At 42.8% G+C, this 72,089-nt stretch overlaps 1 protein-coding gene across 1 annotated transcript; it reads left to right on the forward strand.

Annotated features, from left to right (window-relative positions):
- The first annotated feature begins 1,530 nt into the window (after positions 1–1,530).
- LOC126354553 (trypsin alpha-3-like) lies at positions 1,531–52,884 on the forward strand. The gene is made up of 2 exons (XM_050004295.1): positions 1,531–1,954; positions 50,304–52,884. Exons 1-2 carry the CDS (start codon positions 1,544–1,546, stop codon positions 50,661–50,663), a joined length of 771 nt encoding a protein of 256 aa, XP_049860252.1. The 5' UTR covers positions 1,531–1,543; the 3' UTR covers positions 50,664–52,884.
- The last annotated feature ends 19,205 nt before the right edge of the window (positions 52,885–72,089 follow it).

Consider the following 72,089-nt stretch of genomic DNA (forward strand, 5'->3'; position numbering starts at 1 on the left):
AACGTAAGAAACACGACATATGGTCATACGGCAGGCACGAAATCACTATAAGAACAGTTAAAATTCTCACAGAAATCTCTCTGACGTAGCTCTTATTATCATAATTAAGTTTGCAGGGTCCCTAACATCAAAATGAGATCGCAATAGACACTATATAATCCAAGAGATGCCAGCCATGTGGTTGAATACAACCCACAAAGAAACTGCACAAATAAACTTACAGTCCCCACAAAATTACTCCTCCACGAACTATTTTGAATTTACTTTACTTTTAATCCCAGGATATCAGTTGCCCACATTTTCTGGGAACAGTCCTCACATTTTTCTTTAAAACTGATTGGAGCCAAGAAAATGTCCCAATTTCTTATTTTTTGTCCTTTATTTTTGAAATTTCCCAAATTAGTTGAACTAGGAAGCATGTGTTGAGCGTTTTAAACTGGAAATCAACTTAGTATACCACTACAATCAAATTTTACACTACTTACTTATTTTATTTAACTGCAAGAAAATTGACTAATGAAGGTGTGGAATTATTTTCTGGTGCCAATGAATTTTTTCGTGAATTTATAAATTATGCTATAGTGATGGGAGACATACCGAAACATCAGACTATGTCATCTAGATAATCGTGATGTTATTTCGTTTCTGTTTTAACTGAAATATTTTAGAATAAAGAATAAATCTCATCTTTTACGGCTTCCACTTACGTCAAAGTAAGTAAAGAATTATTAAGTAAATGTTCCATGTGCTGTTGAAAAATAATTCTGTGTTTCAATTTTTCTCCTCATTTGCTCAATTTTTTTCTCTGCCTGTGCTGAAATCAATTTTTTTGTCCTTTTCTGCCCCTAAAATTTTGCCGCTCTAGGCGTCAGTCTAGTCTTACCTAATGGTAGCAACGCTCCTGAACATGATGTTAACAAAATTTATCCGTCTGATGTGGAAGTTAAAAATGGGTTTCTTTCAATGATTTATTCGTTACTTCTCTTCGGTTTGGGTTTCCAAAGTTTCCACAAAGTTTCATTGATCTACAATCACTCGTTTTTCACGGGGGGGCCTCTAAAGTAGCGAAAGTTTACTTAAATTTTTGGGTCCGATACTTATCATTTTTGATTGTATGAACGGAGTGTGTGTTCTAACTTCTTGTACTTGAGATCCTTGAGTAATGTTGGTCATGGAATGCAGTTTAATTGCAATATTCAAGGAAGAAAATTTTGTTGAACCAAAAGAAGAAAATTGCATGCTTAAAGAAATGTTTCAGAAATACATGATCCACGTGTCTCGCGAAGATCTGTCAACATTTTTTCCACCTACGTAGGAGACACTCACTAGAAAATCAATTTGCAGAAGCAACTATTAATGTCACGTCACTGCTGACGTGTTAGGCGTTAACGTCTGGGTTATCGGCCATACCTTCAGAAACGACACAGACGTCTTTCAGAGCGGAGAGTAATTTATATCCCTTGCGTAAAAGTGACTGCAGATAAGTGCCTAGACGAGTAGTGATAAAAGTGGCGAGCAGCAGGGAACACGGGTTGTGAGTGAGATGTGGACGCCGGCGGTGGTCTCTGTGTGCCTGCTGGCCGCGTGGGCCGGCGCTCTGCCCTCCTCTGGCCCTCGCAGGGCGTTGCAGCTGCCCGGTGGGCGCATCGTGGGCGGCGAACCGGCCGAGATCTCGCAGTTCCCGTGGCAGGTCTCGGTGCTGTGGTACGGCCAGCTCGTCTGCGGCGGCTCCATCATCAGCAGCAGATGGGTGCTAACAGCAGCGCACTGCGTCGACTACGGTAGCGCGCGACAGTATGCAGTTCGAGCCGGTAGCTCCATATACTACCAAGGTGGAACTGTGTACAGGGCCGCTCAGTTAATTCTTCACAACAGTTATAGTAGTGTGACGACCGATTACGACGTCGCTCTCATCAAAATAAGGGGCACCATTTGGATGGGTGACAAAGTGAAGGTAAGAAGTGCAGAATTATCACAGAATCACTTAAGTAAAATGTAGAGATCAAAAAATTGAAATTCATGCACTCTCTATGTTTTACGACAGAATATGGCAGATCCATGGAATGCATGTGTGGAACGGTTATCATGAAGAGGCCGGCAGGTGTGGCCGAGAGGTTCTAGGCGCTTCAGTCTGGAACCACGCGACCGCCTAGGGCATGGGTGTGTTTGATGTCCTTAGATTAGTTAGATTTAAGTAGTTTCAAATTCTAGGGGACTGGTGACCTCAGATGTTAAGTCCCATAGTGCTCAGAGGCATTTGAACCATTTAGCATAAAGAGTGGGCCGCTAAACTGGTAATATTTTCACGAGTCAGCTCATGACCACAATTTAATGAATTGGGTTCCATGGAGCGTCGGAGAAAGGGTAAGAGGTGGTGATGTGTGTGCGTTCCACATTCTCTCATGAAACCAAACAAGATCATCACACTGAGCAATAGACAGCAGAAGGAGTTCAAAATTTGCATAATTATTTACTCAATTTGGGATCATCATACAGTGATAAAGGATTTGTCATCTTAATCCAACGAAAGTAAATAGTTCCAAATATACATACGCAAAGAATATATGAATATGTTTTTATCAGAGTAGGATAAATGGTCAGTCGTGGCCTTGATGAAACAGATATTCCAGGATGTGCCTGAAATTAATTAGGAAATCAGGACATCCGGACAGAACAAACTTCATCTTCCTGAATATGAGGTCAGTGTATTAATAACTGCGCCACTCCATTCGCTACTGTACAATGTCCTTCCGTTTACACACAATTTGCTCCGGATAACCTATGAAGTAAAACACCGTTTTACTCTTCATCGTCGCACAAACTAAGAACATGCGCTGGTGACCCTTCGACCTCGGACAAACTGTTACGCCAATTGCACTAACTCTGTTCGGAAAACTAGCTCTACAATAAAGTTGCAGGTATGTCACACAAACATCTTCGTGTTTTTCCTCAATCCGCTCGAAAAATTGATTCGGCATTCCTTCATTACAACTGAGATATTGATCTCAGAATAGTGACAAGACATTACTATCACGAAACTTCCTGGCAGATTAAAACTGCGTGCTGGACCGAGACTCGAACTCGGGACCTTTCTTCCAGAAGTGCTAGTTCTGCAAGGTTTCTCAGAAGAGCCTCTGTGAGGTATGGCAGCTAGGAGACGAGGTACTGGCAGAATTGAAGCTGTGATGACGGGTCGTGAGCTGTGTTTCGGTAGCTCAGATGGTAGGGCACTTGCCCGAGAAAGGCAAAGGTCACGAGTTCGAGTCTCGGTCTGGCACACAGTTTTAATCTGCCAGGAAGTTTCACATCAGCGCACACTCCGCTGCAGAGTGAAAATTTTATTCATTACTATCATGCAGTATAGATGCCGAATGCGGAAGGGTATGATCTTACAGCCACGCGTATTGTGAACAGTAGAGGAGCAATTCAGAGATAATAATTTGTATCAATACGACAATGCACCCTGTGATAAGGGAGCATCTGCGAATCCATAGTTTCTGGACAACATCATACAGATGACTGACGTGCCAAAGGTCGATCTGAAACCAATGGAAAGCTTTTGTGTTGAGGTAGAACATCAACTAGGCTTCAGACACCCGCGTACAAAATCACTACATTTCTGGTTACGGCTTCTGACGAGTAATGGGTTGCCATTCCTGCACATTACATTTTGCAAGCAGAATGCCATTTCTCATTGCATTCATAAATTCTTAATTATCTATAATTTTTAAAATATTGTTTAGAAATTTTAATGTCTTTTTAATTTAAATAAACTTACTAACCATATTTTTATCGTCTTAATTTTAGAAGCGAAAGGTCCATGGAAAACATTTAAAGTCGATTTTCTCGAGAACTTTTTGAGAGTTGCATCAAACTGCTTGGGGTATTAATATCTGAGCTATGAACTTCATGTACTACAAATACAAAAAAAGTAGAATAATTCGCCTGATGAATAGTCTCCTTGTTAGACTTTTTTGTAGTAACCAATCTTAATGCATTATGTGCCACTAATCTCATTCCTGTTGTTTCTTAATACTTCCGTATTTCTTTGCTTTACTCTTGACCTGTATTCCGTACTTAGCTCCGTTTTTCTTGAATATCTCGAAAACCGCGCCTTCTAGCGAAACTATTTGCTAGTACAAAATTAAACTATGTCTGATAGCCTACAGAAATATTCTATTCATTTTTCCTCTATAACTAACAGTTTCTGCGTTGCAGAGGATAGAAAAATCGTAGATTATTAAAAAATATTAGTTTAAAGATATAAATCAGTAGCAGCTAATAGAAGAAACAGACCCAGAGGAAAGTACAATGGCGGAATGGTTGTCTGCTGGCAGGTAACGAGGCCCCTGGTAGATAACGTGAGGTGAGAAAAGTCACTGGACAGCGATATGCACATTCACAGATGGTGACAGCAGAAAGTTATAAAAGGGCAGTGCAAACAGCGATCGGTTATTTGTAAGTGATTCAAGTAAAGAGCTTTATGATGTAATTATGGCTCCATTCGGAGGATTAACTGACTTTCACCGCGGAGTGGTACTTGGCCCATCTGATATTCCATTTCGGAAATCATTATTGAATTCAGTATTCCGAGATCCACAGTGTCAAGCGTAAGCTGAGAATGACAAGTTTCAGATATAGCCTCTCACCACGGACCACGGAGTGGCCGATGGCCTTCACTGGTCGACCAACAGCAAGGGCGTTTGCGTACAGTTGTCAGAGCTAAGAGACAAGAAACACTGCGTGAAATAGCTGCAGAAATCAGTGTAGGACGTACGGCGAAAGTATCTGTTTTGAGAGTCCGGCGAAACTTGACGTTAATAATCTACGGCAGCAGACAATCGACTCCAGTGCCTTTGCTAACAACACGATGCAGGCTTCTGCGCCTTGTGGCCGACTTCAGCTGGTAAGAACTGATGATAAGGTCCGTGTGTGGCGCAGACTACACGAAGCCATGGGGCCAGGTTGTCTCCAAGGCACTGTGCAAGATGTTGGTGGCTACAAAGCTGTGTGGGATGTGTTTACATGTAATGGACTGGGTTCTCCGGTCGAACTACACCATTCATTGACTGGAAAAGTTTATGTTCGGCAAATTGGAGACTATATGCAGCCATTCATGCATTTCATGTTCCCAAAGACCAGGCCACAGTTATTCGCAAGTGATTTGAGAAACATTCTGGACATTTCGAGCGAATGGTTTGGCCACGCAGATCGCCCGAGATGAATCTCATCGGACATTTATGGGACATAATCGGCAGGTCAGTTAATGTACAAAATCCTGCACTGGCAACACTTTCGCAATTATAGGTGGCTGTGGAGGCAGCATTGCTCAGTATTTTGGCAGAGAACTTCCAGCGGTTTGTTGAGTCGATGCCGCGTCGAGTTGCTACACTACGCTGGGCAAAAACAGGTCCGACACAATATTAGGAGGTATCCCGTCACTTTTTTCACTCAGGTACTTAAAAAAAAGGGAACTAATAATTATGTGTTTCTCATTTTCTACAACTTGTTTTAGAAGTAATTACAAAAATACCGATCGTATTAATTACTTACTTGTTGTAGCATCAACAACGATGGAAATGTGTAAAAAATGTAAAAATGTAGCTGTTAATCAGATGGTATGTATGAACCTTATTGATGCTGTGAACGATTGGGCTATCTACCCAAATATGGCTAACTCCTACAATGTTTCGTATTTGTCGCTCAAGTGACTACAATTTAAGCTAAAAGCTGAACATATTTTACATGTCAGTGGTTTGATTTTGTTTCTCTGATAAAATCATTCAGTCATGGTTAAAAATGGCTAGAAACATGTATTTAATTCAACCAATCTTTTCCTAAATTCACTTACCCCACAAAACTAGGAATCAAGAGGCTGCAGTTTGTGAGGGATCTATGTTGGTAAGCTATCGATGTATTATTTTCGCTATTGTATGTTCACCCTCTCCAAGCTTCTTGAAAGTGAACGGGCCCAAGTGAAAACTGGCTCTCCATCTGTGGGTGACAGTTTCGGATAGCGATTTCCAACTGAAATTTCCTTTATACTCAAAAACACTAGAATTTTCACAAAGTAAGCAAAATGTCTTAGACGCTGCCCTGAAACATCTGATGTGTTCCATTCTACTCTTTTTTGCTGAGGCCTTTCAGTGGATGCAAGAGGTGCTACTTTCCTTAGGTGCATATTCAGTTTGGACTGGCGAATGTGAGTGACAGACGGAACAACTAATTAAATGCGTTGGTGATTTTCGTGTTTGGTTTAACTGGCCTGATACAATTTACAGGGCGTTACCAACAAACTTCAAGGGGTTGTAGAGGATGCCGCGAGGAATACATTGTGGGTCGGAATCTGTGTACGGAAGCGTCATCTTACGACACTTCAGAGCGTCGAAGTTATAGCAGCCAGCGCCTGGCGCTAGACCACCCCTCTGGCAGCAATCGTGATTCTGTGGACCGATGGACTGTAGAAGGAACATCTCGCAGTGTTGTTTGTTGTTCTGTAATCAGACTGATGGCCAAAACCGCCAGTGGAGAAAATGGAGCTAGATGCTGTGTAGACGAGCATTGCCTCCTATAAATGCAATGCTCTTTTGCTTCAGTTGATGACGGTTTCAGATATGGGTTACCATATGCAGTTGATTTTTCTTCTTTATACTGAAAGACACAGGAGATTTTACAAGGTTCCAGGAAAAAAATCATCTGAAAACTGGAAACCTGTGTACGAAACCATCATCCACAAGGCAACAGAGCACCGCATTCCCACGAAACAAGGCCGGTTTAAGCAGCAGCTAGCTCTCTCTTCTCCACTGCTGGTCATAGCAAATCAGTAACAATTACTGAATAACAAACAGCACTGGGAGACGTTTCGCCAATTGTCCGTCAGCGAACAAAGTCATGTTTACTGCCGAGGGGTGACGTAGCAGACACCGGCGCCTGTACTTCGCCGCTCTGTTGAGTCGTTGGATGACATTTCTGGACACGGGTTCCTTTCTTCAATTTGTTACACGTGACACCCTCTGCAACGCTGCGTAGTTTGTCGGTATCATTTTGTAACACGGTGCATAAGGCGCGAGAACAGATTACTATGAAGGACACAGAGATGCTTACTCTTGTAAGACATCTGACACAGCTTGAAAGGGATATCATGTGTGCCTCCATTTGGAGGCACACATTTGGAGTTTCTGAAGTGGCAGTGTCCTGCTGTTGGAGTGCATGGGGAGGTTACGACTACTCGTCTTGAAGATTCCGACCGGCCACGTCTCAAAACAAGAAGGGATGGACTTTTTATTGTGCACAGAGCATAACATAAACATTTCATATCTGCTCCTACCATCTGAGAGCGAGTAATGGAGTCCTTGCGCCTTCGGTTGAAGACTAGCAACAGCCTAACTAGAGAATTGCCATCCCATGCAAGGTTTTTGTTAGCACAAATAGTGCGTTTGGAGTGATACCGCGACTGGGAAACATGGACTGTTGATGAATGGAGGCGCTTTGTGTTCAGCGGTTAATCGAGATTCTGTACTACCCTGGATGACCAACTTCGTGAGTATGGCAGTGACCTGGTGAGAGCTGCCATTCTTCCAATGTTTTGGAGAAGCACAACTGGGTTACTACCCAACCATGGTATTATTGGACTTGGCCTCTCGTGGTCCTTATAGGAAACACACATTAATGTCACAGCAAAAAAGGATAAAGGTGACTAGGGAAAACGAATCACACTGTCTCTGTTTTCAGGTCATTTGTGCATATACTGTCCAGAAGATCAGCGTGTCCTCGTAAAATGTCGTCAGTAGTCCAGTAAGGTGTTATCCGTAATGATGAGTACCTATGAGAGTGGCAAACAAAGGATGACTTCCTGGAAACGGACACATTCGGGTGAAAAATATCTTATAGTCAAAGGAAAAAAAAACTTTGCAGAAATAAAGAAAACAGTATGAGGCAATGATATATCTACAGAAAGAACTCTTGTGGGCAGAAAAGTGGGAAAGAAGCCAAAAAAATGTTGAAATGTGTGTGAAATTTTATGGGGCTTAACTGCTAAGGTCATCATTCCCTAAGCTTAACACTACTTAACCTAAATTATCCTAAGGACAAACACACACACCCATGCCCGAGGGAGAATTCTAACCTCAGCCGGGACCAGACGTACAGTCCAGGACTGCAGCGCCTTGGACCGCTCGGCTAATCCCGTAAGGCGAAAGAAGTCAGAATGAACAGCAAAATACATTATAAATGCGTAAAGAAAGCAGGAGAAACCTCGGGAAAAGTTAAAACTCCTGTTAAAAATAAAGCTGTCTAGAAAGGTAGTTTCTCTAGATGACTGGGCAACACACTTATTCGAAAAAAATGTGGTATTTTCAGCACAAGAAGGAACTCCCAACGTTGAGGAAGCAGCTTATATTTTCCAAAACTGAGGTAAATTTTCAGGAGGTAGAGAAACATTTCGGAAAATTTGGAGAGAGATGATATTTCGTTGAAAAAATGTAAAAAAAGAGAAGTATCCTAACAATACAGAGTATGGGGAATATTTGAGAGTAACCGAAAATAATGAAAAGGGCCCAAACAAAGCAGTGATATTCATGGACAGTTCGCGGTACCTTACGCATTTTACCATGAAAAAGTTCCGGGTGTAATGACTAACAGCAGTGCGGACGAAAGATCTATTGCTTTTCACGATGCAGCCACAATGGATTTCATAGATGCAGCAGAGTTAATCTGTGATTCTAAATCTACATCTCAAGATAATTACGATGATGCGAATAGGGATAATTATCACAAATAGAAGACAAACTGATTCCTAACATCCTAGGCGATATGTTGTTGTTACTGATAACGCACTGCATCATTGTGTTTAGATAATTGAAGCCTCCATTCCCGCAAATCACAAGAAAACCACATTACTAAATGCCTCATTCATAACATAATTAGTTTTGCACCGAACTTAACAAGAAATGTGCTTTTAAAACATGTGCATTGTAGTAAGGAAAAGTCAGTTTTTGAAGCAGATGCAGTTTTAAATCATAAGAAAGACACTGCTCTGAGGCTCCTACGAAGCCACTGTGGTGTCAACCTGTAGAGGTAATATGGAATACTGTGAATCAAAAAATCCCAGAAAAAATGTTTCTTTCATTAATCACACTGTGTACAACAACCTGGTTGGTTAAAAGCTTTCGAACATGTAAAAAGAATAGAAAATGAATATTGGCGCAGAGATGGGTTAATGGAAGAAGCAATAGGGACCATAATAATCAGTGTTGGGCTGGAGAGTGAAGATGGATATGCAGGACATGACGACAACAGTGATGTGGAGACTGACACGGGCATGACACTGGAAATGATTTCAGTGAAGTAGGTACAGCAAATGAACTTGGCCTATACCCCCTGTGTGACAGAGCATACACTTCATAGCTCTAATGACCAAGGTTACAGCAGTTTTTAGTCGTAGCGGGAACACTGACGGCCCAACTGTACGTCACGGACATTCTGCGTCGTCATGTTTTACTTCTCACCAGCTGGGACGTAATCTCATCCAGGCGAGAGGTGGTGGGTGAACGCCATAGTGCCAAGTTCTACGCAAATTTGGCTCAATCCTGTAATTATTCAAATAGCGCTACGTACACTCTCAAAGCGCGAAGTTTCATTTCGTTTCCTCCTATTCTTCTGGGTGTTTCACTTCTTTGGTCAGGCGGAGTATAATTTCACTTTTTTTTTCCCCTGGGGTAGTTAATGAAAGTTTGTGAGTCTCAGATTTGGCCAGCAAACAAATCAGAGAAAAGTATGTTATTTTGTTTAGTGAACAGTAAGATTAAACCTTTTAAAGACTCGGCGTGTTTCTTAAAGATTCTTGTACATTGCTTTCCACAAATCTGTGTCAGATAGGTAATAACGCTGATCATCAGTAAAAGAACGTTGTATAGTCGTTTGAAGAAAGTCAGTTGTGGCTAAATTCAACGATATATCCAAAAACAGTTTCTAAGAGATCTCCAGGAAGCATAGAAATAAGTTCTGCCAGCAGTGTATCTGAAGGTGCTGAAAAGCTTTTCCTATGATCGAAGTATATCTTAACAACAAAAAGTATATGATAGATGTCTTGACAGTAATCGGTGTGACAAACTGCCTATTTGCTTCTGTCTCGGGTTCTATGGCCGACGTTCGTCTGATAATTTTACTGAAGTTTCGCCAGCAAGAGTGGTTGGCATTGTCAAAGATTAACCCTCCATTGCCGGTGGTGAACTGGAGCCGAGCTCGCGGCCGCAGACTATATGTAGCTGGCACGCCAACATCTGAGGGCTTCTCCGCGGTCATTTCCGGTGCGGTTCTCCTCTTGCTACGGTCGTTCGCTGCTGTACGGGAAGTCAAGATCCATTTACCTTAAGCCTTTCCTCTTTCCTGTTGAAGCTATTCCCGTATTTGTGTATTTCTACAGCTTCTCCAAACAAGCGGGTATGATAGTGCTTCTCTACAGCTAGAATCTCCGTGTCGGTGAATTTTATTCCATGGTCGGTCTCACTCAGCGAGTGCTCTGCGACGGCTGATTTCTCCACCTGCCACAACCTGCAATGTCGCTTATGTTCTTTGATCCTGGTGCTGATTGATCGTCCAGTCATTCCGACATAAACTTTTCCGCATGTTCATGGTGTACGGTATATCCCCGACATTGCAAGTGGGTCCCTTTTATCCTTTGCCGATCTAGGACATTCTTTGATCTTCCTTGTCGGTTTGAAAATTGTCTTTACCCCGGGTTTGTGCAGTATACGGCCTATTCTGTCCGTCACTCTGGGAATGTATGGCAGAAAGGCCGCTCCCGACATTTCTTTTCCTGATTTCTTACTTCGCCGAGTGTTTGGCTCTGTTACACTTCTAATATAATTTGTGGAGTACCCATTGTTCCTCAGAACACTTTCCAGACGTTGCATTTCGCGTTTGAGGTGCTGCGGCTCACATATTCGTCCTGCTCGCGTTACGAACGTATGAATCATGCTTCTTTTTCTGTCTAAGGTGGTTATTTGATAGTTTGTGCAGGTATCGGTTTACGGTACACGCTATGTCCCAGGTTTCCGCCGTCCCTTGTGACCAGCACGTCTAGGAATGGTAGTTTTTTGTCCTTTCCCACTTTCATGGAAAATTTTATGTTGGTGTGGAGGCTGTTTAAGTGTCTTAGGAATTCACCGAGCTGTTCTTCACCATGGCAACATACACGAAAGTATCATCGACGCACCTGTACCACACCTTAGATTTACAAGTCGCCGAATCCAGTGCCTGTGCTTCGAAATGTTCCATGAAGAAGTTGGCCACCACTGGACTAAGGGGACTACTCATGGCAACGCCTTCCCGCTGTTCGTAGCAATCGCAATTCCACGACGTGAAATAGCTCGTGGTGAGACATGCATGGAAGAGCTTTGTGATGTCTTTCGGGAAAATGGAACCGCTGTGCTCCAGAGCGTCGCTGAGTGGCACTTGCGTAAACAGAGAAACAATATCAAAGCTGACCAAGATGTCGTTTGGTGCAAGTTTTAGTTTCTTCAGCTTTGATATTGTTTACCAGAAGCAAATAGGCAGTTTGTCAACATCTGGCCACGAAAGCCTGAACAATTTAGCAATCGGTGTCTGGATACCTCTGACCAGTTAGTGAGAGTTAGCATCGAGTGGCGGCTACTATGTACAGTAATTTATAATTAACAAATAAGCACCAGCAATACGTTCACGACAAATCTTCCATTCCGCAGAGGAGTCCAAGCTGGTATGAACGTAGTAGACGGATCAAAGCATGTGGCCAGTATGCCTACGCTGCTTTAAAATCTCCACAGATGTGCTGTTGCATTCCTTTCAAGCACTCCCTGCTGAAAAGAACGATAAGGGATGTCCACGAATGAAGTCTCCGGGTCCGAATTCAGGTGCTCACACAGTTTCCAATTTTCAGTGAATCTTGTTTCCATTAATGCTTCTGTGCATGATATTAATACACATTATTACCTGAATTATATATATATATATATATATATATATATATATATATATATATATATATATATATATATATCCTTAGACTCATAATAGTGATCACTTAGGTTAGCCAAAAGGTTGTTATTTTGTAATAACTATGGCTGCCTCAATTATACTGCAGTAGAGCGAATCCCAAAATACGTATAAGCTTTACTCCTCACCTTCCCTTTTCAGTTCTTGTATTACTTCTTCCGTATTTTACCTGATAATGAAGTTTCGAACGTGCTGCGATAGGTCTAAATTTCGAATATTCTTTTTTTGTTTTGTTCGCGCTTGCATACAATGATCTGCTGCTGAGGCACACATTTGCGAACTTCTTCTCTAATTGAAATTAGTAATAGCAGAGCCTATCAATAATATTCGAAGTTAAGCAATCCAGCTTTGTAAAATACATGAGAATCGTGACATTGGTATAATACTTCTGAAGAAGTCATTAAACGGAGACTGCCGGACGGTCGTGGGTATGAAAACTGTAATCCATATAGTCAAGGATATAGGCACAATAATATTACAGATAGCAGGCATTTCATTCAGTCCGGATGGCACACTTCATACGGACGGAATATCATGCATGGCCTATATATGGGAACTTCTGCCAGAAATATCTTTAAAAGATCCGATCAAGGTTTGTGGGAGGTTCTCTTTGGTAACAGGCCGACGCTAGAACTTAAAACCTCTTGTTGAGGTGCCACGTGTTCGGCAATGTGTGCGGGACGGTGTGCTCCGGAACACCTGCGCCCGTCCTGCTTTACAGATAGGGACATCCTCTTGCCTTCATGATGGACTGTAGTGAGACGTGGACGTCCAACACCTCGTCGCTACTCATGGTTGCAATTTCCTTCAAGCACTTTCTTTAGATTCTCACTGCAGTAGAACGCTAACAGTTGACCAACTTAGCTGTTTCCAACATGATGCTTCCCAAACTACAGGCCGTAGCAATGTACCTTGTGTCAAAGTCGCATTACCAGATTTTTCCCTTTTCGGGACAACATCTATAAAATTTTTCGACATTGCAGGTACCAGGATGATACGATGGTAACTCATCGACGAATAAGGATATTTACCAGCCTCGGGTATGGCCAGTTCCTTAGAGTCCTCCCACGTGGCATGGGAGCGTGAAGTAATTGTCATGGTACTCAGAGCATCCAATGGACACTAAGTGAGAGGAGTTAGCGTTTTCCACATTATCGGGTTTTTACCAGGCCAGTGTGACTTGGTTTTCTGGTATTCAGCGTCTGTAGTTGCCCCTGTACTTCCTCTGCTGAGCTTGTATCTAAGGCCTCCCCTCCTTCACCGTGTACCGATAGGGATATTACGAAGTGCTAGGTCATATCTATGAAGCACTGGGGTGCCGATATGGGCGAAGTTCATTGCAGACATGACAGTTAAGGGTGTCTGGCTTTGCTGCCTGCTCACATACGTCACTGTCTCTTGTGGGCGACACGGAATGTCCTTTGAGGTTTTTGTGCTGAGTCATTGTCCAAACAGAGAGTTACTATCCTGTCTGCCCCCAGCCAGTATTTGTGCCCTCAATTGAAGACTTAAAGTCGCTAAACAGCTGGTTAAGCAGACGGCTGGTGTCAGCACTCCTCGTCAGCCGACGCACGCGGTTTCCCTTCGCATTCGCACTGAAGTTTTCCTACCGTTAATGGTTTATTAAGCGTACATTTACATCCAATCAGTTGCCAAGTACGTGCTGATTAAGTTAAGGCCTCAATAAGTTGATCCTTCCCTGAAAAGACTACACTTGCATTCAAGCAATAATCAAAGGTACACTGCGGTAGTGGTGGCGACATGTATTTTCTGAACGTAAATAAAAGAATGCTGGGCTGGTTTTCACGATTTTATCTAACTGGTGAAGCATTTTTTCACACAGATGACATATTATAAATATCATATAAATTGCCATTACAATATCTCATGAAGTTAACTACATGTGTGGTTGAATGCCCGACATGGATTTTACACTGGGGGTGCTTTGCAGGTGACGTGATTGAGATCCAATTTCTGAAGTCGAGGGCAGAGAACGGACGCTTCACTGCCATTGTGCGTGCTTAGTACATATAGCGCGCCAACCGACTTTTGGCATCCCTCTCACAGTCTTAGATTCATACCATGCCATCTTTGGCCCTGCCCGCTGCTCATAGACTCTCATGTATCGAGCCATACGTTTGTAGGATAGACTATCAACCTTTTACTTGCGCGTTAAACAACAGAATGAAGACATCTTGTCTCATTAGAGCACAGGCTCGTCTCGTCCCCCTTTCCCCTCAGTTGACATCTAAATAAGGTGAACTTTCGGGTTTCCTCCTCCGATTGACGAAGATGGCGTTTTATACGTCCAGGTGTAGCTCCTTCTCTCTGGCACTATCAGTGATTACCTTTGTCTAGGGTGCAACTCAGCGGTCCCGTTAATTTTATGCTGTTTCCCTTCCACAAAGAAATATCTAGAATCTGCTTCCAGTCTCAGGTGAACGCAGCTGCAAACAATGAAGATTGCTATCTTCAAAAATATCGTATTTATGCTACACTTAACTTGTGCACTATTCGGAGCACGCCTTTCTGGTGGTCCTGCGGTCCTGGTCGAACCTACCGACGGAGGAAGTGACTGAGCGGCGGGTTTTCTTTGCCAATCAGGAACCAAAAGGATGCAACTGGTCCATGATAATAATTTTTTGTAGCTCAATGGCCTCATGCGAGACTGTCAACTGGACGCCGCTTCGACGACTTGTGTGTTCCTTACCTATCCCCGTTATCCAACTAGGGAAAGAGGACCTAAATTTTAACGTGGAACCTGAAGCACGCGTCGTTTGTGGCGGCTCCTCACTTCATAGAGAGGTGAATGCTAGATTAAAACGCAGAGCGGGAAATCCGATACGATGACCTCTGGATTTCCAGGAATGCACTTCCCTGCTGAACCACCAGACCGAACTCGCAGCTGTTCCAAACTCATGCACGCAATGCGTTATTAATGACAACCCAATACTGGTTTCTCACTAGGTTATCACTACATCCGAGATGCTAGAATGGTTTTGGCTTAATGGTGGGCGAGGGCTGCGAAGGGAGAGTGGGGACCTGGACCTGTCACAGCACTGTTGCTTCGACTGCTGCCAAAGGCGCAGCTGGTGGCGTGGCACAGATTCCTCCGCACTAGCTGTCTTTGAGTCTGGTCTGTTTCCACTGCCAGTCTCAGAATGCATCGCAGTTGACGCCTTCGTGCCGATTACGAGCAAGCTGGTGGCAAACTCTAGGCGACCAAATCAAAGGTAATGCAATGTGATTCAGTGACGGTGCATTTCATGAACTGACATCAACATGACGTGTTATGCCTTCGATGATCGATATGACCAGGACATCTGCGCTTCCCCACTCATTGGGTCGGGTGTGGGATCAAACTGACCCATGACAACAGCATCATGCCGTTCTTTGGTCCAATGCACCTGCCTCCCAGAGGTATAGGTGACATACGAATTCCAGGGAGCATGCTTCGTGTTTAAGTCACTTGCGACAAAGAGCTATCAATCTATCAACAGAATCTGCTCAAAATCTACAGTATACAACAATCAACTGTCGAGCCTGTGACCGCAACCAAGGTAATCTCTCAATGTGATAAACTAATCTTCAGTGCCATGTGTTCTGCCACCGACAGAGCTATAGTTCAATTCTTTTTTCTTGGCGGTTCGCGCATGGCCGCCCAGACGCGGGAGATTGCTGCGTTGCCAGTTGCACGCGCGAAGAGAAGCAGCGTCATAGTATAGTTCGCAAACTTACGTTTATGGGGGAGCGCGCAGTTTATGAAGTAAAGCCACCACAGCTGCATTAACCCATTCGCTGCTACAGAGACATGCTTCCCGCATTCCGCGCTTTGCGCGATTTTGTCATCACTGCACTGCTCGCCTGTGCAGACACATGGTGTTTCGACTGCCTTGACACACTTTATCATTCGATTTCATAAAAACTATTTGGCCCAAAAATTTGATTTTTACGCATCTTCTTGACTGATACCTTTCCCCCATAAATGAGTTAATTTTGTTTCGATGTTCAAAGCAGTTAGCCACGAAATTTTGCACGAAATTTTGAAGAGTTTGCAGAGGTAAAAGTCCATAGCGTATACTTTCCGTATGGCCGATTTTAGTTGCCACTAGAAATTTCAAAAATTACGTTCAAACGAATAAAATTCACGAAGTAAGACACTTCGATATTGTTTTTAAATATAGAAAATATTAAGCACCGAACAAGGTGCAGAACCTTTCGATTAGCAGCCAAATACTTTAACCATTACGCTAACGCAGCTCGTCATTCAAGAGACCTCACGGAGGACTTTAGAATATCACGCAAAATACCGACAAACACTGTTGGTATGATTATGAATTACTCACGTTTCGTCGAAGTACAATAGGAAATAAACAATTACCGCAGTTCTTTATTGCTAAAAAGCGGTTAGTGAGAATGATACAAACACCTTTCCTTGCTATCGCCTGAATTAGGAGGCTTATTGCTTGTTTGTTTTAATTAATTAATAGAATATGAAGCAATTGGCATAAAGAATGCTTTTTCCAAACTTTCTATAAAAGAAAGTCTGCTATCAGGACATTGCTTTTGCTCAATTACTTTATTTATGACTGAACGTTTCTAAAACTGAAGACACTCGTCCGTGCTCTCCACTGCAGTCGAGCTCTGGCAACGTCGTTCTCTGTTCATTGGCTGTGTTTTGTGACGTCAGATGGGCAGAACGAACTTAAGCTCGGCTGCCGTCGTCAATGGCGCGCACTTTAGTATATATGACCTCTGTTGATTCAGAGAAGTGTGGAGAAAACCGCCGCCCTGCTTCAAGTTGGCCCCACATGTGTTAACCAAAACGGCATTAACACTCGGCTTGAGAAGACAGTTCAATAACTAAGCCCATGTTTATAATAAGATGATGATGCTGTAGTGTATCGAGAGGTTGCAATAATGAAAAATTGTACTGAAATGCAGGAGGATTTGCAGCGAATTGACGCATGGTGCAGGGAATGGCAATTGAATCTCAATGTAATGTGCTGCGAATACATAGAAAGATAGATCCCTTATCATTTAGCTACCAAATAGCAGTTCAGCAACTGGAAGCAATTAATTCCATAAATTATCTGGGAGTACGCATTATGAGTGATTTAAAATGGAATGATCATATAAAGTTGATTGTCGGTAAAGTAGATGCCAGACTGAGATTCATTGGAAGAATCCTAAGGAAATGCAATCCGAAAACAAAGGAAGTAGGTTACAGTCCGCTTTTTCGCCCACTGCTTGAATACTGCTCAACAGTGTGGGATCCGTACCAGATAGGGTTGATAGAAGAGATAGAGAAGATCCAACGGAGAGCAGCGCGCTTCGTTACAGGATCATTTAGTAATCGCGAAAGCGTTACGGAGATGATAGATAAACTCCAGTGGAAGACTCTGCAGGAGAGATGCTCAGCAGCTCGGTACGGGCTTTTGTTAAAATTTCGAGAACATACCTTCACCGAAGAGTCAAGCAGTATATTGCTCCCTCCTACGTATATCTTGCGAAGAGACCATGAGGATAAAATCAGAGAGATTAGAGCCCACACAGAAGCATACCGACAATCCTTCTTTCCACGAACAATACGAGACTGGAATAGAAGGGAGAACCGATAGAGGTACTCAGGGTACCTTCCGACACACACCGTCAGGTGGTTTGCGGAGTATGGCTGTAGATGTAGATGTAGATCCTTACGAAAGAACTGCCAAAATTCTAGGGGTTGAGAGTGCCATTAGCAATTCAGACACCTGCTGTCTTCCCAACGAATTGTTCAGCCATAGTTACCTTCCGTTGTTTATCTGCTGGCTACAACAAGGCTGCCGTGACTGGAGCGGTAATCTGCTGTTATATGTTCTCTATGAGCACAGTGATAGATAAGAGATGCACGTCGAGTTTCTCGAGGATGTGGCGACTATCGACGGGAAGAAGTCGAATCTGGTGAGCGTTACGTGACATATGGTCACCAAAGGGGTGAACTACTCTTACTGGAAGAGCTTTGCTATGATTCTGCAGCAGCATAGATGGGCTGCAGTAATGTCTGAGCTTGGAGAGCCACTTGGTATCGGGGGGGCCAGACTGTTAAGCGCGTGGATTTCTGTGTTCCGTCCGCTCCCGGCGGTTGATGAGCTAGAATGCTTTGCTTGCTGGATCTTGCCAACGCCTATCACATGTATTTTAAGTTTATTTTCGACTCTGTGTTCTCCTTTCTGAACTTTTGGAACGAATTCCTTAGTTTGGTTGGCTTCACCAAGGAGGCATTCATTACATCTATCCAAACTTTCACCGTGCCATCCCCACCCCAACGCATAGTCTTCCGGCCACTAATGTCTACAGCTTGTTCATCATTAGTTTAGGATTGATATATACGTGAAATACTGCCAGTGTTATTTGACCACGTCCCACCCAACGTGCCACACTGAATGCTGTAACAGTATTGTGGTGAATCTGCGCACTTTGCTCAAGTGGTGCGAAATGATTTGGATGAGATCTTTGCTGAGGACTAAATAGGGGGCAGTGGAGCGGTGGCATGGCCTGCTTTTGGCAGGCCTTGATTGTTTCGTCTGGGGACACCTGAAATATCTTGTCTACGAAATAACTATCGAATCAGATGAAAAGTTGATAGTGCGAGTTATGGTAGCCCCCGATGCAATCCCCACTTTGCCAGGGTTGTTTGAAAGGACGCCACAGTCACGCAGGTGTTGCTTCACAGCGTGCATTCAAGCAGGAGTGCGTAATGTTGAGCAGTTTCTGTAACTGCTTTCAAATAAAGATCATGAAACAACCACTCCTCTCTATGACTTTGACGTTATGAAGAAATTGAAAAACGTTGCCCTGGAGACTTGCTACCTCGTCGACTCGGGTGGCGCGTTGTATGCCTACCTTCCCGTCGGCGCGAGACGCTGTTAAATGACGCCTAGCGTCGAACGGTAAGGGATGTGTACATTGTTTGGTAAGTTGAACTGTTTCCTATGACCAGCTTTACCAGCCCTCTCATTTATAACATCCGTTTTAGAAACACGTGTTAATGCTAGTGCAGTTACGAAGTCAGGACGTAATGTTTATTAATGAAAGTTCTTCACTTTTAATTTCTATTGCTATCTCCTTCTTAATACTTAGTCTTTTACGTTTCTGTATGTTGTCCTTGTGTTCCAATGTGCGCCATTGTCTTTATTCCTGTGATAGATACAAGAGAACGGAAGATGTCAGACTTAACATTCTCTGTTGGTTATTAAAAGTGTTAATTTAATTACATTTTTCGTTGTTTGTCTTCCAACATTTATGTCCATGCACTGAGCCATCCCTTTGAATGTATGCTGAGTCGTAGAGGAATGAGCAGTCGGTGCACCTGATGATTCGCATTTTGGAAATTACTCTTATCTCACGGAATAAACTTTTTGTTGTGAGGCAAGCAACCCAAGTAATTCCAGTTAGCAGAATTGTGAAGTGGTTTTGGAGGCAACTAAACGTGAACGTCTTCATTTGGACTGTTAAATAAAGGGGTAGTACGTCACACTCGTTTCCTCTTCTTTTCCTTGTAAGGAAACAACGATATCAGATAGTGTAACATCATTAGATGGAATTAGAAATGATCTGGACACAGTGAAACTTAAAAAAAAAATTCCCACATGAGAACACGACGCAACTCAAGTCCTTTCTCAGCTTCCGCAGTTATTGACACAAAAATGTATCAAACAGTCATTTCGAGACCTATGGTCCTCAGCATTATTGAAAGGCGATGCTACTTCTGTCAAAATAGTGGATCAGTTAAAGATGGAGTTAGCCAAGAAAGAGTTATTAGTGACTTTTCGTACGGGAAATAACCGTGGAAGTTACGGAATTAGTGTTCAACGTCCAAGACAGTGCAGAATGGAGAATAAGAAAGATATAGGTTGCAATTCGAAACTAAAGAAGGAAGTGAAGGCGATGGTCTTCGATATGTGCTCTGTCATGTGGCAGAGGTCGCCATAGTCGGGGCACGAGACTCCCCTGTATCTGATCGTTGCACCTAACAGCGACGCGAAGAGGAACCACTGAGCAACTAAGTGCCAAATGCAGTGTGACTAAGTGTTGCCAAGCACTGCTCCATACCCGAACGGAGGATGAGATGTGCTTGTAATAGCGCATCTGTCCCCAGGCTAAAGTGCGCTCTTTGTGGAGAGCAGAAACTAGGCAGTTGCGCCAGACGCGTCGTTTGTAAGCGTGATGAGGCTACATTCTGTTCCAAATTACTCAAGGACTGATTAGTAAAATCCCGATTCTTTAAGGAATCGGACTCTCATGGTAAAAACGCTTCAGTCCTCTAATTATTTTACAAATGAGTGTAAGTGTTAAATATTTGACGTAAAGCTTGTGAGCGAGACAACGTTTCTTAAAGACGATATTGGAGTGCCTGTTTTTTCTACTTACAATGCAAAGATCCTTCTGACATGCACTCAGTTCTGTGAAGACCGTGAAAATTTTGCTGACTTTATTCTCGTCAGTATCACAGATGTTTGAAGTGACTCTGTCACCAGTAATGGAACAGCGTTACTGTTACATTCACATAGTGCGTTCTCGATATCTGACGCGATACAGAATGATAATGTAATAGTGACTGTGCAGTTCGAGATTTGAAAGAACCATTGCGGAAGTATATTTTGATTAGGAACCGTTGATTTATTTTATTGTTCCACAGTTAAGAATATAAAACAAACCAATCTGTAAGTCTGGGCTCTCCCTTAGTATATTGTAATTTATTATCCCGGTAAGCATGGATTCTGCCAAAGAGATCAAGAAATTAAGAAAGTGGAGACGCACAACTTTTACGGGTCGCTTTGTGACGGTACACCAGGCCAAGAAAGGCATACCAACAAATTAATACAACAGATCGGATCATAGCGTAACAAAACCCACCTCTTCGTTCTGTATCTCAAAGAGACATCGCTATCATAAGGAAAAGCCCACATTAGATGAATACAAGCTTAGAATGCTCCATACTATTGGTACGTTGCCTGTTTTTATTATTGACAATTTTATGGTCATTTGTAAGCTTATGCTCATCTAAGATGTACTCATCTAAGATGGGACTTTTCTTATGATAGTGATGTCTCTTTGAGATTTATAATGCTCAGGTGGTTGTTGTTACCATACGGTCTGTTTTGTTATAATTAATTTATTTGTATCCCTTTTTTAGCCTGGTTCATTTCTGGACCCAAACTGACATACGTGGGCTATGTGCGTTTTCTTGACTGCATCTTATCAGTTGCGTTTCGGTTTGTTTAATACAGCTGTGGCTGTGCGACCTTGAGTTCGCCATATAATGTATGGTTAATTTTATGAGGGTGTTCTTAACATATACGAGAATTTTTCGACGTCGACCTGATGACAGCTGTGAGGTTTGTGTATGTCAAGTGATACTGCTGCGGTTCACAAGTTTTACTATGTGGCTCAAGATTACTCTCATATGTAGTCTCAAGCTACTATACTAGTTGCTTTATTCACGTGGTTTTTCTCGTTTTTAGAAGGCTTTGATTTAGTGTGCGTTCGATTTTCTGAAGGCCTATCGAATGTTTTTTTTATGTTTTGCGTGTCCTGTTATAACTCTGTTATGTCAAAATAGTTATTTTCGATGCCGAAACTGGTCATATAAATAAAATGGCAACTTCTGAAATCATACGGGTGTTTGGTGATTGGTCTTTTGTAAAATGAAGAGTCTCCTTTATATTGACACACAGCAGGGTGAAGAAAACTCTGCAATGTGTACAGGTACCGCCCTTTCTGCGGCATCGTATAAAGAGGCATCTGCACTTCCAAAAGTAACACGTTCGCTTTCGAGTAAGTACCGGAAGATCTTCCGTGGTCTTGTTCCGCCCGGAATACCTATTACTATTTCGCCGCGGGAGGGGGGGAGGGGGTTTGTATTCTTACAGTGGCGCACGACGTTGTTAAGTGACTCCTAGCGCCGATCACTGAGGGACGTGGACATGCGTTGCTATGTGAAAGTTGCTTGTTATGACTCGCTCTACCAGACATCATTTTTTACGTTCATTTCAGAGATATATTTAAACGCGTACCCCTCGTCTTACCGAGTTACAGAAAAGAAATCTAATACGTGTTCCGCAAGCCAACACACGGTACACGGTGCAGTGTACCTTCCACACTGCTAGTCACTGGTCCTTCCTCCAAAAGGTAAACTAACTACAGAGAATTCCCTTCGCCACTTTACCTTATGACTTTTACGCCACTCTAGGTGCTACTGCCACTTATTTCCTCCCTGCCGCTTGCGCACTGCGTCTACAGTCTGTGTACGCGTTCCGCCCTCTCCGTCTACGCTAGCGCAGGCACACTGTCCTAACACGTACGCCGGCGCTCCTCATACACTCCTACTTCACTACACCATTTAAGCTTCTTACTCTCTTGTTTATCTGCCTCGTGAAGAACCATAAAGCGAGTTCTCTCTGATTATTGGGCTCCGTTCAACACCACTGTAGTACTAATTCCTGCCAGATGAATTTCTCGATATATTTGTCATCCGGAAACCTCAAATATTTCTTCTCAGAAAGACATCAGTACTTTGCGGCTAACTTACCGAATCATATATTTTTTAATAGTCTAGAAGTTCCCGGAGTCACAAAGATTCTATAACTACTTCCGGTACCGCACATCGCAGCAAACTTTACCGTAGAGGGGTTAACTTCGCTGTATTTGGCGTCCCTGCGGCTCTTGTAACAGTACCCGTTCGTGAGTCTACCTTGTGGCATCACCATGTCGGTAAAAATTCATTATTTCACTTTACTTCACCAGGGAGATGTTATTCTCCCTGTGGCCTAGGAGCGGCAACCGAGCATTGTAGTTTTCCCTGGGATCTTTTAACCAAAGAACGATACGCGCCAAATTCAAGCATACCATCCGATTACGAGCCCACTAGATGAAACATCACAAAGGGTGCCGTAAAATTAGTAGTTGCCAGAATTTGCTCCCATGTTCCGGATTAAATTCCAAACCTCTTTGCAGTGTCACATAACTGAGGGATGTAATGATATTTGACGTTTCCAACAAGGGTTTTAAAAATTAAGTACTTCTCCATATAGTCGACAAGAAACGTAGCATGTGGAATATATTAAGTAGAAGAAGCGCAGGACCTGTTTTAGATATCAGAGAATCTCTTACACTTTACTAAATAAATACTTCTTTTGTGAGTCAGGATCTCCTCATGCACTCCAATGTTATACGGACGTTTCACATATTTTTGTACAACTTGCCCAGGTCCGTCAAGGTCGCTACATGCCAATGTGTTTCAATGAGTGACTCTCGCGCTACACTCTTCAATAGTATGTGTGTCTCGCGTGTCGCACAAGTAAATTATGCTGGAAAGGAGGTGTTGTTCCTTAAAGCATTAACTCAATGTGAATTCATTGTCATGGTCCTCAAATAACTGTAGCACAATAATGACTTTGTAATATAGTTAGTTAAGCTGATGGAAGGTGCTACTTCCGCCCAGGAACACATCAAGCATTAAGAGATGTATACAGTCCACAGCAGTGTTCAGGTAATTCACAGCAATCATGGCTCCTTCGATTACTGGAACAGCTCTCATGGAATCCCCGGTGAATGTTCTTCATAGCACAATTCTGTCTCCACTGGTATTCATACGTGGCGTGGGTATTGGGAAAACATTCGTTCTGCCCCAAAGTAGCGTTGTCCAAGATGGCAGCGATGACGTCATCCAGGATAGCGGCCGTGACGTCATACAAGATGGTGGCTTTTGGCGGGGAAGTGCTACACCCTCCTCCTCTCCCCTCCTCCAGAAAAATGGTGGGAAATTCAAATTCCACCTAAGAAAATGGTGGGAAAGAAAGGTCACTTGGGCTACCTCCACTAACCTACGTCACCCAACCGCCACCTCTTCCTATGAACTGGCGCCAAGTTTGAATTTTGACTGTAAATAAAGGTCAATTCGCGTATCTCTACTAAGCTAAGAAAATGGCGCGAAAGAAAGGACACTTGGACTAACCTAAGTCACCTGACCCCTACATCCTCCTAAGGATACGCGAGAAAAGGACTCGACCAATGCTGGACATAAGTCCTTATTTTGCATTCACCAGTCTTTATTTAAACAATTTTATCCAGTGTGTTCACCATGTGTTCTGGACTCAACTTGACCTAGTACACAGCGCCACAACCAGAGGATACTGTCGTCCAAGTTGGTGGCCATTACGTCTGGTGATGACGCAAGTACCGATATCGAAGGTGGCGGCAAACAGTGTGTTCACCACGAGGCCTAGTACATATTACCACCACCGGAGGGTGCTGTCGTCTGTTATGTGACATAATCCAAAATGACGTTCTGGGGTGAGGGAAATGGCGGGAACCAAAAGGACCCCTTAATCCAGTCACGTGCTCGACTTCAGCCAATAGTATTTGGTGGCATCATTCTTGGAGATATAGGTGAGTCTCAGCAGCTCTGGGACCTCAGTCGTATCCAGTCAGGCAGCAGAAGCGACAGCAGAAGAATAAGAACAATGAAGCGTCAACAGCAGTCGCACTCCAGCACAGTCATGCAAAACGGAATTAAAGGAAAAGTAAGCATCCCACATTACATCTTTCTCTCTGGCTAGCCTTATTACTATTATTATTCAAAGTTTTCACGTCTTAGCCCATATATGATGCTTCCTTGTCTTTGTTCAAAAGGCTCGAGCTCTGCTGACACGTCTGGACCTGTATCAACCTCAGATGCGAATTTGTTGAGACTTGTAACAACAGCCTCCAGCGCGTCAGAACGAGTAGCGGCCACATGGGATCCGGTAGTACACATAGCCAATTTGATGGAGCAGGACAAGGAGCATCGGTTGTCCGTCCCACTCATCGATTTGTGTGATGAGGACACGCGATCTGCCCCCAACACATCGAATGCTGTCGCTGGCGGTGTTAAACAAAAAGATGGAGGGCAGTACTGGTCACCAACATATGACCCATCACAGCAGAACACCCCTGTGATAGTGCAACCACGGAGTGCAGATACTGTAGATAAGAAGGCTTCGAGTGCACCTATGCTTTACACCTACACATACAATTTAATTTCCAGTGGATCGAAACGTGTGAACATTGCTATAGAAGCGCATCGTTTCTGGGGGTTGCATGCGAGAATGGAGATTGAAAGTGTATCCGAGTGTGTTAAAGTGCCAATTTCCGAGCTCGACTGGGGTGAAATATGTCATATAGAGCGCTACATCAGTCAGCAGATGACTACAGAGTATTATCCAACTCATTCTCCCCCAGATAATCGCCTTACTGGTGTGACACTTTCTATTACAACAGGGTATGATGACTGTGCATTAGGTGTGAAATTGGATGACAAATACGTTTATCTAAGACATGTTTCAGTTGTGAAGTTATACGATCTGGACACTGCCATACGCCTTGCACTGGACAGACTGAACCATTGGTTGCCTAGCATAAACTCTGCATGCAATGATGTTGTTAAGTCCCTACGTGTGCATAGTGTACATTTTGACGATCTTAAGCGGCACCTCTGTTCGTGTACGAATGCTGTACCTAAACGGAAACAAATTCCTGAGTACTGTGAGGCACCTACTGGCTTGAGGGACCTGCGCTGAATTTTCTGCATGTCAAAAAGCTTTGTATGGGAAATACTGTACAGGTACGAAGAAGAAGACACATACAGATCGTAATGATATGGTGTTACATACACGACAATCAGTGAAAGCGATGATGTGCCTCCACCTGAAAAATCAAAGCCAAACACCGTCTCCATACTTGATGATGTTGCTGTGGAAAACCAAGACCAAATTCGAAAATCTACATCTACATCTACATTTATACTCCGCCAGCCACCCAATGGTGCGTGGCGGAGGGCACTTTACGTGCCACTGTCATTACCTCCATTTTCTGTTCCAGTCGCGTATGGTTCGCGGGAAGAACGACTGAAAGCCTCCGTGCGCGCTCGAATCTCTCTAATTTTACATTCGTGATCTCCTCGGGAGGTATAAGTAGGGGGAATCAATATATTCGATACCTCATCCAGAAACGCACCCTCTCGAAACCTGGCGAGCAAGCTACACCGCGATGCAGAGCGCCTCTCTTGCAGAGTCTGCCACTTGAGTTTGTTAAACATCTCCGTAACGCTATCACGGTTACCAAATAACCCTGTGACGAAACTCGCCGCTCTTCTTTGGATATTCTCTATCTCCTCCTTCAACCCGATCTGGTACGGATCCCACATTGATGAGCAATACTCAAGTATACGTCGAACGAGTGTTTTGTAAGCCACCTCCTTTGTTGATGGACTACATTTTCTAAGGACTCTCCCAATGAATCTCAACCTGGTACCCGCCTTACCAATAATTAATTTTATATGCTCATTCCACTTCAAATCGTTCTGCACCCATACTCCCACATATTTTACAGAAGTAACTGTTACCAGTGTTTGTTCCGCTACCATGTAATCATACAATCAAGGATCCTTCTTTCTATGTATTCGCAATGCATTACATTTGTCTATGTTAAGTGTCAGTTGCCACTCCCTGCACCAAGTGCCTATTCACTGCAGATCTTCCTGCAATTCGCTACAATTTTCTAACGCTGCAACTTCTCTGTATACTACAGCATCATCCGCGAAGAGCCTCATGGAACTTCCGACACTATCTACTAGATCATTTATATATATTGTGAAAAGCAATGGTCTCATAACACTCCCCTGTGGCACGCCAGAGGTTACTTTAACGTCTGTAGACGTCTCTCCATTGATAACAACATGCTGTGTTCTGTTTGCTAAAAACTCTTCAATCCATCCACACAGCTGGTCTGATATTCTGTAGGCTCTTACTTTGTTTATCAGGCGACAGTGCGGAACTGTATCGAACACCTTCCGGAAGTCAAGCAAAATAGCATCTACCTGGGAGCCTGTATATAATATTTTCTGGGTTTCATGAACAAATAAAGCGAGTTGGATCTCACACGATCGCTGTTTCCTGAATCCATGTTGATTCCTACAGAGTAGATTCTGGGTTTCCAAAAACGACATGATTCTCGTGCAAAAAACATGTTCTAAAATTCTACAACAGATCGACGTCAGAGATATAGGTCTATAGTTTTGCGCATCTGCTCGACGACCCTTCTTGAAGACTGGGACTACCTGTGCTCTTTTCCAATCATTTGGAACCTTCCGTTCCTCTAGAGACTTGCGGTACACGGCTGTTAGAAGGGGGGCAAGTTCTTTCGCGTACTCTGTGTAGAATCGAATTGATATCCCGTCAGGTCCAGTGGACTTTCCTCTGTTGAGTGATTCCAGTTGTTTTTCTATTCCTTGGACACTTATTTCGATGTCAGCCATTTTTTGGTTTGTGCGAGGATTTAGAGAAGGAACTGCAGTGTGGTCTTCCTCTGTGAAACAGTTTTGGAAAAAGATATTTAGTATTTCAGCTTTACGCGTGTCATCCTCTGTTTCAATACCATCATCACCCCGGAGTGTCTGGATATGTTGTTTCGAGCCACTTACTGATTTAACGTAAGACCAGAACTTCCTAGGATTTTCTGTCAAGTCCGTTCATAGAATTTTACTTTCAAATACTTCTGTTTCGGCCCTCAAGTGGGTGCTGATGTATTTTTATCTAAGTCAGACATATTCCAGAATCTGCAAACAGTTGATTAAAGATAACGCAAACCTCATTATAGCCTTCAAACAAGACAACCTGAATTTAATACACAGTCACCAGACACATGTCGGAACGAACATGTCGTTCAATGATTTTGTAAAGATATGTGCAGATTGCTGGAATCATTCACAGTATGGGTTTCTCGTTATTGATGAAACAAGAAAACTGAGCAAAGGTAGGTATAGGCGAAACTTTCAAGAGTTTTTGCATATGTAGCATGGTGAGGGAGGTTAGTACATCAGTCTACGGTACACCATGGACAAATTCGAGCGTATGTCTACCTCTCAACCCGAGAGGATGGGTGTACACTATAACGATATGTTTACGTAATGTGTATACACAAACATACAGTTATAAATGTCCCCGTTCGTACTCGCTAATTACAATATGTTTACTTTTGTGCTGTAACATATAGCTATAATCAGCGGTAGAAATATATTAGCGAACGCCGACCGTGTGCGGCTGTTTCTTGTTGGATCGTCTGATCAGTCGGAAGATGCATTGCAGAGGAGAGTAAATGCCTGTTCAAAATATAATGTTTTTGGATAGCTCAACATGAATTTCCTAAGGGACCGTAGTTTATCATGCATTTACTAGTAGAATATGGCGCGGAGAAAATATTTCGCCGCATACAACTTCCGTCCGATTTCGACGAAAGAATTCGTGACTGTGAACTCTCTATTTGGGAGAAACATAAAGAAAATTAAATAACTTCATGAAGGAGTGAGACATAGATTCCATATTAAATAAATAGTCCATACACCAATTCAATATATATCTGAATTTATGGCAATTAATAGAAGAACTTACACTGCAATGAAAAATTTAACATTGATGCCGTTTTGACTGACACTTCTCTTCTCGTAATAAAAATAGTTCCTTTGACGTTTTCACATACACGTCGCACAATAAATCTACTGCTATGCAATATTGCACTTTTAGTATTGCACTTTTACTTTACACTAAAATAACATTATTTTTAACGATAAAAATACGGCGGCAAGACATGCGTGTCCGACACAAGTTACAAGAGACAAAAAAAGAATGAGTAACCGTTCATCGAGAATATCTCGTACATAAAAAAAAAGTGTAAAAGTGTTCTTCTTCTGTCCGTTTTTCGAGCCGCGGTTTTCAAAGTCAATAACTCACTGCATCTCTGACGGCGCTTCGACAATAAACAAGTTACGTCACAGGTCGTTCACCTTTTACATTCTCGCAAGATTATTTGCCAACTGTAGCTGTTGCCGAGCGACTGCTCGATTAGTGAACGATTTAAAATGATAAGGCAATCACATAATGTTACAACACAGACAGAACATTCTCCTGTACATGGTTGTGAAAATTCAGGCTATTGTACATAAAGTTGTGGGTATGCGCATGGAACTAAAGACGTATTACCATACTCTAGTGAGATTTGTGAATGCGTTAAATGAGCTAGTTAATCAAGTCAGTAAGAAAGTAACAGAATTAACTGAAAAGGTCGACGCTTTTCAAGGGAAAATAGATGTAGACTTCCTTGTTGTTGAGAAGGGTGACCAGGATCATATTAAGAGGAGGAAGAAAATGACCAGATATATAAAGCCTCATGCTGCGGAGATGTCTGATTAGTATACGCCGAGATGTCGACGAAGCAGAAAGTTTTTCAGGCGCTTAAAGCAGTTCGTGAGAAATTGCGTCTGCTGAGGTGAGGGCATATGGATCGACAGCAAAGACTAAAAGACACCTTTAAGCCGGTTACTGAATCTCTCCGACAACTCTCAGCAATTGATGAATTAATTATTTGTCACACCCCCCAGTCAGATAGATAGAACATTCGACGTTAGCAGGGGAAGACCGTACATCTTGGGTACACATCCTATAACTGTAACTGATGACACAGTACAGATTGGTGATAGGCGGTTCGAGAGACAACCCGGCTTAATGAATTTTATTTTCCTAGGACCTACCAAAAAACCTATAAATTATTCAGTTAGTGATAGGGAAACGTACCATGAAATACCGCACATGACTGGTGTACACAAGATCACCAACAGCCTGAGCAACAAGAAATATGAAACCATTATAAAACCAATACTCGAAGGTGAAAAGATCAACAAAAAATGGTTGAAATGGCTCTGAGCACTATGGGACTTAACTTCTGAGGTCATCAGTCCCCTAGAACTTTGAACTACTTAAACCTAATTAACCTAAGGACATCATACACATCCATGCCCGAGGCAGGATTCGAACCTGCGACCGTAGTGGTCACGCGGTTCCAGACTGTAGCTCCTAGGACCACTCGGCCACCCCGGCCGGCAAACAACAACAGCAGCAGTGGTGTTGCTACATTGAGCATAAAGCAGTGAACAATCGAATCCCTCAGTATGCATAATATGATGATCCGAACGAACTTATAGATCGACTATGGCAGCTCATGGCATCAGCTGCTGCAGGTAATACAGCTCATTCGAATGAGGTTGTTTCAATAATCTCAGAGCTTAGAGAGAGAGGTATCATCGAATAAATATGGAGACAGTAGTTCGAGAACTGCATAAACCAGCACACAAAACATACCCTCGCACGCATGTAATGATTAAAAGGTTGGATGACTTATGAAAAACTGGCCTTGTATAGATGAGGGAATATTCACATGAGAATAATGGCTTCAAATATATTTTAATGGTTATTGATACATATTCCAAATCTGTCTGGGCATTGCTTGTCAAAACAAAAACGGATAGAAATGTCGCAGATGTTTTTGAGCTTTTGCTACAGACAGGAAGGAATCGATGCCCAGGGAACCTCCAAACCGATCACGGTGGGGAGTTTTACAATAGGTATTTCAAGACAGTGATGCAGTGGTATGGAATGCATCACTACTCAACATTCACTCACATGAAGGCAAGTATCGTAGAGCATCTGAACAGAGCTATGAAAGGTCGAATGTGGATGCGTTTTAACCTTCGTGACTCATACTAATGGACAAACGTCCTCCCAGAAATAACTGCTCAGTATAATCGAACCAAACATATCAAAATAAAAATGAGACCAATCGAAATTCGTGATAATGGACTCGTGCATACTGTGTACTATCGCATTAAAATGCTGGATCCACGCAAACAGAAATTGAAAGTAGGTGATTTGGTGCTTATCTCAAAACACAAGTTGGCATTTGTGAAATCACACCTATTGAACTGGTCAACTGAGATAGTTACAGTTTCAAAGGCGCAACGAACGAATCATAGAACTTATATATTGAAAGATAGTAAAGGTGAAGAAATTGCAGGCTGCTTTTATACCGAGGAGTTGCGGAAAAGCTCTGAACCGGATGTTTTTCAAGTGGAGAGAGTCGTAAGACGTCGGAGAAACAAAGCACTAGTCAAATGGCTTCGTTTTCCTGCTACACAAAACAACTGGACTGATGTCGGCAATTTGCTATATAATGAAAGTGCATAGTCCACAACTATCACAGTAGCGTCACATGCGTGCCAGGAGACGCATAAGAGGAGGTGGTGGTATTCTAGACAAACTGCCAGTGGAATTACACATCCCTCGGTATGATTACTGTGGACCTGAGACAAAGCTTCAGAAACGCTTGGAACGAGGTGATAAAGGAGTTAATCTGCTCGACGAAGCGTGTATGGAACACGTCATTGCATACGCTGCAAATAACGATCTATCAAGTCATCACATTGCAGGTAGGATTTTAGCTGATAAGGCTAAAGCTATGCGGAGAAGAAAGGATATCGGTGTAAGTCAGCGCATGGCAGCATTTGGAGTTGATAAAAGCATGTGTGGAAAAATTAAATTGGGTATAGGAGTGATGAATTTCAAGCGAGTTATGAATGCTGCACGTTTTGCACTAAACAAGAAGAAGTCTAAGAAGGGATGTTTGAAGAACTGTAACCTGACAGCGATGTATGCAGCTAAAAACGCACTGAAGCAGAATGATGTGGGAAGAAGAAGAAGCAGAGGATCGGTTAAAGCACCTCGAGTTCAACCATTACCGAAGACATCTGGCGCGTTTATTCCATTTCTCATCCTGGCCCTCTCCGCTCTCTCAGCGGTAGGTCCACTCGCTGGTGGTGCTGCAGCTATTGCTCGAACGGTCAAGAACGCGCAGAACTCCCAAGCACAGTTAGAGGAGGCAAGAAGATATAACCTCATGATGGAAGCCGCATCCATAGGAAAAACTGTACAGGAAAGGGCTTGGTGTATTCATAAATAAAAAAAGCCCATTAACCATCGTGCCAGATCGACCACTCACAAATACAGATCTTCTTAAGTTTGGTGGCGGGGGGGGGGGGGGGGGGGGGGGTTTGGGGGTTGGGTTGTCTGGGGTGGGAGACCAGACAGCGTGGTCATCGGTCTCTTCAAAGGAACCATCCCGGAATTTGCCTGGAGCGATTTAGGGAAATCACAGAAAACCTAAATCAGGATGGCCGGACGCGGGATTGAACCGTCGTCCTCGCGAATGCAAGTCCAGTGTCCAGCCACTGCGCCACCTCACTCGGTCTCTTACGTTTGTTGCAGACAAATTAAAGACAGCAACATTCCGTGGTGTGTTTATGCGGGGTACATTACCGAAGACTATGTGGAAAACTGGTGAATGTGGAATCGTGGATTTGGATGTTGCTGGAGGCCCTGGGACCCACTGGGTGCCATATGTTATGAATAATGAGGATACCGTCGACTATTTCGACTCATTGGAGGCCTGATACCACCAGAAGAATTACAACGATACTCCACTCACAGAAGACGTGTGCACTACAGTCATCGACATTATCAGGACTTTAATACGCACCTCTGTGGACATCAATGCATCATGTTTCTATTGACTTTCACAAAGAAGAAGTAGGAGAAGTACGCTATATAAGGAGGATGCTTAAACATTCATTCATTAGTTGAGGTTCACATACAATGTCGTACACTTCGACGTTAAGAGAACGATCATCTGTATTCCGTGCAAATTACTTCCCGCCCATTGATTTGAGCGTTGGTGAATGGAGTATTGCATTGATTGGACTGGAGATGTACAACAGCACCCCAAATATCACTGAGGCTAACAATAAACTGCATCTGGATATTAATGCCGGCCGCAGTTGCACAGCGGTTCTAGGTGCTTCAGTCTGGAACCGCGCGACCGCTACGATAGCAGGTTCGAATCCAGCCTCAGGCATGGATGTGTGTGATGTCCTTAGGTTAGTTTGATTTAAGTAGTTCTAAGTTCTAGGGGACTGATGACCTCAGATGTTAAGTCCCATTGTGCTCAGAGTCACTTGAACCATTTTTTGGTATTAATAGTGAAAAAGGTATTTTGGAAATAGAACCGGGTGCGATTCAAACGGTCTTAAAAATCTGTAAAAGGTATTGAACTACATGTAAACATTAATACACTTAAATCTGAAATAAGGACTGTAAATCCAACGATTGTCTTTAACCAGAAAGGTTCCATAGGGCGCCTGCTGGGTGTCACAAAAGGACAGAGTTTCAAGAAGGATCTAAGAAAATTTTGCAAGTCAGATTAGACAGTGGACATACTCCCAGTCAGCACAGTCCATGTCGAGTGTAACATGGCAACGAACTCCTATCTCAACAATAGTCTGATTCACACTATTTACGGATTCTTTCCCTCGGTTGCAATGGGGTATAAGATTGTTGAGACCCCTGTCAATGCAACATACCTTCCTGTGACAGCTCAGACATTGGACTATTTGGAGCTGCATGTTGTGGACCAGAATAATCAACTTATCGACTTTCGTGGTGAGGAAATCATTATACGATTACATCTAAGGCAGGATGGGTGTACGGTATAAAATAAGTGCACGCAATCCACAGTATCACACTTCACTACCGAACAGCAAAGTGATAAAACGTGCGAACTACGAGTTTCTAAAATAAGTTGGCCTGAAGCTGTGCAATGACGTCCTCACTCAGTATAACCAGTCCAGAAGAGTATGATGAGAGAATTATGTCAGGAACGCTTCTCTCAGAAACCTTACACTTCAACCACGTTTAACAAGAACGATGACATAAGGATTGTCATCCAGCACCAAGACGCACTCACGGATCCATGGAAGAGTTTCATATTATCTAGAGGGGTCATTCGAGAAAACCGACGGTAGCGATACAGTGGGATAAAAGCTGACACGTAACGCTCTAGGATTCCTGTTCCAAGAGATGCTATATGAACTCAACGGGTCTGAGATCGACCATACACGCAATGTCGGCATAACATTAACCCTTAAAACGTATGTCTCGGGAATCACCAGCAGATTTGCATAGTTTAGAAAATGCGGGATGGTTCATGTAAGATCCAGAGAATAGAACAGTTGCAGAATACAAGCGATTTACAGCCTGAATACCTCTACAACTACTTGTGGGGACTATGAGGACATGACACAGATTATTATGAACACTAAACAGGAACTCATTCTGGTATGGACTGTGAAGGACAAAAACTCATACGTTCAAGAAGCTCAAGAGGAGAATATGCTTATGATCAGCAAGATAATATGTGAAATGTCTCACATCAGTGTATCAGACGAGGAGAGTTTGAAGCTCTTAAAAGTCCTGAATTCAGGTACAATTCAGTCACTGACATTTCGCTCGTGGGAGATTTTCGAGTACCCGGTGTTGCCGACTGCGAACAGACAAACATGAGCTATTAAAACCTCCAGGCGTTTGAGGCTGATAGGAGAGGTAATATAGCAACTGATTCCACCGTATTCGACAACTGCAAATTAAACAATACCAAAGTCTACTTCAATTCAGAATTCTACCCATATGATAATCTACATCTCCATTTGAATCAAAATATATACAGTCTAGTGTATGACATGCATGCAAGGTTTCGTGCTTCTTACTATGAAATTGCGGAAGGAGAGGGGGGTGGGTGTCTACTCAGTCCGCGTAAGTTCAAAGAGCTTTCACCGATCACCATTATAGACTGCTTGAAACAGAATGAGATAATTAAGTCTGGACCTATAGATGTGCGAACTGAATTTGAATCATCGACAAATACTGTAGCTCTATATGACTGTGTGATCAACTACTGCCCTCTCGCAGGTGTGGTAAAGCGAGTTGTATAAATGAATAGGTACTGCACCGTACCTAGAGCATTTCATGATGACATGTCATGGTGTGAACGTCATTGTGAACGCTCAGGGTTTCTATGATGGTGAGCATAGACAATTCGTACTTTAGATGTTGCGTTTGTAGCGTACACACAACATGCTGGAATAATAGAGACATCCTCTGCAATCATTGCATCACCAAGATCATTCAAGCAAGTGAGGTGTACTAAGATAAGGAAGAGCGCAAAGTGGTTAACCCTTTTCTACAATGGAATTCACTGGGATGATCCTGGCATATCCTATAAAGATATGGTGGACACCACCGTTTACGTGAAGGGGAAGGACAAGATCTCATGGATGCATCGAAGCTTTAAATTTGTTACTATTCAAGACCTGGAAGTCTATGGCTGTCTTTGTATCCATCGACTCAAGAACATGCATCAAAAAAGTGCTGTTGTATCTGCTTATGAAAATGTAAAATTACTTTTACTCTGGATGAGAAATAAATAATTTTTCTTCCCTAACAATCCTTGTATATTTTATTCTTTTTGACACCTACGTTCTTAGCAAGTAAGTTTATCAGTGATACTGTACCTGCCTCCATCTATACATGCATTCCACTGGTACTGTCTGACTCCCTTACCACAGTCTTTGTGTGCTGTCAGCAGGGGGAGTAGCGTTACCTGTGCTATTAATAGGTGCGCTTTCACATTCCTCACCCCTAATCTGCAGGGAAGTCTCTGAAAATGTGTGTATTCAAGGCAGTACGTCATGTAGGTGTGCGGTGCAATGCAGATGTAACTGCAGAGTGTTCAAACGTATATATTTTGGCAAAAACATAATGATTAATTTTTTTTAATGAGAACAGTGATGTAGGGTAACGAATTTTTTCCCCTTTATTCATCTGAGTTCAGTTCTTGAGTTAACAATTTAATTTGTGATGTGCGAGATATATTTCTGTTCAAAGCAGTGATACTCTTAACTTATTATTATTACTAGAATCCAACACATGTTGGAGATTCATCGAAGGGAATGTCGGTTATAGAGCCACACTTAAAACTAAAGCAGAGATATTGTCTAACTTACTTACACGCTAAATACTATTACTAAAGAAATACCATCCCAACAGACTATATTGAACAGAGTTGCTTTGTGAATTAACGTTCTCCTACTTAACTAAATGGCTGTAATTTTGTTTTGTTTTGAAGTAGACATTTTCCATGAAATAATTAATTAATTGAGTGGCTCCAACTTGTCGCACACATTGATACATATTTTACACTCTCTCACACACACATACGCACACACTTTCATACATATTTTTACACCCCCACATACACACACACACACACACACACACACATCACACTCACAATCAATAATTACACTATGATAAAAGAGCCATACTATTTGATGCATTAATCCCCTCACCCCAGTCACACACTCACTCTCTCTGTCTCTCAATCTGAGTCCCCCCGCCATACATTCAATTCAAGTAAATTGTGTGAGTATGGCAGGGTTTCCACCCCATCCTGACAAATGACTCTTTTATCGTCATGAGGAGACAATCTGACTTTAGATTGCAGTGTAAACTTCGTGACCTCGTGATCGAATACTAATTTGCTGAACTATGTGTGGTGGAGTGCCTTGAACGGTATGACCACACAGGTACTGAATATAGTCTTCAACTGTTAGAGCTCGAGATGCCACATGTCTAACACCCTTCACCTGCCTCTGGGTGCCTCCATCTATTGTACGATATGCATACATTTTGGACCTCAGTCCCACAAACTCTACAGTTGGTAAACCATTCGCCTCATCTTTCATGAGACCGATAAGCTTCCTGTTTTTAGGAACAATATCATAAGGATTATCGATCTCATAACAAGACGTGTCGAATTTTTTACCATGATACCTAATTACTTCATATGGATCGCAGTTCTTGATCCACTTGATAAAGCTGTCTGTATCCATATAAATAAACTTTGGTTCTATGAAATGAAGTTTCACAAACTCGTAGTGGAAGCGGTACATGTAGAATTTGGAGATATCCAGTTTGGACATCGCCAAATAAATGGGATTCATAAATTCTACCGCAGTCTTCGACATCACCACAGCAACAAAGTTTTCATTGAAGATGATGACACTCTTAAAATTTGGCTTGGCGATACACTTTCTCACGACATAACGCCCTTCCCATGCGGTTCTAATCAAAATATCGCCTTAATTTCTTACATTCTGCATAGTTTTCCCGAAAATGTAATTTTTCCAAAATCACTACTCACGACCGCCCTCTTTTCGGTATATACTCCTTCAGCCAGGGGGACTGCTTGAAGGAGATAGCCCAGGTGATTCTAACAAGCTTGATCCCTAAGCTGAGGCACTGCTGGAGGTTACGATAATGAATAATATACCTCTGATTATCTCCAACAGTAGGCATCAGTTTAGGGATGGTGGTCCCTCACGGAATTTGTTTCTCTGGACATAACGCCAAGTCACTTGTCTCTCCTTGCAAATTTTTACGATATGTGATGTCTGCCTCAAGCACATACCCTACATAAGAATCCACCTAATCCCTTCAATTGGTTTTCGGGCACCAATCAAAACCCATCAACCAGCAGTGGCTGCATCTTGGCGTGCCCGTATAAGTTTTTCACATCTAAACACATAATGTAACTCGAATCAAGGGATGCATTAAAGCTACCACCCATCTGCGGGTTATTTGCCTCGGCATGCCTGTGAATTGATTGTTGAAATCCCCCATGGATCCCACGCTCAAAAAAATAGAAGCATTGCAGCATCAGTCAAATGTTCGATGCTGCACTCCGTTTTTTGGGCATAGTTTCCCAGGACACCCCAGGTGCTGTGTAATAAAAGGTGGGGTCCAAAGAGTACGTGGGCAAATGTACACTCCGGAACTTTTCGAAAACATCTGCAAGCAAATGCACATCTGTCTCCATGTATAGTCTTCATATTCTCCCAAATTGGGAATGTTGAATTTCCGCCAGACATTTATGGCATGCTCACAATCTGCTGTAGTTACGACATCGACAGCACTGGTAAATGCAGATATGTCGGGAAGCCTGGCTTCATTGAGTTTTGCCATACTGTGATACTAGTATGCGAAATCTCCTTTCCTAGTTGCAAGTTGGAACTTTTCCTCGTCAGGAAATGTAGATCGAGTGATATGTATATCATTCCGAGCTAAAGTTTCGAGTTTCTGGAGTGAAGTCTACATAAAGCGTAAAGAGTCAAGGAAGCGGAGCGTAATTTTTGGCGTCATTCGTTCTGAGAAATAAATGTACTTCTCAACACTTTCAGGGAGGACACTGACCTGATCATTCTTCATACCGAAATTAACGAAGTGCTCAACGAGAAAATGAGCATCATACCCTCTCAAATTATGAAAAAAGACAGGTATGTGCCGTGGTAACTTATACTTCAAATTTCAGGCATTATGAGCTGCACCGCGGAACTTTCCAATAAGATGGCAGTGATCCCTACAGGGAGTTTCCGCTTTTCTATCTAACGGTAGCCCATAAATATGACAATTAACCGCCTTTTCATACACTTCATCATCTTCCTTTGATTTGGTCATATAAATGTTGGTGCTGTAGAGCTTATCAACTTCCCATGAAAGTTTTTAAAGCTCAGTGAGAAGCAAACCCCAGGATCGTCCCCGACATAAGACTTGTAGCAATTAAGTTTAGAATCACGTCCACATACAACTTGGAACGCTGTTGCGTAAGGTACATGTTTTTGTGTGAAGGTTGTATGTGTGGCAAAGGGGTTCCCTTCACAACGAGTCATAGGAGCCAGCAGGCATTCAAAGTTGGCATACACTACAAAAGGTCATCGCTGCTGGTAGTGAGCATTTTGAAATTTATTGAAGTTAATTTCCTCTGTGGGCATAATAACACATACCAGGTCCTTGGAAGCACAATCTAATAGATGTTTAGTTAATAACTCTTCTGATGAATTATAATTCAGACACCTTAAACAAATATGCTTTTTATAGCGATTTTTTGATAGTTGGGAGGAAAGGAGTCAGGACATATCATTGATCCAAACATAGTGAGCAGCATGTTTACATGCAGCTCTCGCTCACCTGCAGGAATGGAGGGGGCCGGACGACGGTGTGCTTGTCTTGCTCATCTGACTCGTGGTTATTCTTCTCCAGGCCATAAACGTGAACCGATATGCCGGTATTCTGCACCTCAAATTTAGGTATGTCCTGGATCTTTACGGGGAACTCTGTACCATCAAAGTTAAAAGATGCCTTAATATCGCAGACTTCGTAACTGTTCGGTCACTCAGTATGACCTCTGTAATTGTAGTTTCTCTCTCTAACCAGGATTGACCATACAAAACAAGCATACTGAGTTTCGACGTTAATGTGTGCCTTATTGGTAGCTGTATCTTTAGGGAGCTTAATGTAACTGGACTCTCCATTTACCGGATCATAGACACGTATATGGATGTCAAGGTGTGGTTTATGGCTTTAGCTGACCCGTGTACTTCCATCTCTGAAAATCGTGCCATAATAGCGCTGAAGGTGGATTCATTATACCACTCAGCAATGGATGTGCTCAGAGAAAGAATGCCACTAATACCTCAATATAGTGCAGAGTTGTAGTCCCTGCACCACCTGGATGTTTATGTGGGTGATTCAACTCGCAGCATAGTACTGCGCTGCATTTAATGGCGTTAAATCTCGGATCGTCTAGGATTTTGAGGAGCTCGGTCTCAAAGACGGAGAGGCACACTTCTAAAACTCCAACAGGATCGAGGTATCCTGCTAGATTCTCAATACTTGTGAACGAGATGCGCCCCTGAAAAGCCCTAGCAACAGCTGAGTATTATAGCGGGGTCATTATACGGTTATTCTGATGTCCTTCACTAACAATAGGATGGGGGAGAGCACTGCCGCTAACCAAACGTTAATCAATATTACTAGTACTACTACTACAACTAGGAGTTCAGCCCATCGATAATGATGCTGGTGAGGGTGCGTCAGCTGTAGGGAGGGGTATGCACCTTGGTACACACACCTTTAATTGACGGCAGAGGCGAACTGTCTGAGGAGGCAGAGGCAGTTATGCTCGGTGGGAGCAATCAGGCTATGGCGATGGACCACGGAGTCTGATGTCCCCATTACCGACTGGTAAGGTGGGAGACATATTCCCTTGTTCGTTTTCTTCTGCCAGAGGGCTTGCGGGGCTGCACGGCAGGTTCTGCTGCAGCCTCTCGCGCAGCTGTGTTTGGCGCTACATACGGCACAGCATGTCTCTGTGGTGTTCGGCAAATTCCCGCAGCTGCAAGCACCGCTCTACATACACGATGTACTTCATGTGATATAAGAAGATAGTAACTGTTCTTGAAAGAACATATACCAATGATGACCGTGCAGCTTCTCTAGAATAAATGATAATTAATTGAAACCCTAAGCTGCTGACAGGTGTTGTTGATTTACCTTCAAGGAGACAGCTTAAAATGTGCTCCCCAACCGTGAATCTAACCCAGGATCTCCTGCTTATATGGGAGATGTTCTATCCATCTGATCCACTGAGGACACAGATGAAAATGGTGACTGCAGGGACTTATCCCTTGGATGCTTCTCATGTGACCCACATTTCCAACTGTCCACAATCTACATATGTAATGTTCCTGATAGATATTTGCATATCCACTCAAAGCCAGCCGCGGTGGTCTCGCGGTTCTAGGTGCGCAGTCCGGAACCGTGAGACTGCTACGGTCGCAGGTTCGAATCCTGCCCCGGTCATGGATGTGTGTGATGTCCTTAGATTAGTTAGGTTTAAGTAGTTCTAAGTTCTAGGGGACTGATGACCACAACAGTTGAGTCCCATAGTGCTCAGAGCCATTTGAACCATTTGAATCCACTCAAAACTCACGCACACTAAGGTCACAATTCCTGTAAGAGTTCGCGCAACCTGTGCGCATACGCACAGATGAAGCTCAATGGCCAGGTAGCCATTTAACCATATATGAAGATAGTAACTGTTCTCGAAAGAACAGATATCATTGATGACCATGCAGTTTCTCTAGAATAAATGATAATTAATTTAAACCCTCAGCTGCCCACAGGTTTGTTGATATTCCTTGATAGGGACAGCTGAAAATGTGTGACCCAACCATGACTCAAACCCGGAATCTTACATTTTCAGCTGTCCCCATCGAGGTATATCTGCAACACCTGTCAGCAGGTGAGGGTTTCAGTTAATTATCATTTATTCTAGAGAATCTGCACGGTCATCAATGGTATCTGTTCTTTTGAGAACAGTTACTATCTTCACATATAGCTAAATGTCTGTGTGAATGCGTACAGGTTGCCCGAACTCTTACAGGAATCGTCATCGTAGTGTGCACTAGTAATGAGTGGTCGCACAAATATCTAGCAGAAACATTACATACGTAGATTGTGGACAGTTAGAAATGTGAGTCTCACGGAAGTGTGCAAGGTATAAGTCCGTACAGTCACGCTATTTATCTGTCTCCTCAGTGGCTCAGATGGATAGAGTGTCCACCATGTCAGCAGGGGATCCTGGGTTTGTGTCCTGGTCAGGGCACACATTTTCAGCTGTCCCTATTAAGGTATATCAACAACATCTACCAGCAGCTGAGGGTTTCAATCAGTTACCATTTATTCATATGATATGCCTGAACATAAATAAGAAAAAATTATTTTAATGATCTAGATATAAAACAATAAATAATAAGACTAAATAATAGTAATTATTTGCTGTAATGATAAAGTTCAAAAATATTCACCTTCTCCACTCTAGCTCCATGACTTGATCAACTCATCAGCACATGACACTCTCAGTGGCTCCCTCCGTATTCAGTGAATCATCTAGAAAGAAAAGAAAAGAATATGTCTCAGGCAGCTCAATCTAGACACTGGAAAAAGCAAATGTATGCTACACGAAATTTTTTTATCTAAGAACTACGTTTTGCAAATGTACTTACATTCGTGCTGTGCTTCAGCCCTCTCGACCTCTAGCTGATGGGCTAGCTCAGCTAACATGTGAGGCATGAATTCTAGAAAGATGGAAAAGACTGAGTATAATATCTAATATGGAAACAAAATCTCTGCAGCATGCACACACACACACACACACACACACACACACACACACACACACACACACACAATATCTTAAAGGGCGCAGCAGTCTTTGGACTGTGGCCCAAACAGTTATGACACATAACACAGAGATCGAATCTGTTAAAGGGTGCATCAGCCTGTGAACTGTGGTCGAAAAGATATAAAACACACAATCCGTTAAAGGGCCCAGCAGTCTGGGTAGACTGCGGTCCAAAACAGATATAACACACAATCCTTTAAAGGGCGTAGCAGTCTATGTACTGTGCCCAAAACAGACATTTGATAAACACAGAAAACACATAACAGAGACACAGAATCTCTTAAAGGGCGAAGTAGTCAGTGGACTGTGACTCAAACGGATATTTGAACACTGATAAAGTACTTACCAGGTAATTGATCTTAATCTCCTCGACGGCGTTGGCCGCTGCTGCTGTCGCTGCTGGTGTTACTGGTATGCTTCATGATGATGGTGAAATTACGATGATTTACCTGTGACAAACTCGTAGAACTACAGAAACAGACTGAGGGCGAATTTGATTGTGCTTTGGCTTATATAGCTTCTATGCCGTCGAATCACTTCACTGGTGCAGTAACCAATAGGAGTGCAGCATTTTAGGGATGGGGTGTACTACATCATCAATGATTGATGACTGCACTCCTAGTGGGAGAACCTCGAACTTTTCATTTGGTCATTGAATCTCCAAGTGAGACATTCAGTTATCAAATATAATTAAAACTGGATTGGAATTAAGTACTTGGGTAATTTATACGTTCGATGCGCTATGTGGCACATGTGTTCCACTACATTCGTTAGCAAAATTCTAGAAGACCATATGTGGGGTCAGTATGAGCGTGCGGGAGAGGGGGCATGACGTCAACATTCACGCACTCGCGGGCTTATACACGTGGTGCATGCCCCGTTAGAAACGCATGAGAGAGAAAGCTTTGCAGAATCTCTCTCAGCGCTTGACTAGAGGTGGGGCGAGGGGTGACACTTGTTTCGCGTACTGCGAGCGACGATCTTGGATTACGTAATGGGAGCATGCTCTGGCTGTGCTCTAGACCACGTGGGGAACACAATAGGTGCCAACATCTTGAGTGACGTCATGGACGACAGTGCCCTATGGTGCCAGTACTGTATACCAGATTACGTGGTGAATACAGTTTGCCGCCATCTTGGGTAATGGTACTCGCATCATCAGCTGACGTCACAGTAGTGCTCTCTGGTGGTGGCAATATGTACTAGGCCTCGTGGTAAACACACTGTTTGCCGCCATCTTGGATAATGGTACTTGCATCATCACCTGACGTCGTGGCCACCATCTTGGACTACAGAGCCCTCTGGTGATGGCACTGTGTACTTGGTCAGTTAGAGTCCAGACATCGTCGTGAAAACACTGTTTCCAGCCATTTCCCATCTTGGATTACGTCACAGATGAGAGTGCCCTTTGGTGGTGGTACTACGTACTAGGTCAGTTGATGTCTGGACCTCATGGTGAACACACTGGATGGCTGTGCTGCATGAAATTGTTTAAATAAAAACTGGTGCATGCAAAATAAGGACTTATGTCCAGCATTGGTCGAGTCCTTTTCCCACAAATCCTTAGGAGGAGGTGGGGGTCAGATGACTTAGGTTAGTCCAAGTGTCTTTTCTTTTGCGCCATTTTCTTAGCTTAGTAGAGATATGCGAATTAACCTTTATTTACAGTAAAAATACAAACTTTGCGCCAGTTCCTAGGAAGAGGTGGCAGTCGGGTGACTTAGGTTAGTGGAGGTAGCCTAAGTGACCTTTCTTTCCCACCATTTTCTTACATGTGATGCATTATCCCGTTGGAATTTGAACGTCCCGCCATTGTTCTCGGTAAGTGGAGAGGAGGGGGGGGTGTGGCAGTTTCCCGCCAAAAGCAGCCATATTGGATGACGTCATAGCCACCATCTTCAATGAATACATCGCCACCATATTGGATGACGTCATCGCCGCCATATTGGATGACGGTACTTTGGGGTAGACGAATGTTGTCCCAATACTGGTACATATTTCGAACTGTTCTCCTGGATGATGGAGTATGGACATGAACATCAATCGGAATACTCGTTTAATCTGATTCCAGTCTCAGTGGACTCATGGGCACTGTAGTTGTAATTGTACGTGTTTTTGGGTCAATTGGTATGGTGCCCCAAGTTCAAGTACATGTGATGAACAGTGTGCAGCGAAACGGTTGCTGGTGCACAAGCATTGTAATCTGTTGCCATATTTGTCACAGATTGCCGCCTTTCCTGCTTTATAGAGTGGAAAAACCTCTATCCTTCACGTTCTTTAAAGAGTCATGGACATCCCAAACCTTGTCGCTTCCCGTTGTTTCACCTTCATTTAACCACTCTCTGCACGTACTCACAGCATGCAATATGGTCCCTCTCAGTAGATTTTCCCCTTTGCAAACACTATCATCACTCAATTAATTCCTCATACATCTCTGTTCGTTTAAACACACTGTCCAGTCACATAAATGCGACTATCAGTCAAAAATCTAAATAAACCTCTTTTGCAGTTTGTGTCACAGTGGGACGTGCAGGAAGAAAGTCAGTGAGATTGTGGAACGTACCGACAAGGATGTGGAGATACGCCGATTCCAGTGCCAGTTCTCGGTTGAGGATCTGTGGGGTGAAAAGACCGATAGAGGTGGTAGCACAGATTCCCAATTGGGTTTACAAATGGGGATTTCTACGGAGAGAGAAGTATGATCAACCTATCCTGGTGCTCCTCGAACCAGGAGTATACACTTTTAGCTGTCTGTTGGAAGGTGGCATTGTGCCAAGGAGAAATAACTAGAAGATAGGGTGAGCATGGTTAACAAGAATAGATGCAAACTTCTGTTGATCCATTGTGCCTTGCGGAATAACGAGGCCACCTAGGGAACGTCACGCAACACTCGGCAGAACACAACACTCTAACGACTATTACAGGGTGTTTTCTTTCTGACGTTTCACTCCATAATGCCCTCAACAGTTGCACGTTTATTCGTCCATACACATCTCCACAGTCGTCGTTCATCCCTGTCATTTATAGCCAATGGTGCAGGGTAGTTGCCTCGACACCAGTTTTATGTAGCACCAATAGAAATTTGGAAATATGTGATACGGTTTTAAGGGTCTAAACTGATGAGGTCATCGGTCCCTAAGCTTACAAACTACTTAATCTAACTTAAACTAACGTACGCTAAGTGCAACACACAGACCCATGTCCGAGGGAGGACTCGAACCTCTGTCGGGGGAATCGCAAAAATCCATGACAAGACTCCTTACACTGCGCGGCTACCCTGCGCAGCAGTACCATTTCGCCATGCACAGTATACTTTAACCAGGGCAGCAAGTGCAGAGTATACAAGCTTAGCAGTTTAGGAAATGCTTCCACGACAATGACTGAACTGTTTTCTATGTCCCCTGACATACTGTTCACTGAGGTGACAAAAGACATGGGATAGCGATATGCACATACGCAGACGGCGGTAGTATCGGTACACAAGGTGTAAAATGGGGCGGAATTAGTGGAGCTGCTACCTGTACCCAGGTGATTCATGTGGAAATGTTTGCGACGTGATAAGGCCGCATGACTGGAGTCGATGCATGGGACATGCAACTGGATTCACTCAACAGAGGAAAGTCCACTGGACCTGACGGGATACCAATTCGATTCTACACAGAGTACGCGAAAGAACTTGCCCCCCTTCTAACAGCCGTGTACCGCAAGTCTCTAGAGGAACGGAGGGTTTCAAATGATTGCAAAAGAGCACAGGTAGTCCCAGTCTTCAAGAAGGGTCGTCGAGCAGATGCGCAAAACTATAGACCTATATCTCTGACGTCGATCTGTTGTAGAATTTTAGAACATGTTTGTTGCTCGAGTATCATGTCGTTTTTGGAAACCCAGAATCTACTCTGTAGGAATCAACATGGATGCCGGAAACAGCGATCGTGTGAGACCCAACTCGCTTTATTTCTTCATGAGACCCAGAAAATATTAGATACAGGCTCCCAGGTAGATGCTATTTTTCTTGACTTCCGGAAGGCGTTCGATACAGTTCCGCACTGTCGTTTGATAAACAAAGTAAGAGCCTACAGAATATCAGACCAGCTGTGTGGCTGGATTGAAGAGTTTTTAGCAAACAGAACACAGCATGTTGTTATCAATGGAGAGACGTCTACAGACTTTAAAGTAACCTCTGGTGTGCCACTGGGGAGTGTTATGGGACCATTGCTTTTCACAATATATACACTCCTGGAAATTGAAATAAGAACACCGTGAATTCATTGTCCCAGGAAGGGGAAACTTTATTGACACATTCCTGGGGTCAGATAATCACATGATCACACTGACAGAACCACAGGCACATAGACACAGGCAACAGAGCATGCACAATGTCGGCACTAGTACAGTGTATATCCACCTTTCGCAGCAATGCAGGCTGCTATTCTCCCATGGAGACGATCGTAGAGATGCTGGATGTAGTCCTGTGGAACGGCTTGCCATGCCATTTCCACCTGGCGCCTCAGTTGGACCAGCGTTCGTGCTGGACGTGCAGACCGCGTGAGACGACGCTTCATCCAGTCCCAAACATGCTCAATGGGGGACAGATCCGGAGATCTTGCTGGCCAGGGTAGTTGACTTACACCTTCTAGAGAACGTTGGGTGGCACGGGATACATGCGGACGTGCATTGTCCTGTTGGAACAGCAAGTTCCCTTGCCGGTCTAGGAATGGTAGAACGATGGGTTCGATGACGGTTGGATGTACCGTGCACTATTCAGTGTCCCCTCGACGATCACCAGAGGTGTACGGCCAGTGTAGGAGATCGCTCCCCACACCATGATGCCGTGTGTTGGCCCTGTGTGCCTCGGTCGTATGCAGTCCTGATTGTGGCGCTCACCTGCACGGCGCCAAACACGCATACGACCATCATTGGCACCAAGGCAGAAGCGACTCTCATCGATGAAGACGACACGTCTCCATTCGTCCCTCCATTCACGCCTGTCGCGACACCACTGGAGGCGGGCTGTACGATGTTGGGGCGTGAGCGGAAGACGGCCTAACGGTGTGTAGGACCGTAGCCCAGCTTCTTGGAGACGGTTGCGAATGGTCCTCGCCGATACCCCAGGAGCAACAGTGTCCCTAATTTGCTGGGAAGTGGCGGTGCGGTCCCCTACGGCACTGCGTGGGATCCTACGGTCTTGGCGTGCATCGGTGCGTCGCTGCGGTCCGGTCCCAGGTCGACGGGCACGTGCACCTTCCGCCGACCAATGGCGACAACATCGATGTACTGTGGAGACCTCACGCCCCACGTTGTGAGCAATTCGGCGGTACGTCCACCCGGCCTCCCGCATGCCCACTATACATCCTCGCTCAAAGTCCGTCAACTGCACATACGGTTCACGTCCACGCTGTCGCGGCATGCTACCAGTGTTAAAGAGTGCGATGGAGCTCCGTATGCCACGGCAAACTGGCTGACACTGACGGCGGCGGTGCACAAATGCTGCGCAGCTAGCGCCATTCGACGGCCAACACCGCGGTTCCTGGTGTGTCCGCTGTGCCGTGCGTGTGATCATTGCTTGTACAGCCCTCTCGCAGTGTCCGGAGCAAGTACGGTGGGTCTGACACACCGGTGTCAATGTGTTCTTTTTTCCATTTCCAGGAGTGTATAAATGACCTAGTGTCGGAAGTTCCATGCGGCTTTTCGCGGATGATGCTGTAGTATACAGAGAAGTTGCAGCATTAGAAAATTGTAGCGAAATGCAGGAAGATCTGCAGCGGATGATTATATGAAGAAGGTACCTTGATTGTATGATTACATGATAGCGGAACAAACAGTGGTAGCAGTTACTTCTGTTAAATATCTGGGAGTATGCGTGCGGAACGATTTGAAGTGGAATTATCATATAAAATTAATTGTTGGTAAGGCGGGTACCAGGTTGAGATTCATTGGGAGAGTCCTTAGAAAATGTAGTCCATTAACAAAGTAGGTGGCTTACAAAAAACTCGTTCGACCTATACTTGAGTATTGCTCATCAGTGTGGGATCCGTACCAGATCGGGTTGATGGAGGAGATAGATAAGATCCAAAGAAGAGCGGCGCGTTTCGTCACAGGGTTATTTGGTAACCGTGATAGCGTTACGGAGATGTTTAACAAACTCAAGTGGCAAACTCTGCGCTCTGCATCGTGGTGTAGCTTGCTCGCCAGGTTTCGAGAGGGTGCGTTTCTGGATGAGGTATCGAATATATTGCATCCCCCTAATTATACCTCTCGAGGAGATCACAAATGGAAAATTAGAGAGATTAGAGCGCGCACGGAGGCTTTCAGACAGTCGTTCTTCCCGCGAAACATACGAGACTGGAACAGGAAAGAGAGGTAATGACAGTGGCACGTAAAGTGCCCTCCGCCACACACCGTTGGGTGGCTTGCGGAGTATAAATGTAGATGTAGACATTCCATTTTGGAATTCGTTAGGGAATTCAATATTCTGATATCCATAGTGTCAAGAATAATCGCAGAATACCGCATTCGAGGCATTACCTCTCATCATGGAAAACGCATTGGCCGGTGGTCTCCACTTAACGACCGAGAGCATCGGCGTTTGGGTAGAGTTGTAAATCGTAACAAACAAACAACACTGCTTGAAATAGCCGCAGAAATCATTGCGGGTGATTCGACGAATGTATCCGTTACGAGAGTTCCGTCAAATTTGGTGTTATAGGACACGGCAGAAGTAGACAGACGCTGGTACTCTTGCTTGCAGCACGATATCATCAGCAGTACTTCTCCTAGTGTTTGACCGCATCAGTTGGACGCTAGACGGCTGAAAAACCGTGGCTTGATCCGATGAGTGAAAATTTGAGTTGGTAAGAGCTAATGGTAGCGTTCGAATGTGGCACACGCCCCCAAGCCAAGGACTGAAGCCTGCAACAAGGTACTCCGTAAGTTGGTGGTGGCTCCCGGTCGCAAGTTCGAATCCTGCCTCGGGCATGGATGTGTGTGATGTCCTTAGGTTAGTTAGGTTTAAGTAGTTCTAAGTCTAGGGGACTGATGAAATGAGATGTTAAGTCTGATAGAGCCATTTGAACCATTTTGGCGGTGGCTCCTTAATGATGTGAACTGTGTTTTCATCTAATGGACTGGAACCTTTGGTTTAACTGAACCAATCGTTGACACAATATGATTGTGTTTGGCTACTTGGAGACCTTTTGCAGCCATTCATAGACTTCACGTTCGAAAGAATGGTGGAATTTTTATGGCTGACGCTGCGCCATGTCACTGGGCCAGAATTGTTACTATGTGGTTTGAAGAACATTCTGGACAGTTCGAGAAAATGATATGGACAACGAGATGACCCGACGTGAACCCTATTGAACTCTTATGGGATACATCTGTCCTGCACCAGCAACACTTACGCAATAAAGGACGGCTATAGAGGCAACACGGCTCAGTATTTCTACAGGAACTTCCAGCGACTTGTTTAGTCCATGCTACATAGAGGTCGCGTAGCTGCGCTACACTGGGCCAAAGTAAATCGGATACAGAGTGTCCCATAACTTTTCTCACCTCAGTGTACGTTCTCTCCACTGGTAGTGTGGCCAACTGCTGTCTGTGTTGTTATTGCAGACTGACGTTGAACATAGGTGGTGGTCACATTAATGTGACTGAACCGTGTACTTTCCAAAACGCGTCGCGTTCGAATAACGAAGAGGGCTCTCAGTCTGCTGGTAGATAGTGGTCACAGTGCTTTGGCTCACCAGTGTTTGTACCAAGTTTGGCTGAAACTGCACCAGAAGTTCCACAGATATATTTAAGTGTAGTTTTTTTTGTGAACGGATACCTTCAACTTTGGTTGTAATGACTGCTCGTAGTTCACACACACACACACACACACACACAATTTTCGTGTGTAGAAATATATTACAGTGTTAGAACAAACAGCCCTCGAGAATGTGAAGGTCCCTATTTCTGTGTAAGTTTAGGAAACGTGCACTAAATATACAAAAAAGTTGACTGACTTTGGAGCTAACAACTACCGAATTTCATAGCTTGCACCAAAGAACTGATCTGATGTCTTGTCACTTATCTTTTCTGCACTTGTCTTTCTTTCCCCGGAAGAGATAATGTGAGTAGCATATATTCTTCAGTCATAGCTGGTCTAAGACAAATTCAAGTAAAAAAAAATTGTTAACTACAAGAAGATATGTGTCTTGCATTACGACGAAATCTTACATTTAGCGAGATTGCCTGAAGCTAGAGCCTGAATTATATCAGGAACTCTTGATTACCAAATAACATAAATTCCAACAAGGATATCATCGTCCATAACTTAATAAGGTTATTTTCTGCCAACGATGATGTTCTCTCCCAACAAAGGTGTATCCAAATGGTATTCTTATAATTTGCAGACGGTCAATCTGGGAACATCTGAACCAGCAGCTGGAACCTCCATGAATGTCACCGGTTGGGGCACTACAGACACAGGGTCAATCTCCAGCACACTTCAATACGTCACCGTCAAGATCCAGGAGCGCTCGTCGTGCAACAAAACCTACGGCGGCAGAGTCACGGAGCGCATGATCTGCGCGGGCGTAGAGCAAGGCGGCAAGGACTCGTGCCAAGGAGACAGCGGCGGACCGCTGGGGGCGGGATCCACCCAGTATGGCATCGTCTCTTGGGGCACGGGATGTGGTCTGCTGGGATACCCCGGCGTCTACTCCAGCGTCGCTGCTCTGCGTTCTTGGATTCAGGATCATACGGGTGTATAGTCAAGTACACCTCGTCCAGAGTCATTTTGCCTACCCAAAAACATCGAATTTCAATAAAGTATTATGGATACAAGCGTTTTCTGAAATCATCATGACCAGTGTTCTACCCAAAAGCAGTTTTTTCCATGGCAGTTCTGCGTGCCCTCCTGTCTTCTGCTATCCTCTTCTGGTTCACATAATTTCCAGATCCCTTTATGACGTCTAACATCTTGCATCTCCTCCTTCCTCTCAATCTCCTGTCACGAACTGAATCTGCCAAACCGTCTGTTTGCAGGCACTCCCGTCTCGTCGAATGTCCCATCCAGATCTTCTTGCTTTCTACTATAACCTGCAGCAGTCTTCTTCTCCCACCAACACATTCCTACATTCTTTCGTTACTTGCTCTTTCCACCCAGCTTATCCTCACCACTCTCCTCCTCATGCACATTTCAGATTCTTCTAGCCCCTTTCTCATCATTTCGTCTCAGTTTCCGTGTTTCTGCCCCCTAGGGCGCCACGTTTCAGGCGAAACAGTTGCCAAGCCTTTTCCTCATACCTCTATCTAGTTGGCCACATAATAATCTCCTTTTTCTACAGAATGCCTCTTTCGCTATAGTAATACGAGTTCCAGCTCCTAATGGAATCTCAAGCATTCAGTAATCATACTTCCAAGATCTTAGTAAACCCTCTTACTTGGCTTAAAACAACTTGCTCTATCTTAATATGTGCAAATCTCCATCGTTTTTCGATCACCGTAATGTATGTGTTTACCGTATTAACTCTCATCCCATATTACACACAAGCGTCATTCATATTTTTTAGGATTTTATTTACAGTTAGTTTACTTTCTGCGTCATCTCATTAACAAATCATATACATTCTATTCTGTTTCCACCAATAGACACTCCTGTTTTTCCATCTAAGTCTTTCGTAATAATCTCTTCCATGTATAAGTTTAGCAATAAAAGGAGAGACAACATCCTTGTCTAACGCCCTTTCCAGTGCTGCTTCCTTCAGACATGTCATTTCCAAACTTTATTCTTACTTTCTGTTGTAAATGTAGGTTTTGAACCAATCGTCTCCGTTTCCTGTGTACTCCTTTCCTCTTCAAAATATCCATTAGCTTGTTCCCTTGTAGACTGCCGAAATATTTTTCCAAATCAATGAAACACAATAAATTTCTCAACCTTCCTCAATACATCTTTCTCTATTATCCTTAACATCCCAGCAGAATCTGTTGTTCCTTTTCCTCTTCTAAATCCGAGCTGTTCCTGCCCAGTCCATCCTTCTAACTTTCCATATAGCCTTCTGTTCAACATTCTCGGCAATACTTTAGCTGCATGAGAAATCAGGCTGATAGTCCTACGATTTTCTAATTTTTTGGTATTTCTCTCTTCTCTCTTTCTCTTACAAGAAAATCATCTGATCATTCCTATTTTTCTTATATATTATTACAGAGGTAGACTGTTTCCTTATTTCTCCTATTTCCCAACCTCTTCAACACTTCTGCTGGCAAGTTACTAATTGCAGCTGCCTTCCGATTCTTCATCTTCTTAAGTGCCTGTTCTGCTTTTGCTTCCAAGACGCTGTGCCCCTTTCCATCTTGCAATACACATTCCTCCTTTTCAAGCTTGATTTCACTTGGTATTTCACGCATCTGCTCACAACATCGTGTTATTCTTCTGCTAATGTACCGTACACTCATTCTATTTCCGTGTAATTTTTTTTACTTTCTATCTAGCTTATTTGTACATCATTTCATAGTTTTCCACTCTCTCTATTTTCTCTGTTTCCTCGCATTTACCTTTCATTGCATCTTTCTCTTGCTTCTTCAGTCCCTCTTCTTAATCCTTTATTCAGTTTTATGTGCCTCTTTTTGCCCTCTTCATTTTCCACATTTTTCCAATTTCTCGTTTGTCCCACCTTTTTCAACGTGTTTTCGTTGTCCATTCTTTCCTGATACTTTTGGACACTGAAGTTCCGAGTACTTCTTTGGCGAAGTCCACGAGCCCTTCCCTCAATTTTATCCATTTGTACTTTACACATTCTTCCTCTCTACCTCTCTCCCATTTTTCGATAAATCTGTTTTCCAGCTCTAAAGCCATTTCTACCTTCTTATTTCTTAAATAAGTGATGATATTTCTGATTCGAATGGTGTTACCAATAACTAAAATGGTCAGATGTAATTAAAGGACTGATGACCTCGGCAGTTAAGTCCCATACTGCTCAGAGCCATTTGTAGTTAAAGCACCATGTGTTCTATTTTACTCCTCCCTATCTCACCTTCCCGTCTATCTGTCCCATAAGGATCACAATGTAGATACTCAAACATACGAGATCCTGAAACATTACTAATTTTTACAATTTGTTTTTAAACAGAGAGATATTCATACCTAAATACGCAACTAAATGTAATGGGCAGGCAGATGGAAACAAGGCGGATGGAGAAAAAAGTAAGTACACCGTTTATTATTTCAAAAGCAATCGTCGTAACTGTTAACTCGTTTATCCCACTGTGAGACAAGTCGGTCAGTGTCTTAATGGTAAATGTTTCCTGTTGCCTGCGGAGCTATGATTGTACCCAGACGTGCACCTCTTCTTTCGAAGCAACTCGACAACTCGAAGATACGGAAATCTGCTGGAGAGAGATCGGCACTGTACAGAAGACGTGTAAGCACTTTGCAGTGAAATTCGATGGCGTAGTCGAAATAATCGTGGGAATGTGTGGGCAGAGCCACAGGTATCTGTGTGAAAGTACGCACACCTGAGCTGTAAATAGTATTAGTAGAAACGATTCAACATTATATCTTACCCTCATTTTAAATTAAAAGCGTCATGGAAATCGAAGTTGGAAGGGTTAGGAGGTGGGGAGAAAGGAAAGGAGCTATTGGCGTCATCTGCATTTTGACGTTATGCAGAATCAGCGACGACAAGTGCAAATATGTGCCGCTCCAGGTTTCGATCCCAGGATCTCCTACTTACTGTCAGTTGCGTTAACTAATGCACCACCCGCATACAGTGTTTATCGCAATTGCGAGAAACATCTCGGCACGCCTCTCGCCCGACCCACAGGCCTACCTGGTGCCACCTATCCCCCAGTCCCTGTGCATGTCCCCTACGTTTGCTACATCAAGATTCCCACAGAAGGTGTAACGCAATTTTGCATCCGTACTGCAGGTGGTCGATTCACTGCCTGTCAAGGGGAACAAATTATATGAATGAGCGTTGTTTGTTCTTTCGGACATATCCGAAAGAACAGACACCTCGCATTCATATAAAAGAAGAGTTGTTTTGAACAGCTAAATACGTGGCCTATATGCCGATGTTTCATAGGCGCTATGAATAAGCCATCGTTTTTTTAGTTTCCAATGTGTTATGGCAAACAAAAGACAGTGTTAAGTTCTTCTGTGGAAACATACAATCTGTATGTCTCAGCTTTTATGGAGTATTGGATGAGTTACTTCGTTGTAACAAGGTTTAGGTCTAAGTGAGTTAGATGATACGCAGGATATAGATGATGCATTCAGAAGCTATACTCTAAAAGAAATGCAGTTGAAGGGAAAGAGCGGCTGAGGACATCAAGACCTCAGACCTGCCCAGTGCAGAGCGAACGTAATGAAACTTGAGCGCCAGTGGATAAGGGAGTGAAGAAAGTATCACACATTTCTTTAAAGATTTCCAAGTGGTCTGAATGATGGGAATTATATGCTTGAGGGAAGTACAATTTAAGCAGTGTAGACTAACGTTACAGTTTTAAACACACGCGAAAGCATGTGTTTTCCGCAATGGAGAACCAAATGTATAAATATCAAGAGCTAAGGTGACAAGCTAGATCTGTGCGGAGAGGGGAAGGTTGATAGATGAAAAGTAAGAAGGACTTATAACGACCCTATCGCCCTCTGTTCTTACGTGAGTCTGGTCGCGTCTGCGAAGGAGCGTGACCCCGCTACGACTTTGTTTGCCTTTCATATCGTCTAAAATTCGGACTTGAGAATCAAGGCAACATTATTAAGTCCTTGAAAGCTATCTTAGAGCGTCATAATGAGTGTATTCACCACTGGAACACGAAACGTGACTAACTCACCTTGAGAAATACCTCCTAAACTTCAACTCTATTATTTGCTATTTACAGTCGTCACACTCCGAAGGCGCAAAATTTGAAACTTGAATATGTTCATTTAACTTGAAACACTTGTTACATTGCACTTGAATAAGTTAAAATTTGAATTTTAGAAACAGAATGAAACTGATAAAATTTATGGGCTTCTTCTTGTAGCTTTAAGTATCACATTAAAAAAATCGATAAATGTTAATATTTGTCATCTGAATAAAGTTAATACAGCCTTGAAATTTTAAGATATTTATTTTATATAAGTAAATGGTTGTGAGATATTGCATCAGAGTGACCCAACTAAAACGTGTAGTACTCCGCCTTATGAAACTGACTATATCATTGTAATTACCGTTACTGCTGCTACCCACAATGACAAGTCATAATGTAGGAGTGAGAAAAATGAGATGGGTGTTTGAAGTTCTACAAATACTTCAAGTCCCTGGTTAAAGGTGTCATAGTGGCTGCCCTTATTACAGCTGATTGAAGTAAAATGGTGCAATAATTGCAACACAATAATTGAGGCTAGTAAGTCTTTCGGCCCTGGCTAATAGTTACCTGAGATGACTTCCTAGTGCAGATGTACTAATAAACGTATTCTTCCAATAATATGTGCATGTGTTAAAACAAGTAATAACGTCTTGTGAAGCACACGAAAATACTATCAATGCTGATGGGTTACTCCCCGCTACTCAGTCTGTCTGCAATAAATTTTTTCACACCTAAAAGGTGTTCCTCAAAGTGCAACGCAACAAGACCACCTGTTACTCCCATATCAACATCGTCTGCTGGTTCAGACTTCTCCGCCTTTTCCTATTTACAGTCGCCAAACTGTGAAGAGAAAGGCGTTCGCCAAACAGGATCGACAGTAGTAGAATGATGGCAGCATGAGCACATTTTGTTAGTGCAAGTTGTGTGCATATGGGGAAGCATAGATTCAAGGGCAAATGTATTGATTTTTGACCCACTGGGGAATAAATGGTTTATAATTCCCTTCCATCCTTCGGAGAAACTCTTTGCCCTCTCCGATGACCTTTCTCTATGGACCACTAAGGAAAACTCTCTGATCCCACCCTCTCCTCTCCACTTATGCCCCCTTCCATTCTTCTGAGAAATCCTCTTGACTGCCTGCCTCCCTGCATCACTTATAATTTAAGTGAGCTACCACCCCATCGCCTCTCCTTCATTTATGATACTTCATCCTTCTGAGAAAACCTCACTGTTTCTTTACCGCCATCTCCCCACCTCACTCCATCCGTCTCCTGCACCACTTACAGTGCAATTGTGCTACCGAGAATTCCTCTCGACGGCTCCCTTTAACCTTTTGAGCTGCTTTTTCAGCTTTCTTCGCTGCAACACTTGCAGCTCAGTTGCGATGTCGAAATACAGTCAGTGTTTCCAATCACTACCCAGGCCCTTCTGAGTGCATATTTAAACAATTTGATCACATCTTCACATATATGCATATGCTTTCTGCTGGGCTGCCCTTATGCTGGTGTCCACTGCAATGCTCGAAGGCAGCCAAGAGGCATCCACACACCATCCACTGGAATATGTGGTGCACCCAGGCTCTCGACACCACTTTATGAGGGACTGCCAGCAGTCTAAAAGTAAATGCACAACTCTTCGTTTTAGCACATTGACTGTACAGAGACTGTCGATCAACACTGAAATTACACGATGCATACTGAGAGCACAGAGAGGTCCTCTTCCTGTGGCAGGGGACACAAGCTTCATTTTTTGTGAGTGTCTGACAGTCTTCAAATCGATTATTTCCCGCCATTTTTATATCGCAATTGCGCGAGCTCTGCCTTTGTTCCTTGCATCAGCCAATAGGAATACAGCAAGTTTAGGAAGGATGAAAACCTCCGTTTCTTTCTTCGCGATGGCGTTTTTTTCTATGGAATTCCCACGTCAAGTAACTACTTCTGTTAGCAGCACCTCCATCTCAAATCAGCAGACCAAGCTCTCTCAGGATATTACAATTGTAGCGCCAATAGGTAACATTTGACAATGAGCAAAGTACTGGAAATACTTCCTCCTCATGAGATCTGTGATAATGGAACGAATCTCACATTGAAATATCAATATCTACATCACCCCTTTTTCTCGATGTAAAATCGGAGAATCTCTACCACTCTTACGAGCAGACATAGGTTGATCACACCTACCCCCCCCCTCCCAACCAACCTCATGTTGCAACACTAACCGCTACATGTTAATAAGATTTTACCAAAAACATACTTGCAGGAAAAAGTCTCGCCATATTTCGGGGGATTCTATGCAGTAATATTTGAGAACACAAGCGCCCTCCTACATGTGTTGTCCATACCCCACGCGATCATGAAGGCAGCCAAACGCATGCTGAGCAGTAGGTCATTATTCACCCCCACCGAGGACGCCTCCAACGTCACCACCTGGACAGTCCAGCTACCGCAGAGCAGAAGTCGGCGTCCTTTGATATTTGATAGCTGTGAAACCACTTCCGCTGCCTCTCAAGTGGCTACTTTCTATTTTTGTGAGAACCAACGTCCCCAAACACGCAGACGGAGGTTTTCATCCTTCCTCAACTTACTGTAGTCCTATTGGCTGATGCAGGGAAGAAAGGCAGAGCTCGCGCAATTGCGATATAAAAATGGCGGGAAATGATCGATTTGAATTATCTGATTAATTGTTGAATAATTCATAGAAGTCAAATAGATCCTTTAAAAGACTCAGTTCTCCCTACAGTGTTCCTTCTTCGTAACAAAACACATTTTAAATGTGAGAATCATACACAAACATTATTCAAATCAAGTAATTAAATTTCCGCCGCAAATAGATCGTAGCGCTAAATACATCCAAGGTCTTGTACGCAACAGTTATTGATAACACAGGCACCCTAATTAACCAATACCTTTGCACTAGACGTATCTGGCAGAAAAAACCCCTCCTATCACAACCACTTACAATCTGCTGAGTGCCAGAGATCCACAGACACACCGCCCAGGACGTTGAGCCTTCGTGCGTGCACCAGTCGAGATAGACCAGCACTGCATCAGCCCTGCTGGCACTTCAGTGCTCCAGCCATACCAGATGCTGAGAGGCTGGAGAGACTGTTACAACTGCTTCTCATATTTGCGCATAAAATTCAGAGGATACTCTGAACACATGCAACCGTGAACTCTGCCCAACACTTTCTGTCAGTTCATTGTCACGCTCCTAGAGGGCGACACGGTTGGGTCAACTACACACTCCTATCCCACCTGTCCAGTTTGGGAGACATTTTTTAGGTTTTGGAAAAGAGAAAAGACTGATGGAGCCAAATCTGGAGAACATGACGGATGACGTAACAATTCGAGCCCGCAAACGCGCAGAGCTTCCAGTGTTGTGAGAGGCGACTCGCTCCGTAAGCCAGAACTGTCCCTTCATTCCAGTCACCGGCTATCTAAGCCATACACACAGATGCCACGCAGAGTTGTCGTAGCAAAGCAACCACATATTTATCATTGTAATTACAATTAAAAATTACTATCAAAGCGCCAATCTGGAGACGTTTAGGAATAAGCAAAGCATCAGAATTACCTTCTCCTGACGACCGATGCTCTGGGAATACAAATTTCCCTCGTAAATCTATATCATTTTTACGACTGGATGTAAGATTCCATGCAACATCTTTCTTACCCATTATGGCTATCTATTCACTCATATAGCAGTTTTCCATGACAAATCTATACGTCTCTTAAGACCTCACATAGTCCCACCTGCACTGAATTTTCGGTTCAGTCACAAATTCAATGTCACCTTTTTTTTCATGTTTCTCAGTATGAAACCTTTTGTTTATTTCTGTAATTCAGTTTGGACTTCTAGTACTTTTGCTGAACAAAAACCATGGCCTTATCTATCTTACTCAACTTTTATTCTTACTTTTCAGTACCTGGCATTTATTTGCTTCATTTCTTTCTTCAGTTCCTTAATTTTACCCTGTGAAACCACTCTTTCGAAGTATAGTAATTGAAATATTTATTTTTATTTAATCTGAGTTATTTAGATGAGTTATATGTCGATTTTTGTTTGAAATTTGCAAGTTTTTAATACAACAAAATAATTTCGATGTTTTGAGGAAGCTGAAGGCTTCAGAATAACAAGTAGATGTTGCACTCTTCAACGTTTTGTTTTTAGTAGTACATATTTTAAACTGTAGCGATGTCTTATGTTCTGTTAGCTCTCTCGCAGTTAGAATCTCAGTTACATTTATGTTTGTTATTGAAAAGAGTTACTTGTGAAAGTTTCGTTTCGTACAAGTTATAACCAGAATCGAAAGTAATCTCTAGTTCAGCTCCGATATTTATGGATTTTAATATTTGCAGTTATTGAAGTGTTACGATTTTAGATCTGAGGCTCTTTTAAAAATATTATACTACATTTACTATAATTTTGAAGTTAGTCTCAATTCAACAGGAGCCGAACAATTTTCATGAAAAAGTTAAATTCCGATCGGAGCACAGAGCGATCGGCTGACTGTCACTTATTTGAAGAATTTCACCGACTACATTCCAGCAACCTCTCTGACTTTCAGTGTGTAATCGGAAGTGAAAGCCTGATTTCAACAAGTGTAACGTGTCAAGATATTTATTTTCAATTCTGAGAGCTTGGAATTAACTCTAATTAAAAATAAACAGTGTCTGTTGACCAAATTAGACTGAGTTTGCTTAGTAACAGGGCTTGTGAATAAAACATTTAAGACGATGTCAAGCTACGTTACGTACGCTATTACTGTTTCAAGAGATTTTAATGAAGTTTGTGACTCGTCTTTTAAACAAAAATAAACTGAACACGACCCTGGAAATCGAAGACATCGTCACCTGTCAACTTAATATATGTACTTAAGTTTAGCTTCCACGGAAGACTACAAAAAGGTGGAGGAGCCACAATTGGCTCCCAACGTGTGGCACGAAGATAATTAAGATATAACGATTAAAGGAACGCCAGAAACATCAAGATTAAGTAATTACCAAGAAATCAGTAATTGTTCAACTTTCAAAACGAGATTTTACGTAATGAAGACAATATAAATGGTAGTTATCAGTTATTAGGCTTACGAATTACTGTGAAATATTTATCGTATGTGATAATATCTTGTGTGTGACTATTCCGTGACCTATAACTAATATCATGTTCTGTTATGTTGCATGTACTACTATCTTTGCTGCTAAAAATTTGTGACTTATGGAAGTATGTGAGAAGGATATTTATACACGTCACGTACTGATGGTTAACGTATTACAAATGATCTACCATCAACAAAAAGATAATTACTGATAATTGTGCCACCGCCTTAACTGTTTTTTCATCTTGGTGTTTATTGGATCAGTATATCTGTAGCATAGTTAGTGCATAGTTAATGCGATGGTTTTTTGTAGATTAACAGTAATCTGCCAACTGATAATAGTGGTATGTGTATGTGTACCTACAACGAATGACGATTGATTTTACCCTATAACTGTAAATAGTGAGATTATTTAGGACATGGTTAAGGCACGTAAGGGTGTGATAGATGATAAGACAGCCGAAATGGGTTTACTTAGGAGTATTACTAACAATAATGAGACACAAAAGGAAAACATTACAACATCCTTAACAATGCCTGTAGATAATACTGACATGCATAATTTAACTAATGATCAAATGTGTTTAGAACAATCCAAAATGAAATCTGAAGTAGCTGATTGCCAATTAGATTGTGCAGATGATGATATGTTTCCTAAATCAATTGGTAGAGCAAATAATTCGGAGGTAATCAGTTATCAGCAAACTAACTTTGATGCATTAACATTATGTTTAATGAAGTTAGCAGGGAAAGAAAAACAGGAAACACAGAAAGATAAGGAAAGGGAAGAATTGGAAAGACAGAAAGAATGAGAAAAGGGATAATGGAGAAAACAGAAGGACAAGGGAAGGAAGAATGGAGGAAACAGAGAGATAAGGAAAGGGAAGAGAGAGGTAAGAAAATCGTAGGCGATCTCACACATGTGAACCAAAGGTTAAATGATATAAATAGGAAATACGAAAACTTTCCTAATCTAGTAAGTCATCTAACTACATAAGGTAACAATGAAACAATCTAGTCGAAGTAAAACTGTAGAGTCATTGACTGAAAGAATCGACAATACAGAGTTAATTAATCAGAGACAAACTGAGTAATATTTAACTAAGCAAGCAGAAAAGTGGGAAGAAGAGGTTTCTGGTTGGTTGGAGTCAAAAAGCGCAGAAAGAAATCAAAAAGTAGAGTCTATAGTTTCAGAACCAGGAAATAAAGTGTCGAGTACTGAACCATCAGACAATGTCAATGAAGTTAAAGAGGATTTTTATAAGGTTAAGGACAAAGTAATTTCAGAATTACTTAAATGGAAGAAGGAAATTAATAATTAGACTCATTGTAAAACGAAACTTCTAATAAAAGTGAAGAAAGAGTTAGCTTTAGAAACAGAAAGATCAATATTAATGATTTAGCAGGGTCTCGTGAATCAGCTCAAGGGAAAAGTAACAGATATTATGTAGAAAATAATTCAATACATAGTTTCCAGCATTATCTGTTCTAAAAATAGGACAAGGTATTATTGAGAATCAACAGTTTCAAATGTAGTCTTCACAAAAGATTTTTCCCAGCCAGTTGTCTTTATTGAAAGGTTTAGGACTATATTTCCAAGAACATGGAACAAAAGGCACAAAATTCAATTTGTGGTCTCTCACATTGTAGGAGAGGCAGCTTTGTGGGCAAATGACATTGTTGCTTTCTGTAGTTCTTATGAGAAGTCTGAGTGTAAATTCATTAATAAATTTTGGTCATTTAGCAGACAGGAGAAATTACATAAAGAAGTTTATAATCCAGAATACTATGATTCTAAAAACAGTACTTCAAGAAAAACTTTGAGAAATATGTTAATGAAACTAGATATTGGGATGAACCCAAAACACCTTGAGAGGTCATTCATATTTTAAAAGCAAAATAATCAATTTATATTAATTTATATACCAGATACTGATTTAGAATACTTTCTGTCTGTAATAGATTGTATTGATCTTATACAGGAAGAAATACAACAGTTTAGGCAAAATGAGAATGGTAATGGTTCGAAAGGGAATCAGGATAGAAATGGGAATCTTACTAATGGGAAGGCCTATCATGGATTTAATGGTAACAATGCGAAAAGAATTATAAATGGGAATTATTATGGTAACGAGAATGGGAGTAATAGTTACTCCAACCAGCCAACTAATCCTGAAAACTTTGTTGACAGCATGAAAAATGATAATGGTCTGCAGATGTGCAGTCCCATTAATAGTCAGGGTGATTCAATCAAATATGACCAACCTAGCACATCAAAGACCTGATCAGGACAAAATCATTTTATTAGGATAATAGACAGTACCGATCAAACACATAATGGGACTAAAAAGTCAGAAAACTTATAATGGCCGATCCTAGCCTTCCAGGTTGGTCGCACTGGATGAGGGAGGCTATTCACAAAACATGTTGCTAATGCTCAGATATAATCATGGCGAGAAGACTGGAGACGAATTAGGTAAAGAGTATGCTGAGGATAAATCTGACAATAAGATAAATCAACCTGTTGTTAAAGCTTATGTATATGATAAACCAGTTGACATTACTGTTGCTAATGGTGCCACTATGTCCATGATAGATTATAAGCTACACAAGCAATTTAATATGCTAAGCAAGATTACAATATTGCCTGTTCAGAAATGTAATGTTACCAATGTGTTGGGGGGAGGGGGGGGAGGAAAGATTAAAATAATTAAGTTCCATGTCATGGTCATTGTTAAAGTCCAGAAGAATGAAATATACTGCAATTTCTTCGACGTACATAAATTATCAGTACCATGTATTTGTGGATGGGGATTTTAATGTAAAATGAAAGCAGTGATAGACGTAGATGTAGGTACTATTACATTAAATAACTGTGCCAATGGGATTACATTAAACCTGGTGAGCAATGTGGATCAGCTTTTAACGTATGGCAATGGTATAAATACAAGATATATTGTAGATTGGTACTATGACATGCATACTCAATCCATAAATGCAATGGGCATAGAGCTCAGTGATCTTAGTAACGAAAAAGTAGCTGTCATTTTATTGAATGCCAACAGATCCAGTTAAGTCATTTATTAAAGAGGTACCTCAGGATTTTGATAATAAACCAGCTGTAATAAAAGGCTATGTTTATCATTTAGAAGTATATACATATAAAACTTTTTGTAGGTCATCATATTCAATACCTTGGTCTAAGAAAGAAGAAAGAAGTAAGATTTTGGAATAGAATATTACAGAGCCTTCAAATTCCACCTATGGCAGTCCTTTGTCAGTTGTTAGAAAACCAGATGGTAGCATTACACTCGTGTTCAGTGCTCGAGATATAAATAAAATTATTGTGTCTGTTAGAATGTGACTAGAGAACGTCGAAGAGTTGTTACAAAAATTTTATGGTTTAAAATATTGAACTTCCATAGACTCAGCATAATCGTTCTGGCAAATACAGTTTGATGAAGAGTCCATAAAATACACGGCTTTTATATTTTCTGGAAGAAGCTAGGCAATGATGTCAAGCTACATTACGTCCGCTATTACTGTTTCAAGAGATTTCAATGAAGTTTGTGACTCGTCCTCCCAGCTTTAAACAAAAATAAGCTGAACACGTCCCTGGAGGCCGAGGACATCGTCGCATGCCAACTTAATGTACTTAGGTTTATCATCCACGAAAGACCACAAAAAGGAGGAGGAGCCACACCTGGAGATCACATTGGTTCTTTTGCATCTTAGTTGAAAGATCGTTCTGGTTCTCTTCCATATCAGTGACTACTTTTGATTTTGATATGTTACCTGTAAGATAGTTCTCTAATTGAGTAAGACTACCGGCAAAATTGTTTGTGGATGATGACCATACTTTGTGCAAAAGCATCATTAATATTTTGCAACACTAATATTAATTGTGCATGCCTCTGCGCTCAGAAAAAGTTTGGTATGTAAATTGTAATTTAATTAGAGTTTCATTCTGGACACTCTCAGGCAGCAGAGGCCAGGTCCACCAGACATTCTAATCAAGCAAGCAATGGGCGGTACTGCTGACACAATGTCAAACACTTTGCCCGACCGTGCTTATGGCACTGTCCATGGGCGAAATGCATCAAACAGCTACTGTCGTATGAAGTTGTGACCAAGCGTGGACCTTTCGTGACTTGGAGAACTTGCTTGCAACTCACATGTTGGAAAGAAGACCGACCCTAGGAACCCGTGCTTGGTGCGGAGTCCTGGAGCAAGTCAAGACAGTCGAGTAACTTGGAACAAACCCATTTTTTCCCCAAGTAACATTAGTAATTAGTGTATCAATAAGTGGATAAATAATCGAGCCTAGAAGCTCAGGGTATTGAGTCATGCTGCCATTCTCTCTGAGTCTTAAATCGGAGAGAATGACAGTGTGTTGCGTTTCATAGAAATCGAGACTGTATGTGTCCAGCCTCCGACCTCTGAGAGATCTCATTCTACGGACCGAGAGGTATCTACAGTCTGGTTGGCCAGCCAGGTAGACATCATTGGACACTGTACTGGTTGACCCGCAGTGCGTGGCTCCCATGCCATCGGCTATCACACCCAGTACATGACATGTGGAACACGATTAAGCTCGTGGGAACATTGAAAGATAAACTCCGAGGCCCAGGGCAGGCCGCGCCCGTTTCGCTACGCGACCCAGAGAATGGCTGTGGCACTGTACATTGCTGCTGGAAGTAAATACCTGCTAATGCTACCACTTTCTCACTGTACCCCCTGGCATAAATCAATCCTCTCCTGCACCATTTCTCACACTCATCCAAAGGGGTGGTGATCCTGAACAGGCTGGGTCGCTGCAGTTGGTGTTAGTAAATGGTCGTTATACTTTACGAACAGACTGGTTGTGTCGAGAAGTGTTCGTTGGACGTCCAAACACTACGCTTTTGTGGGAAAGCAATTGCCGCATAAAGATCGTCACCAAAACGCGGTAATTTAGTGTCGAGTAGCAAACGTTGGGTACTTTGGTAATTACATGTAGGCAGTTGTACTTAGCACATCTCCATTTCAGCAGTATCAGCTCACCACAACGTGATACGGTAAGTTTCACTTTATTATATTTGATTCTGTATTTGTTGCCAATTGTTGTACACTCTAGAAAGAAAAAAAAAGACGCTCGACCAAAAAATTATCCGAATGTGACCGAAATTGGTAAATGTGATGTACATGAACAGAGAAATATATTACTATAATTTCAAAAAGATTGGATGATTTGTTCAAGAGAAAAAGCTTCACAACTTGAGCAAGTCAATAACATGCTGATCCACCTCAGGCTCTTATTGAAAAAATTCTTCGGCTTGGTGTGGGTTAACAGTATTGTTGGATGTACAGTGCCAAAATGTTCAACTGGAGCGTTACATCGTAAAAAGCATAGGATGGCTGGAGGCCCTGCCTTGCCTCTCCAAACGTTCTCAACTGTGGAGTGATTCAGTGACCTTGCTGGCCAAGGGACGGTTTGGAAAACATTTAGATAAGCAGTAGACACTCTCGCCTTGTGTAAGTGGGCATTACCTTGGTGAAATGTAAGCCCTGAATGGCTTTCCTTGAATGGCATCACAGGAGCGCATAGAATTGTTGGCTCACATGGCACGCGACAGTCAGTTTGGTACTGCTGTCGAGAGCGCGTCCAGACACGTCTTTGGTCTTGTCAGGACTAGAACTATCTACAATGATGAGTCCCGCTTTCAACTGGGATCTGACAACTAGCGAAGAGTGTCTGGAAACACCCCAGGCAGCGGAGGGCTACCGAGCTAACTGTCGCCCAAAGCACTGCCCGACAACAAGGAGTCTACTGGTAGGATGAATATCTGCTGATCAGCTTGAAAAATTACGAATCGAGGGGCTCCACACTCGCTGCTAAGCAGTTTCTGGGCTTGAGAACTATGCTGAGGCGAGAAGCTGGTGTGCAGACAGCGTCCTCCGTCTGAGGGACCTTTGCCGACTTTCTGCATACGGTCGGGGTTGGCACGCCCTTGCAACCTCCCGGCCACCTAGACGTCGGTGGTCACTGTTCTGGTCAACCCCCAGTGGGTGAATGGGACCATTGATGCGCGGCGTCGAACAGATAGTGCCGACATTCCTTATGTTTTTCTTTTTGGGTCATCACTTTTCCTACACTTTTTATCTGGCCCGCCACAAATTCTTCCCCTGTGCCAACAGTTAATACCAGAGTAGCACTTGAAACCAACATCCTGGATTATTTGCTGGATGTATCCGAATCTCTGTCTTCCCCTACAGTTTTTTTCCCTTCTGTCCTGCCGAAGTAATTCCCTGATGTATTAATAGACGTTACTGTGTTCCTTTCCCCACCGGTCCTATGGAGAACCTCCTCTTTCCTTATCAGTCAACCTAATTTTCAACATTCATCTGTAGCACCACATTTCAGATGCTTCAAATCTCTTCTGTTCCAATTTTCCCACCGTCCATGTCTCACTGAAGTACAACGGCACATCTCAGAAACTTCTTCCTCAAATTAAGACCTATGTTTGATACTTGAGGACTTCTTTTAGCCAGGAATGCCCTTTTAGCCAATGATAGTCTCTTGTTTATGTCCTCCTTGCTCCGTCCGTCATGGGCTATTTTTGCTGCCTAGGTAGCAGAATTCCTTAACTTCATCTACTTCGTGACCATCAATCATGATGTTACGTTTCCCGCTGTTCTCATTTCTGCTACTTCTCATTACTTTCGTCTTTCTTAGATTTATCTCGGTCTACATACGGTACCCGTTACAGATTCAACAGATACTATAACTTTTCTTTAATTTCACTGAGCATAGCAGTATCTTTAGTGAACCTGAGCATTGATATCCTTTCATCTTGATTTTTAATCCTACTCTGGAACCTTTATTAATTTTCGTTATTGCTTCTTCGACATATAAAAAGTAGAGGCGAAAGATTACATCCCTGTCGTACAGCCATTTTAATCCGTGCACTTCGTTCTTGGTCTTCCTCTATTATTTTCCATCTTGGTTCTTGAACACAGTGTGTATTACTAAGTTTATCTTATAGCTTACCCATTTTGCTCAGGATTTTGAACATGTTGCAATGACGAACGTTTATGCTCTAGGTCGCCAAATCCTATAAACGCGTCTTTATTTTTCTTCAGTCTTGCTTCCGTTATGAACTGTAGCCTCAGAACGGTCTCTCTAGTAAATTTACGTTTCCTAAAGCCAAACTGATCGTCATCTAACAGATTCTCAATTTACTTTTCCATGCTTCTATGTGTTATTCTCGTCAGCAAATTTAATGAATGATGTGTTGAGTTGACTGCATGACAATTCTTGCACTTGCTGGGGCTTGTAATCTTGGGAGTTGTGTGCACGATGGTTTACCGAAAGTCAGCTGGCATCTCGCCAGACTCATACGTTCTGCAAACCAAATTGAATAATCACTTTGTTTCCACTTCCCCCAACAATTTTAGAAATCCTAATGGAATATTGTCTATCCCTTCTGTCTTATTTGATTAGGCCTTTCACAGAACTTTTAAATTCTAATTCTAATACTGGGTCCCCTATCTCTTCCCTGCCGATTCTTTTTCTTCTGTTATCACGTTATCAGACAAGCCTTCCCCTTTGTAGAGGCCTTTGGCGTACTCTTTTCATTTATCTGCTCTCTCCCTCGCTCTCTTCTGCATTTAACAGAGGAATTCCCATTGAACTCGTAATGTTATCATCCTGGTTTTTAATTTCACCGAAGGTTGTTATTACTTTTCTATGTTGAGTCCGTCTTTCCGACAAACATTTGTTTTTCGATTTCCTCATATTTCTCATGGAACCATTTTGTCTTAGCTTCCCTGCACTTCCTATTTACACTCCTGGAAATGGAAAAAAGAACACATTGACACCGGTGTGTCAGACCCACCATACTTGCTCCGGACACTGCGAGAGGGCTGTACAAGCAATGATCACACGCACGGCACAGCGGACACACCAGGAGCCACGGTGTTGGCCGTCGAATGGCGCTATCTGCGCAGCATTTGTGCACCGCCGCCGTCAGTGTCAGCCAGTTTGCCGTGGCATACGGAGCACCATCGCAGTCTTTAACACTGGTAGCATGCCGCGACAGCGTGGACGTGAACCATATGTGCAGTTGACGGACTTTGAGCGAGGGCGTATAGTGGGCATGCGGGAGGACGGGTGGACGTACCGCCGAATTACTCAACACGTGGGGCGTGAGGTCTCCACAGTACATCGATGTTGTCGCCAGTGGTCGGTGGAAGGTGCACGTGCCCGTAGACCTGGGACCGGACCGCAGCGACGCACGGATGCAAGCCAAGACCGTAGGACCCTACGCAGCGCCGTAGGGGACCGCACCGCCACTTCCCAGCAAATTAGGGACACTGTTGCTCCTGGGGTATCGGCGAGGACCATTCGCAACCGTCTCCATGAAGCTGGGCTACGGTCCCGCACACCGTTAGGCCGTCTTCCGCTCACGCCCCAACATCGTGCAGCCCGCCTCCAGTGGTGTCGCGAGGAGGGACGAATGGAGACGTGTCGTCTTCAGCGATGAGAGTCGCTTCTGCCTTGGTGCCAATGATGGTCGTATGCGTGTTTGGCGCCGTGCAGGTGAGCGCCACAATCAGGACTGCATACGACCGAGGCACACAGGTCCAACACCAGGCATCATGGTGTGGGGAGCGATCTCCTACACTGGCCGTACACCTCTGGTGATCGTCGAGGGGACACTGAATAGTGCACGGTACATCCAAACCGTCATCGAACCCATCGTTCTACCATTCCTAGACTGGCAAGGGAACTTGCTGTTCCAACAGGACAATGCACGTCCGCATGTATCCCGTGCCACCCAACGTGCTCTAGAAGGTGTAAGTCAACTACCCTGGCCAGCAAGATCTCCGGATCTGTCCCCCATTGAGCATGTTTGGGACTGGATGAAGCGTCGTCTCATGCGGTCTGCACGTCCAGCACGAACGCTGGTCCAACTGAGGCGCCAGGTGGAAATGGTATGGCAAGCCGTTCCACAGGACTACATCCAGCATCTCTACGATCGTCTCCATGGGAGAATAGCAGCCTGCATTGCTGCGAATAGTGGATATACACTGTACTAGTGCCGACATTGTGCATGCTCTGTTGCCTGTGTCTATGTGCCTGTGGTTCTGTCAGTGTGATCATGTGATGTATCTGACCACAGGAATGTGTCAATAAAGTTTCCCCTTCCTGGGACAATGAATTCACGGTGTTCTTATTTCAATTTCCAGGAGTGTATTTATTTCCCAACTGATTTGTTTTTCTGCATTCCTGGATTTCCCTGAACATTTTTGTACTTCCTCCTTTCATCGGTCAGTTGAAGTATTTCATCTGTTATCCATGGTTTCTTTGAAGTTTGCTTCCTTGTTCCTACGGTTTTCTTTCAAACTTCTGTGACTGCCCTCTTTAGAGATATCCATTCCTCTTCAGCTGTACTGCCTACTGAGCTTTTCATTATCGGAGTGCCTGTAGCTCCAGAGAACTTCAAGTGTGTCTCTTCATTCCTTAGTATTTCTGTAGCTGACTTCTTCGTCCATTGAGTCTGCCTGACTAGTCTCCCGGCCTTTACCAAGAGTACCTCCTCCTCTTTTGTTTCTTCAAGGTAGTATTTACTATTACTATCTGAAATTTATTGCAAAGATCAGTTAGTCTTTCCCCTCTCACTCCTGCTACCAAGCTCATATTCTCCCGCAATACTTTCATCCACTCCTTCCCCTACAACCGCATTCGAGTTCCCCATGACTATTAGATTTTCATGCCTTTTTAAGTAGTAAATTTGTTATTCACTATCTTAGTGCACTTTCTCTATCTTCTGCTTGCGACCTTAACTATTGTTGTTGGTGTTGGTTCACTGCCATTTCTGATAAGAACAACACAATCACTGAACTGTTCACAGTAACTCACTCTATGTCCTACCTTCCTATTCATAAAGTAAACTACTCCTGTTGTCTATATTCTGCTGCTGTTGACATTAACCTATGCTCTCCTAACCAGAAATCGTTGTCTTCTTCCTATTTCTTTTCTCTGACGCCCCCTATACTTAGACTGAGCCTCTGTATTTCGAAAGTCTTCTCTAGCTTCCCCACTACATTCAGTCTTTTGACATGCGACGCCCGTACTCGTAGAACATTGCCCTCTAGTTGGTTATTCACTTTCTTCTCGTGGTCACCTGGTTTTTCGCAATCACCTCCCAGAGATTCGAATGGGGGCTAGGCCGAAATCTCTTAATAACGGGAGATAATTATGAAACTTTTTCATTTACAGGCCACATGTCCTGTGGATACTCATTATGCGGCTATATTGCAGTCGTTTCCATTGCCTTCTGCATTCTCATGTCGTTGAACATCGTGATTCTTCTACCTTTCAGGGGTAGTTTCCAACCCCAAAGGCAAGAGAGTGCCCTGAACCTCTTCTTTGCTCCACAGCCCTCTTTGACAAGGTTGTTGGCAGAATAAGAATGAATTTCTATGCCAGGGGTCTATAATGTGATCGGACGTGGCATGGACTTCCGCTACTCTTTCCTTTTATCACACTCTACAGATACTCGGACGCCATTCACTCCATCTAGCCTTTTAATTTCCGTTTACCCGACCACACCCACATCTTCTACCAACTTACAAAATTCGCATCACTCCTCAATGAGCCACGTCATTCACATTCCGGACATTTCGAACGAACGATTTGGCCACCTATATCACCCAAAGTGAATCCCATCGAAAATTTGTGGGACATAGTCGAGAGGTAGGTTCATACACAAAATCCTGCATCGCCAACAATTTCGTAATGAGGGTGAATGGCTCAGAATTACTTTAGTTGACATCCAACGACTTGTTGAGTTGATACCACGTCGAGTTGTTGTAATACGCCAGGCCAGCCAAGATAGGTCTGACACGATATTAAGAGTTATATCACGACTTTTGTCACTTCAGCTTGAACCCAGATCTCGGCAGATGGTGTTAAAGAAACCAGAGATAGTCCACCAGAGATAGTCCATTGGGGGCAACCATGGACCTAGTAAAAAAAAAATTAAAAAAAGAAAGGAACCAGTAGAAATACAAATACTTAGCCCAACTAATAACGAATATTGTAGAGACACTTAGCCCAACTAATAACGAATATTGTAGAGACACTTGACTATATAAGCAAATGAAGTATTTCTCCACAGCACGTACCACCAGATACCAGATGGAAGTACTGCTCGAAGATAGACCTACAGCAGCTTCCGGTATCACCGGATGCCATTCAGGCATAAAAAGACACTAGGCACATTTCAAAGATTGTTGGCTGTCGTTTTGCGTGGCCTGAAACCTAAGAACTGCTTGGTACCTTTCTATGATACGGTAGTTTTTGTGGAAGATAAGGACGAACATATGAAATGGCAATAAATTTGAAATGGATGTAATCAGCGCCATACAATTCATCCGGATCCGATGACTTGGGAAACCATGAGTAAATGGGTCAGGTATGGACCGAGAAAGTCTTAAATTACGGAAAGAGGCGACGTGCATACTGCCATGACAACGAAGGATCTGCAACAACGTAAAACTGGAATGATATTATTTGTCCAACTAGGATGGTACGAACATATACACGTTCATTAGAGGTACAACAGTTCAGAGGTGAACTTGACGCTACACAGTGTAAGAGGGAAGTGTTGAAAGCACTGGATTTACTCAGTTCACTCTACAAAAACTGTAATAATAAACCGTTAAGAAGATGGAAAACCTAGGGTTATGGAAAGGATGGAGCTGCAGAACAGTGGCATCTTGATTAAATGGCACGACTTGTGATGTACCAGGGGTAACTGTCGTTTAACAGCAAGTGTTCTACTACCCAGGATCTTACGCCTCTTAACGACATCCTGAATCCATCACTCCTACACTCGATGGATAAGCTAAGCACATAGGGAGAAGTACATATTCCTGCGGAACAGATATTCAGGGATATTTCAAATTTTCGAGAGCAGTATCGTAGGAATATTATTACCGTTACTGTTTCAACTATTAGCATAGCCATTTTTACTGTAGCATCTTGTACGATCTACCTACACCTCAGGCGTAAAGCTGCCAGTCCTTCATTCCTGCCATAACATCCAATCCTCCTGCAATGGCTTGACACCACACGTAGACAATAAGAACTAATGTCGTAATTCATGTTACCAGATTATAGTAATTAGAGACCAAACGAGATTTTAAGGAACGGAAGTGGTAATGAGCACTAAACCTAATCTAATGAGTTATTACACAA

This window comes from Schistocerca gregaria, chromosome 3 (genome assembly GCF_023897955.1).
Source record: "Schistocerca gregaria isolate iqSchGreg1 chromosome 3, iqSchGreg1.2, whole genome shotgun sequence".
Classification (NCBI taxonomy): domain Eukaryota; kingdom Metazoa; phylum Arthropoda; class Insecta; order Orthoptera; family Acrididae; genus Schistocerca; species Schistocerca gregaria.

What these genes read in the sequence shown, in the direction of transcription:
- LOC126354553 (XM_050004295.1), top strand. Translation starts at nt 1,544, where the DNA reads ATGTGGACGCCGGCGGTGGTCTCTGTGTGCCTGCTGGCCGCGTGGGCC. An exon ending in GGATGGGTGACAAAGTGAAG is followed by an intron (nt 1,955 to 50,303) that starts GTAAGAAGTGCA and finishes TATAATTTGCAG; the next exon opens with ACGGTCAATCTGGGAACATC.